Source organism: Pristiophorus japonicus, chromosome 21, assembly GCF_044704955.1.
Source record: "Pristiophorus japonicus isolate sPriJap1 chromosome 21, sPriJap1.hap1, whole genome shotgun sequence".
Classification (NCBI taxonomy): Eukaryota; Metazoa; Chordata; class Chondrichthyes; family Pristiophoridae; genus Pristiophorus; species Pristiophorus japonicus.
This window is the reverse complement of record NC_091997.1, coordinates 15,062,558-15,134,646: the sequence shown is the minus strand read 5'-3', so window position 1 is coordinate 15,134,646 and position 72,089 is coordinate 15,062,558. Positions and strand designations below refer to the sequence as shown.

At 44.8% G+C, this 72,089-nt stretch overlaps 1 protein-coding gene across 1 annotated transcript; it reads left to right on the top strand.

Annotated features, from left to right (window-relative positions):
• The first annotated feature begins 17,846 nt into the window (after positions 1–17,846).
• Positions 17,847–55,820, top strand: LOC139233840 (beta-1,4 N-acetylgalactosaminyltransferase 2-like). Its single transcript, XM_070864424.1, has 10 exons — positions 17,847–17,995; positions 19,974–20,102; positions 23,902–24,008; positions 24,098–24,135; positions 30,011–30,191; positions 36,648–36,734; positions 36,828–37,015; positions 39,142–39,282; positions 43,279–43,504; positions 55,703–55,820. Exons 1-10 carry the CDS (start codon positions 17,907–17,909, stop codon positions 55,774–55,776), a joined length of 1,260 nt encoding a protein of 419 aa, XP_070720525.1. The 5' UTR covers positions 17,847–17,906; the 3' UTR covers positions 55,777–55,820.
• The last annotated feature ends 16,269 nt before the right edge of the window (positions 55,821–72,089 follow it).

Genomic DNA, 72,089 nt, shown 5'->3' with positions numbered 1-72,089 from the left:
GTCAAGAGAAAATGGCGCCGCGCACATCCCCTTTAAGTTTTGCTCTACAAGCGGAGTGGAGGCCTGGTTCGTGACCCGCAAGCCTGGCACTGTCATCGCCATGGCAGCCTCACGGGGCGTTGCCCAACTTGCACCATGGGGCGAAAACGAGGTGAAAAGGGGTCCCCAGGATCCACACACAGTGCAGGAAAAAATTCAACAACCACACTCGGATAGTCAGGGTGAGTGAATGCTTCTACAAATGCTATGTACCACCATCTGAGGTCACACACTGCCCAAAGCACCACACCCCCAGCACTCACCCACCAACGATCTCCACCTACCAACACTCAAACCCATATCTCGCACCTTGCACACAATGACAACTATTCAACTATGGCAGGCATATCACCCAAACACATTGCTCCATGCTCACTACACACTTTCCTTTCCCTTGCAGGCCAAGGTGGCTCACAACAGGAGGGAGTAAGAACATACAGGTGGGGGTCAAGCTGACACCCAACCACTGTCTGCTGGAAAATAGAGCGCTGCAGATTATTGGAGGCCAAGTGGTGGGCGCTGTGGCCACTGGCGACGTTGACCCCTTTGGGGACAACAACAGTATGTTTATCCCTACTACTTCTTCTCACATCCCACTTGCCCCTCACCCCACAAACGTTTCATACTTTCCAGCTCATCATGCTGTATGCATGAATTTCTCCACTCCTGTCCCGCTCCCTTCACCTTCGCCCGACTCTTGTGCCTTTATGCTTTCAGATAATGAACAAGCACCTGAGCAACCTGTCCCTGAGGGCAATGTAGAGAGTGAGGAGGGAGGAGGACGAAGAACACACAGCATCACTGCATGCCTCACCCATAGACACCAGCTCTGACACTGGCACTACGCATTCATTAGAGGCTGGTATAGTAGCAGGATCTGGTGAGACACCAGGGACGAGTGGGCTGCAGCAAGGTCAAGGGGCAAGGGTAGCTTGGTGGCCAGCTGCCTAAAGGGCAAGTTCTGTTGCACAGGACTGAGATGAGGACCTCGACGGTTGGCGGCATTTAGAAGAAGTGATGGACACACACACGAAGATGATGGGTGCACTGGGTGCAATGGGTGCCCGAGAGCCTATCGGCAATGATTAGGAGCATAGACGAGTCCGCCTCCACAAGCCTCTGTGCAGACCATGAAGCCCATCATTTCCAGTCTGCAAAGGTTGGTAGACTCCCAGAGAGACACTGGCGACTCAGACCTGATGCCCCATGTGATGGGCGACCTGGCAGCTTCTATTGCGGCATAGGAGGAAGTGACGCAATGTCATAGTGCTGTAATGCAGTCTATCACAAACTGCTCTCATGCAGTCTCAGCTTGATGCCATGCAAGTTCTGACTGCTGCCATTGTGACTGGATCTACCACCGTCAACCTGGGGCTTTCATGGGTTCTCAGCAGACCAACAATCTGTGCTCTAACAGATTGCTAGGGATGCTGAGGTGCTGCCCCAGGGAGTGGTAGTGGGTCAGTAGAGCAGGAACCTGCTGACCTCTCTCAGGAGGACAGCATTCCAGCTCCCCCCACTGCCACTCTGCCATTGCCCTTGCCTTGCTTGTCATCCAGCCAGCCCAGACCGCTGCCGCTGAGGTAGCGCAGTGTGCAGCCCAGCCTTCCAGGCCCAGAGCTCGTTGAGGGCATCCCACAAGGCCATCTGAAATCTCCTGCACAGACACTCAGCAGCCTTCCACCAGCCCTGCTGCAACCACTGGGGAACACTTCGTAAAAGCACTAGAGTCGGCAAAGTCACAGTAATGAGAGGCACTAAGGGATTGCACAAGGGTGAATAGTTAATAACATTGTTGTAAATATGTGTATACAAATTATTGATAAATTTATTAATTCAGTTTGGATTCTTTTGTGGTGTCCCTCATTTCAGCTTTGCGCTGTGATATGGCCTTCGACAGGGACTTAATGATGGGAAAATGGTGAGCATCGGGATTCTGACATTTTATTAATTTAAAACGCAGTCTGATAAGGTGGTCATGGACCACCCTTCTGGAAGACTGATTGAGTGGATGCCTCTTCCCTCGCTCCTATTCCTCCTCCTTCCTCGTTGTCATTGGCTTCCTCTTGCTCCTCCTCCACCTCTCATTCTTAGGACGTTAGGAGAGAAGTCAAAAAAACAATTAGGAAGGCAAAAAGGAACAATGTAAGTGAATTATCAAGGAACATAAAACAAAATAGTAATATATTTTACAGGCACATAAATTAAAAAATGGAAAGTTGGATGGGAATAGGACCACTAACGGATGGACACAATAATACCACAGGCAGCAATAGAGAAATGGCAGAAATATTAAACAATTACTTTGCTTCTGTATTTACCAAGAAATAGAACAGATGGACATGACATCAGATGATTAGATTAATATTGAGAAAACTGCATTTAAAATAAAAAGAGGAGGTATATAAAATAAACTAGTTAAACTCAAAGAGGATAAAACCAATGGTCCGGCGGATTACATCTGCGACTCATTACATTAGGGGGGGGGGGGCACTGGGGGGCGGAAGTGGCATGTGTTGCTGGATTCGCCTCACCTTGGTGATAATGCTCTAGTACTCTTTTAGCGCCATCATATGGGAATTCAATTACCCCAATATTAATTGGATAAGAGGTAGATGAAGGGGATAAGGGAATGGAGTTCCTGTCAAGTGTACGGGACTACTTTCTAACCCAATATATAAAAAGCCCAACAAGGAAGGATTCGCTATTTGATCTAGTAATGGGGAATGAACCAGAACAGATAGAGAAGTAAAAGTAGGGGAACATCTAGGCAATAGTGACCATAATATAATATGCTTTAAGATAATAATTGAGAAGGACATAGCTATGACAAAGTCCAGGGTAATAGATTGGAGAAAAGCTGATTTTGAGGGGCTGAGAATACTACTTCGGAAAATAAAGCGGACAACAATATTGGCAAACAATGATGTAGAATAGCAATAGGAAATATTTAGACCGATAAATTTGTGTTGTTTGTGCCTCCCGCTAGCTCCCCTGGGGTGGGGGAGGGGGCGTTATCGGGATGCAAATGACCTTTTGTTCGTGCACGGAGCCACTAATGACTCCCGCTAAATTCTGCGGGAATTTAGCAGAGGCGGTAACCCATAGAGCGCCGCTCCGCAGCGCCAGCAATAAATTGAGTATCACCCCCTGAAGCTGCACCAGGCAATGCCAGCGACAACTTTAGGGGATGTGAACCGGCCGGCAGGCTGCTCGCGGGGTGATAGTTAAAGGGGAGGTGCATCAGTTTTTAAAAAATTGTTTTGGTATGCCCCATTGGCCCTTTGGATGCAGGGTCCGTGCCGTGATCGATCAGCCCCGCAATCTGCTTGTTTGCCGCGCTGCTGGCATGGCACTCCTGCTCCCCAGTGGTCCTGGTTGGCTCATTTTTCTAATGCAGAGTTTGAAGCTTGAACCTTTCCTTTAATTAAGGAAAGAGCCCCTCCTACGCTGCAGTGATATGTGGCCCAGTGCGAAGCTCTGTGCCCCACTCCCGACGCATTCATACTGCTAGCGCCCCACAAAGGAAGAGGAGCATGTTATTTTGCGCTCCATTTCCTTTTGGGGGTAGTAACCCCAATTTCACATGAAAGGCGAGACATCTGCACCTGGCACAAAATTTTATGATTCGCGTGTATAGCTTCCCGCAAACGGAGAGCAACGGAATTTTTCCCCATTCTAATGGTATATAACAGGAAAGTATATTCCGCAAAAAAACAAAAACAAGCTAAACACTAATCCATGGATAAATAAAGCCATCAGGGAAAAATTGAGGATAAGGAAAGAGGCATACATCAGTCATTGAAGGTTGGCATGCAGGTACAGCAGGCGATTAAGAAAGCAAATGGCATGTTGGCCTTCATAGCGAGGGGATTTGAGTACAGGGGCAGGGAGGTGTTGCTACAGTTGTACAGGGCCTTGATGAGGCCACACCTGGACTATTGTGTACAGTTTTGGTCTCCTAACCTGAGGAAGGACATTCTTGCTATTGAGGGAGTGCAGCGAAGATTCACTAGACTGATTCCCGGGATGGTGGGACTGACCTATCAAGAAAGACTGGATCAACTGGGCTTGTATTCACTGGAGTTCAGAAGAATGAGAGGGGACCTCATAGAAACGTTGAAAATTCTGACGGGTTTAGACAGGTTAGATGCAGGAAGAATGTTCCCAATGTTGGGGAAGTCCAGAACCAGGGTCACAGTCTAAGGATAAGGGGTAAGCCATTTAGGACCGAGATGAGGAGAAACTTCTTCACCCAGAGAGTGGTGAACCTGTGGAATTCTCTACCACAGAAAGTAGTTGAGGCCAATTCACTAAATATATTCAAAAGGGAGTTAGATGAAGTCCTTACTACTCGGGGGATCAAGGGGAATGGCGAGAAAGCAGGAAGGGGGTACTGAAGTTGCATGTTCAGCCATGAACTCATTGAATGGCGGTGCAGGCTAGAAGGGCTGAATGGCCTACTCCTGCACCTATTTTCTATGTTTCTATGTTTCTATGTTTCTAAATACATGGACAACAAAGGGAGAATACAAAGAGCTTAGGAGAGAAGTAAAAAAAAATTAGTAAATCGAAGAAGAACTATGAAAATGAATTATCAAAAAACATAAAACAAAATAGTAATATATAGAATCATAGAAAATAGGTGCAGGAGGAGGCCATTCGGCCCATTGAGCCTGTACCACCATTCAATAAGATCATGTCTGATCATTTACCTCAGTAACCCTTTCCTGCTTTCTCTCCATACCCCTTGATCCCTTTAGTTGTAAAGGCCATATCTCAATCCCTCTTGAATAAATCCAACGAACTTGCATCAACAACTCTCTGTAGTAGGGAATTCCACAGGTTAACAACTCTCTCAGTCCTAAATGGCTTACCCCTTATCCTTAGACTGTGTCCTCTGGTTCTGGACTTCCCCAACATCGGCAACATTCTTCCTGCATCTAACCTGTCCAGTCCCATCAGATTTTATATGTTTCTACGAGATCCCCTCTCATCCTTCTGAACTCCAATGAATAAAGGCCAAGTCGATCCAGTCTCTCCTCATATATCAGTCCAGCCATCCTGGGAATCAGTCTGGTGAACCTTCGCTGCACTCCCTCAATAGCAAAAACGTCCTTCCTAAGATTAGGAGACCAAAACTGAACACAATATTCCAGGTGAGGCCTCACCAAGGCCCTGTACAACTGCAGTAAGACCTCCCTGCTCTTATACTCAAATCCCCTAGCTATGAAGGCCAACATACCATTTGCCTTCTTCACCGCCTGCTGTACCTACATGCCAACTTTCAATGACTGATGTACCATGACACCCAGGTCTCGTTGCACCTCCCCTTTTCCTAATCAGCCGCCATTCAAATAATATTCTGCCTTCGTGTTTTTGCCCCCAAAGTGGATAACCTCACATTTATCCACATTATACTGCATCTGCCATGCATTTGCCCACTCATCTAACCAAGTCACCAAGTCCAAGTCACCCTGCAACCTCTTAGCGTCCTCCTCGCAGCTCACACTGCCACCCAGCTTAGTGTCATCTGCAAACTTGGAGATATTACACTCAATTCCTTCATTTAATTCATTAATGTATATTGTAAATAGCTGGGGTCCCAGCACTGAGCCCTGTGGCACTCCACTAGTCACTGCCTGCCATTAGAAACATAGAAACATAGAAAATAGGTGCAGGAGTAGGCCATTCGGCCCTTCTAGCCTGCACCGCCATTCAATGAGTTCATGGCTGAACATGCAACTTCAGTACCCCATTCCTGCTTTCTCACCATACCCCTTGATTCCCCTAGTAGTAAGGACTTCATCTAACTCCTTTTTGAATATATTTAGTGAATTGGCCTCAACAACTTTCTGTGGTAGAGAATTCCACAGGTTCACCACTCTCTGGGTGAAGAAATTCCTCCTCATCTCAGTCCTAAATGGCTTCCCCCTTATCCTTAGACTGTGTCCCCCTGGTTCTGGACTTCCCCAACATTGGGAACATTCTTCCTGCATCTAACCTGTCTAACCCCGTCAGAATTTTAAACGTTTCTATGAGGTCCCCTCTCATTCTTCTGAACTCCAGTGAATACAAGCCCAGTTGATCCAGTCTTTCTTGATAGGTCAGTCCCGCCATCCCGGGAATCAGTCTGGTGAACCTTCGCTGCACTCCCTCAATAGCAAGAATGTCCTTCCTCAGGTTAGGAGACCAAAACTGTACACAATACTCCAGGTGTGGCCTCACCAAGGCCCTGTACAATTGTAGCAACACCTCCCTGCCCTTGTACTCAAATCCCCTCGCTATGAAGGCCAACATGCCATTTGCTTTCTTAACCGCCTGCTGTACCTGCATGCCAACCTTCAATGACTGATGTACCATGACACCCAGGTCTCGTTGCACCTCTCCTTTTCCTAATCTGTCACCATTCAGATAATAGTCTGTCTCTCTGTTTTTACCACCAAAGTGGATAACCTCACATTTATCCACATTATACTTCATCTGCCATGCATTTGCCTACTCACCTAACCTATCCAAGTCGCTCTGCAGCCTCATAGAATCCTCCTTGCAGCTCACACTGCCACCCAACTTAGTGTCATCCGCAAATTTGGAGATACTACATTTAATCCCCTCGTCTAAATCATTAATGTACAGTGTAAACAGCTGGGGCCCCAGCACAGAACCTTGCGGTACCCCACTAGTCACTGCCTGCCATTCTGAAAAGTCCCCATTTACTCCTACTCTTTGCTTCCTGTCTGACAACCAGTTCTCAATCCATGTCAGCACACTACCCCCAATCCCATGTGCTTTAACTTTGCACATTAATCTCTTGTGTGGGACCTTGTCGAAAGCCTTCTGAAAGTCCAAATATACCACATCGACTGGTTCTCCCTTGTCCACTCTACTGGAAACATCCTCAAAAAATTCCAGAAGATTTGTCAAGCATGATTTCCCTTTCACAAATCCATGCTGACTTGGACCTATCATATTACCTCTTTCCAAATGCACTGCGATGACATCCTTAATAATTGATTCCATCATTTTACCCACTACCGATGTCAGGCTGACCGGTCTGTAATTCCCTGTTTTCTCTCTCCCTCCTTTTTTAAAAAGTGGGGTTACATTGGCTACCCTCCACTCGATAGGAACTGATCCAGAGTCAATGGAATGTTGGAAAATGACTGTCAATGCATCCACTATTTCCAAGGCCACCTCCTTAAGTACTCTGGGATGCAGTCCATCAGGCCCTGGGGATTTATCGGCCTTCAATCCCATCAATTTCCCCAACACAATTTCCCAACTAATAAGGATTTCCCTCAGTTCCTCCTCCTTACTAGACCCTCCGACCCCTTTTATATCCGGAAGGTTGTTTGTGTCCTCAGTGAATACCGAATCAAAGTACTTGTTCAATTGGTCCGCCATTTCTTTGTTCCCCGTTATGACTTCCCCTGATTCTGACTGCAGGGGACCTACGTTTGTCTTTACTAACCTTTTTCTCTTTACATATCTATAGAAACTTTTGCAATCCGTCTTAATGTTCCCTGCAAGCTTCTTCTCGTACTCCATTTTCCCTGCCCTAATCAAACCCTTTGTCCTCCTCTGCTGAGTTCTAAATTTCTCCCAGTCCCCGGGTTCTCTGCTATTTCTGGCCAATTTGTATGCCACTTCCTTGGCTTTAATGCTATCCCTGATTTCCCTTGATAGCCACGGTTGAGCCACCTTCCCTTTTTTATTTTTACGACAGACAGGAATGTACAATTGTTGTAGTTCATCCATGCGGTCTCTAAATGTCTGCCATTGCCCATCCACAGTCAACCCCTTCAGTATCATTCGCCAATCTATCCTAGCCAATTCACGCCTCATACCTTCAAAGTTACCCTTCTTTAAGTTCTGGACCATGGTCTCTGAATTAACTGTTTCATTCTCCATCCTAATGCAGAATTCCACCATATTATGGTCACTCTTCCCCAAGGACCCGTTTATCCCGACTCTATACTTTCTGTCTGCCAACCAATTCTCTATCCACGTCAGTACATTACCCCCAATACCCTGTGCTTTAATTTTGCACACCAATCTCTTGTGTGGGACCTTGTCAAAAGCCTTTTGAAAGTCCAAATATACCACATCCATTGGTTCTCCATTGTCTATTGTCGACTAGTTACATCCTCAAAAAATTTTAGAAGATTTGTCAAGCATGATTTCCCTTTCGTAAATCCATGCTGACTTAGACCGATCCTGTCTCTGCTTTCCAAATGTGCTGCTATTTCATCTTTAATAATTGATTCCAACATTTTCCCCACTACTGATGTCAGGCTAACCGGTCTATAATTACCCGTTTTCTCTCTCCCTCCTTTTTTAAAAAGTGGTGTTACATTAGCTACCTTCCAGTCCATAGGAACTGATCCAGAGTCGATAGACTGTTAGAAAATGATCATCAATATATCCACTATTTCTAGGGCCACTTCCTTAAGTACTCTGGGATGCAGACTATCAGGCCTGGGGATTTATCAGCCTTCAATCCCATCAGTTTCCCGAACACAATTTCCCACCTAATAAGGATTTCCTTCAGTTCCTCCTTCTCACTAGACCCTCGGTCCCCTAGTCTTTCCGGAAGGTTATTTGTGTCTTCCTTCGTGAAGACAGAACCAAAGTATTTGTTCAACTGGTCGGCCATTTCTTTGTTCCCCATTATAAATTCACCTGAATCTTACTGCAAGGGACCTACATTCGTCTTCACTAATCTTTTTCCCTTCACATATCTATAGAAGCTTTTGCAGTCAGTTTTTATGTTCCTGGCAAGTTTCCTTTCATACTCTATTTTTCTCCTCCTAATTAAACCCTTTGTCCTCCTCTACTGAATTCTAAATTTCTCCCAGTCCTCAGGTTTGCTGCTTTTTCTGGCCAATTTATATGCCTCTTCCTTGGATTTAACACTATCCTTAATTTCACTTGTTAGCCACAGTTGAGCCACCTTCCCCATTTTATTTTTACTCCAGAGAGTGATGTACAATTGTTGACGTTCATCCATGTGATCTTTAAATGTTTGCCATTGCCTAGCCGCCGTCAACCCTTTAAGTATCATTTGTCAGTCTATGCTAGCCAATTCACATCTCATATCATAGAAGTTACCTTTCCTTAAGTTCAGGATCCTAGTCTCTGAATTAACTGTATCACTCACCATCTTAATAAAGAATTCTACCATGTTATGGTCACTCTTCCCTAAGGGGCCTCGCATAACAAGATTGATAATTAGTCCTTTCTCATTACACATCACCCAGTCTAGGATGGCCAGCCCTCTAGTTGGTTGCTCGACATATTGGTCTCGAAAACCATCCCTAATACACTCCAGGAAATCCTCCTCCACCGTATTGCTACCAATTTGGTTCGTCCAATCGATATGTAGATTAAAGTCGCCCATGATAACTGCTGTACCTTTATTGCACGCATCCCTAATTCCTTGTTTGATGCTGTCCCCAACCTCACTACTACTGTTTGGTGGTCTGTACATAACTCCCACTTGCGTTTTCTGTCCTTTGGTATTCCGCAGCTCCACCCATACAGATTCCACATCATCCAAGCTAATGTCCTTCCTTACTATTGCATTAATTTCCTCTTTAACCAGCAATGCTACCCCACCTCCTTTTCCTTTCTGTCTATCCTTCCTAAATGTTGAATACCTCCTGGATGTTGAGCTCCCAGCCTTGTCACCCTGGCACATCAATAAGAGAAACTTTGAAAGTGAATCATCAAGGAATATAAAACAAAATAGTTAAATATTTTAAAGGCGCATAAATAAAAAAAAGGAAGGTTGGAATGAGAATATGACCACTAAGGGATAGACAGAATAATACGATAGGCAGCGATAGAGAGATGGCAGAAATATTATATAACTACTTTGCTTCTGTATTTAGCAGGAGATAGAACAGACGGACATGACATCAGATGATTAGATTAGTAATGAGATAACTGCATTTAAAATAAAAAGGATATATATAAAATAAACTAATCAAACTCAAAGAGGATAAAACCACAAGTCGGATGGATTACATCTGTGCATTTTAAAGAAACTAGGGAAGAGATAGCAGAAGCGTTCATACACATATTTAATAATTCATTTGAACAAGGTGTAGTACCACAGGACCAGCGGATACCTAACAGAATACCTATATTTAAGAACGGAAATAGAACTTGTCCAGGGAACTATAGACCAGTCAGCTTAACATCGGTGATAGGAAAAATAATGAAATTCCAATTAAAGGAGAAAATAGAAGAATATCTAGAAACCAAAAATATAATAATGAATAGTCAGCATGGATTTCAAAAGGGAAAGTCTTGCTTGAGCAACCTCATTGAATTTTTTGAAGAGGTAACAGAGAGAGAGGATGAAGGTAATGTCGTAGATATAATCTATCCAGATTTTCAAAAGGCTTTCGATAAGGTACCACATAATAGACTAATGAATATGGTCAGAGAATGTGGTGCCAGGGCACCAGAGCATGAATTAATAAGAGAATGAGCCAGTGCCAGATCACTCCTGCCTCTGTGGGAGCACCTTGGAGGAGATCAGTGATGCCTTATAAGCTCGCATCTAATTTATCTGCCAGCTTGTCGAAGAAATATTGGTGGCCAGATCATGCTAGGTCTCCATCTGGGCCTGAGGGACTCATTTGTGCACCTTTATACAACTTCAATAGAGGCAGCCAAACAGTCAATGGAAGATTGCATGGTGAGAAGCCCTGTGACATCACTCCACAAATGATCGAGGTGGACTGCTCCACCCTCTGTGCCATTGTGGAAAGTGTGTCTGGCAGGACTGCCTCCGCCTGTGCAGGATAAAATCCCATGCTCTGGGAGGACAGTCGTCGGGTGTAGTGGGGGGGGGGGGGGGTGGGGGGAAGGGGGGGAGAGGCAATCTGCCACTGGTCCTTGCCCTCTCACTGGCATTCTGCGCTCTTTTCTCCTGCAAGGGTGGCATGACAGACACATGTGTGAATCTGAGGCATTTGGGTAACCGGTGCATACAGTGCATGTGGTAAGAATGACAATCAGGCTGATGCATCATGAGTGCGACTGGCAATTTTTTAATTTTATTCATTCACGGAATGTGGGTGTCACTGGAAAGGCCAGCATTTATTGCCCATCCATAATTGCCCTTCAGAAGGTGGTGGTGAGCTGCCTTCTTAACCACTTAATGGCTTGCTGGGTCATGTCAGAGGGCAGTTAAGAGTCAACCACATTGCTGTGGGTCTGGAGTCACATGTAGGTCAGACCGGGTAAGGACGGCAGATTTCCTTCCTTAAAGGACATTAGTGAACTAGATGGATTTTTACGAAAATTAAGCAGTTTCATGGTTACCATTATTGATCCAGATTAATTTAATTAACTGAAATAAATTCCCCAGCTCTTATGGTGGGATTTCAACTCATGTTTCTAGATCATTAGTCCAGTAACATAACCACCAAGCTACCGTTCCCCTTGTGGAACCTGTTGCCGATGTCATTTAAGGCATGTGCTGAGATTCAGGGGAGCTGGATAAGGTGGTATCAGAATATATGAGGATTGGGTGACTGGCAGTGGTGGCGGGAGGAAGCAGGAGGTGAGGATGTACGGGGAGTGAAGTTGAGCGTTTGTGCATATAAACGGAACATTAGGTGCTGATGACAAAGAAATAGGTGTGAGGAGTGCTGTGAATGAAGTATGATTGACCAGACAGAGTGAGAGGGAGTGTACTGCAGGGTGTAGGTGCAGCTTTACATTTGATGACCTTTCCTGACCAAGTCAGGCCACTGAAGCATTTGCAGCACTGTATCCACAATCTAATGGTGAAGCTCCTGCTACTGACCTCCTGTACCACCTCCAGCCATGCCTTCTTTGTGTTGTGAGCAGGTTTTTTCTTTCTTCTGCTGTGGGTTAAGAGGACCGCCCTCATGACCCTTACTGTATCCAGTAGAACATCCAGGGAAGCATCCATGAATCTAGGGGCAGCCTTCGATCGCCTTGCAGCGATCGCTATCTTCTCCTTGTATTGCAGAATCTCCTTGCCTCCAAACCTTCTCCTCCGTTTAACCTCGTAACTTTAAGTAGTCAACGGGGAATCACATCATGTGGGTCCATGTAGCGCCTGCTCACGTGCAGTGGAGTCGCGAAACCCAAAAGTAAAATGATAATGAGGCCTGACCGGTAAAATCAGTCAGACCTACCCGTTGCGCGTTCATCGTCCGCTATCACCACACCCGCCCACACAATTTCTGTGATAGAAACATAGAAAAAAATATAGAAAATAGGTGCAGGAGTAGGCCATTCGGCCCTTCGAGCCTGCACCGCCATTCAATGAGTTCATGGCTGAACATAAAAATTGAATAATATCTGAGTCATTGTGCATGACATGTATTCAACTATCATTGTAACCCATGTATAAGCTGACCTAAGTTGTACACCTTGAGAACATTGACCACAAGAGGCGAACTTGTGGGAGACATTCCTAAACTGGACTTTCAGGTATAAAAGGGGAAACATAGAAACATAGAAAATAGGTGCAGGAGTAGGCCATTCGGCTCTTCGATCTTGCACCACAGCTCCACCCACCTTCATCACGAGGTCTTGGTAATAAAGGTAACTGGTCACAGAGTGACCTTCTCTCAAGTATGGGCCTCGTGTGCATTTATACTGTATAGCAAGGACATATCAGTGCAACTCTTGGAACTGCCCATTAGTTAAATGTGGCAAATAGCTATTGCAAAAATCCATAAGCAAATCGAGGCTCCAGAAACAGGAAGTCACAGTTTCTGAATCATCAAACCTGTTTGCAAATGTTGTAACACAATACTTTGTTCAGTGTTCCATCTGCCGAAGTAAAGACGTTACTGGAGGTTTTATCTCGAAGCTGAAAATCATTTTAAGCTTGTGTTTTATTCTTCTGCGTTGATCAGTTTTGGTTTAATAGATACAATTACCTGCAATTAAATTCTCAATATAAACATAAGGTAGGTCTTTCTTCGGTTTATTGCAGCAAAGGTAATTATACTGAAATGCATTTTTATTTTTATCTCTAGTATTTTAATATAATGAATTTAGAAAGGAGCTTTTAAATCGATATGTGATTGCGCTGGCGTTTGACTTTTTCCGAATAGGTGTACTAAAACTATTGCCCTGTTCCCTTACTGAGAACAATAACTTGCTTGAATACAACACTTTTAATGTAGTATTGCACTCCGAGACACATTATCAAACAATTGATCGGTCACAGGAATGTTGTGAAAGAAAATTTAAAACGAGCCACAGGAAGAAATACTGGAAATAATTGAACTTTACCTATTTTTCTGCAGTGGTGTGCAAGGAGAATCTTGACACAGTCTACTTGTTGGGGCAGGTTCAGCTCTTGAATACAGTCGGGGGGGCGGGGAGCGGGAACAGGAGCGCGGGTCGGGTCGGGTCCAGTCGGGGGGGCGGGGAGCGGGAACAGGAGCGCGGGTCGGGTCGGGTCCAGTCGGGGGGGCGGGGAGCGGGAACAGGAGCGCGGGTCGGGTCTGGTCCGGGGGCAGGGGGGGGGGGAAGCGGGTGTCGGGTCTGGTCCGGAGGCGGCGGGGGGGGGAAGCGGGTATCGGGTCTGATCCGGAGGCAGGGGGGGGCGGGGAGCGGGTGTCGGGTCTGGTCGCGGGGGGGGGGGGGTAAAGCAGGAGCTGGCCGTGGGAGGAGCCTTATTCACGCAGCCCCAGTGAGGCCATTTGGCCAGGGCTAGGGGCTGCGTGCTTCGGGCCCCTCCCACACAGTTTCGGGCGCCTGGAGCTACTGCACTTGCGTGCCCACTGTAGCGCGCATGTGCAGAGGTCCCGGCACTGTTTTCAGCGCAGGAACCTGGCTCCGCCCCCCTACAGCTCGTGCTACGCTGCGCCGAGGGCCAGAGGACCTGCAGGGAGGTGGAGAATACGGAGGATTTTTTTAGGCACACTTTGTGGCGCGAAAAATGGGCGTCCAGCTCGGGCCTTGGTTTGCATTGTGGCTGTCTTTCTCCTTGTCCTCACAGGTAGCGAGTATATCATACCTGTTGGACAGGACCAGTGTCTGTGGGGCCTTCTTCTCAGCTGCTCCTAATTCCCCACTACCTGAATCCCTAACAGTCACACACTCCCTTTCCTGAACCTGTGCTTTTCCTCTGGGGTGTGACTGTATTCTGGATAAAACTAAGGTGGATTGAAAAATGATGGTGTCAGTCTTTGCTATCTCATCTCTGCTTTCATTTTTCAATATATTCAATGACCCAGCCTCCACAGCTCTCTGGGGCAGAGAATTACAAAGATTTACAACCCTCTGAGAGAAGAAATTTCTCCTCATCTCAGTTTTAAATGGGTGGCCCCTTATTCTAGGTGCTGGTGAGAGAGAAATGGGTGTGAGGAGTGCTGTGAATGAAGTATGATTGACCAGACAGAGTGAGGGGGAATACACTGCAAAGTGCAGCTTTAAGTTTGCTGACCTTTCCTAATCTAGTCAGGTCATTGAAGCATTTGCAGCACTGCATCCACAACCTAATGGTGAAGCACCTGCTATTGACCTCCTGTACCACCTCCAGCCATGCCTCCTTTGTGTTTGGAGCAGGTTTTATCGTTCCATTGCTGCGGGGAAAGATGACCTCCCTCATCACCCCACCGTGCCACACACACTCCCGTTGTAGGATGAAACGGTTTCTAAAATAATCCAGTAATTTTAGGGGGGAAAGTTGACCCTTTTATAGCCCCGTTAGCACCTTTAAATGGGGCTATCGAAGGGTCAATTTTGCCCCCAAAATCCCTGCAATTGTTTTATAAACAGATACTTTTCGCCCAATGTACAGCTGCAAGACCACCTGTCAGATACATCCAAGCTAAAAATCCAGTTTTCTGTATTCCTTGAATACATCAAAGGTGTGGAGAGTGAGCAGAGGATATTTACCATAATCATCCAGATGATAATTACTTTAGTTATGTGGAGAGTCTAAAGAAGTTAGACTGCAACAGGGAAGGTTAAGGGGAGATTTGATCAAGGTGTTCAAAATTATTACAGGATTTGATAAGTGTAACAAAGGAGAACATTCTTCCATTCAGAAAGGTCAGTAACCAGAGGACACAGATTGAAGGTAATTGGCAAAAGAACCAGCAGCGACATGAGGGTAGAAATAATTAATCGGTGAGTTGTGGTGATCTGGAATACATGGCCTAAAAGGTTGGTGGAAGCAGATACAAAAACAACTTTCAAAAGGAAATTAGGCAAATACTTGAAGAGGAATAATTTACAGGAGTGTGCGGAAAGAGCAGGGGAGTGGCACTAATTGGACAGCTCTTTCAAAGAGCCGGCACAGGAATGACAATTCAAAAGACTGGATCAACTGGGCTTGTATTCACTGGAGTACAGAAGAATGAGAGGGGATCTCATAGAAACGTTTAAAATTCTGACGGGTTTAGACAGGTTTGATGCAGGAAGAATGTTCCCAATGTTGGGGAAGTCCAGAACCAGGGGTCACAGTCTAAGGATAAGAGGTAAGCCATTTAGGACCGAGATGAGGAGAAACTTCTTCACCCAGAGAGTGGTGAACCTATGGAATTCTCTGCCACAGAAAGTTGTTGAGGCCAATTCACTAAATATATTCAAAAAGGAGTTAGATGTAGTCCTTACTACTCGGGGGATCAAGGGGTATGGCGAGAAAGCAGGAATGGGGTACTGAAGTTGCATGTTCAGCCATGAACTCATTGAATGGCGGTGCAGGCTCGAAGGGTCGAATGGCCTACTCCTGCACCTATTTTCTATGTTTCTATGTTTCTATATCTCCTTCTGTGCTGTATCATTCTATGATTCTATAAAATCTGTTTTCCAGGTCAGTTTTGAAGTTTTTTCTATTGTCTGTTTATGGAAGAGGGAGGGTTACACGGTGAGTTTCGATACCTCGAGCCAGCACTAGATTGTCAAGCAGGGCAACAGTACAACAGTGGGGTTGATTGGAACCCTACCGATGCTACCAGCAGAGAAGGCTAAGGGGAGATTTTTACAGAGATGTTCAAAATTATCAGGAGTGTTGATAGATTAAATAAGGAGAAACTGACAGATTTAGGATAATGGGCAAAAGAACCAGAGAGGAGCTGAGGAGATTTTCTTTTATGCAGCGACTAGTTACGATCTGGAATGCACTGCCTGGAAGGCTGGTGGAAGCAGATTCAACTGTCCCCACCACAGATAGGGTGTCGTTCATGCAAAGGCGATTTACCCGATTCTTGTGGTGGACGCTAAATCCATCTGAAACACAGCTGGAAGGAGTGGCAAATTGGGGCTGCAGGTGAACATGGAGAAAGTTGGGATAAAAGTAGCCACACCATGGCCCCTGGTGACGGACAGCTCCAGCTACCGATTGCAACGTGTGTGGTTTAAAACATTATTTGTGGCGCTGATAGACTGGCTGAGCCCAGGGGGGAGGAGGCAAGCAGTTTGGATAACTTGAGGCCAATTACCTACTCCGCCGAGCTGCTAGTTAGGAATGTGGGTGTGGAGAGCTTCGTGCTGTCCCTCTCCCTCTCCTCTCATCGGACTCCCGAGTGCCTAAGCTTTTAACGAGGTAAGAATCAAGGATCCCTAATCTGTTTTAAAATTGGATCAGCGCAGTGACCTCTACAGGGGATCTGGGATCTGTGTGAGCAGGACAAGAGCGTGTTTCTTCAACCAATCAGATGGAAGAAGTGTTACTGAGGCACGCAGAGTCAAAACCAGGAAGTGTAAGTTAGAATATTTAATTAAATGTAAAAACATGCACAGAAAGCAAAATAAATAGAGGGAAGAAAGACATGATTACGAGAGAGTGATAAAAGAGACAGAACGAAAAAAATTTTAAAAATGATTGTAATTTTTAATTATTCTAATTCCCCAACAATAATTAAAATCTAGTGGAAGAGACTCCACAGTTTACTCGTACAAGTGGTAAAAGAGTTTACTCGGTAGTAATTAACACTCACCACGCCGGTATAAATTCACGTACACTTGAATGGACAAGCCTTAACTATTTCTGGTGTGTTCGGTAGGAATATAATTAGTAAGTACCGTGAATTCAAGCCCTTCATGTGGTTTAATGCCGAGTCTCTCGGCGAGACACCAGTGTAGCGAAGCTTGTGCAGGAGCAGGGCATCGTGGACTGCAACTTCCTGATTTCTATGTTTAACTGCACATGTGCAGATGCCGGAAGTTGCTTTCCGAATTGCTCCTTAATAATGGTAAATGCTAATAACCTCACTGTTATTCCAAATGCAAAGTCCCAGCCAATATTCCCACAAAGAATACCTATTTCACAGCCCAATTAGTTTAGACTGGCAATGCACAACTAGCAGTGCTCTTGCACAAACATGTCGATCATATCCTGATATTCTGCAATTAGTTCACACAAAGCAAAAGCTAAATAAAGCTGCTTGGTACCTGTGCCTGTAGTCAAACAAGTTGTGTTTAGTTCAAACATCCATCTTGGGCAGATATATACAACAGCATACTTGACCAGTTCCCAAAATCTTAGCTGTTTAGATAGTTAATGAGTTTTTCCATATAATAAGGAGCATGAATTATAATAATCCTCCAAAATATGCACAGGGTAGTATCTATTTTCATCATGTTTCTTAGATTTATGCTTAAGCTAAAATCCCAATTACTTTGGATAAATAAAAAGATTACAAAAAGCGAAATTCTGATTAATGAGTATCATAACTAAAGTACAATTCTTTCTAAAGGCTCTGAAATGATGTTTAACTCAAATATTTAATTGTATCTTTTTCAGCATGGAAAACAAAACTTTTTGTCAAATCATGTTGATTTTAATGGCGGCAGTTTTGCTCGTGATATTCTTTGACAAGGAATTTCTTACATCATGGAATTTAATTCCCACCATGAAAAATAAGAATATCATTGCTAACCTGCACTTAAACATCACGCCATGGGAAAAACTAACCTTTCTGTCTCCATATGGAGGAAGCTGGTAAGCCTTGTTGTATAATATGCAATTTGTGAAATTAATCCCACTTTAGAAATGTAATATATATTAATTTTGTCCTTGGAAGATCTAAGGAATTTTGTTTTGAGTCCACCTGTTGCAAGTTTTCTTTATTTAAAGCAGACAATTGTCAGCACTAAGGGGGTGAAACTCGGCTGCTTAATGCCTCCTATTAGCGCCTGCAAGGGGGGTGGGAGGCGATGGTAACAGGACATTAAGGTGTTAACGATCAGGCGTGGCGAATTCAGTGACGTCTGCGATCTTCAGTGCCAGTAATGCTGGCACTAACACTTTCCACCGGGGCCTCTAGCGCCTTGCAGATCATGATGCCATGAATTGTGCAGAGTCCCATTACGGCCCCAGATGCAAAATTGCCTGCTGTATTGCCAGGCATCAACAATGGCAGGAAGAGGAGGTGGTGTCAACTCGGCTGGCCCCTTGGGGATCGGTAATTAAAGCAATTGGTTTTCAGGAAGGTGAAACTTGATTATTTGCACCAGTCTGGCGCTTGCTGAAAGTCTTTGCTGTTTCATTGCTGGAAGATGGCCAGGCCTTCCATTTGCTGAGAGTGTTTGGGGCTGTGATGGTTTTGCGCAGGTCACCTTGCAATGCAGAAATGCTGCGAAGTAGGTTGTGCTCCATCACTGGCCCTTCCCTTTAAGCAAGGGTAGCAGCCTCCGATATCGTTAGAAATGAACTCCACATTGTTCAGCGCTCTGCCGCGACCGCCCCATTCTCGGCCTTTAGACAACTAACAGAAGTGATTAGCGCTTGATCCACTTTCCTCTTGGAGTGCGAAAGCTGAATGTCCCGGCAGGAGTGAATCATTATCACCTAGTGCTACGTTTTCTAGTCTTCAAAAGTTATTCGGGCGCTACAGAAATTTTACCCTTAATCCTATTGCCGAACAGTGCTTTTAAAATTGATGGAGATGCACCCACTCTGCTGACCCACCCAGTGCCGATAAAAGATCAGCTCCTGGAGATCCCATGCACTTTGCCTGGGTATTACATGAATGAGCAGAGCATCCTGCAAGGCACCAGGGCTGATGGTAGTGCCCGCCTACTGGCAGCTAATCTATGGAGATGATTCAACTGTAGAGCAAAGCTGCTCTCAGTACGAGCCCTGCCTTACCCTGCCAATGCTGAGCCCTTCTCCGGGAGGACTGCATATCTGCTCCAAATGGACATCATGCCTGAACTGGTTCATGATGCCATAGTATAGAATGGCTACACCTGTCTTTGGAAAGCGATGTTGTGCAATACCATTAGTGAAAACGTTGAAGGTACGATGAGAAATAGCAAGGAAAGATGGTTCGGAAGAGAATTCTAAAGAGCAGGAACCTAATGGCTGAATGATCGACATCCAATGGTGAATGGACTGATCTAGGAGACAGCATCAATCAGCAGTCAAGACAAACAATTGATAAGCAGCAGTTGTAGAACAGGATTTAAAGCTTAAAAAATAAATGATGAATACTTTATGGAACACGATTGATCATTCACAAGATCATATAATGATTCTGAAGTCTATTTAACTGAGGCAACTAATCCCACTTGGATATGGCTGACAAGGTAAACCCTCTTGTAACAGCTAGCAATGCTTCAGCTGAAGGTAAACAGTAAAATCTTTCCTTTTGTAAGTGCTTTGCTAAGTAATTGGGTGTCTAAACCTGTGACTAAATACTCACACATTCCTACCCAAGAGCCGAGGGACAAAATGGAATAGTTGAGAACGCTGCATCACTGTGAAGCAACCCAAACCTCTTAACTGTTCACTTGGGTTCTCGACAATTATTATTGAATGGTTAAAACATTTCCAAACCGTGTTGGCAAGGGCAGTATCAATGGTTAAGTGGATCTGTCTTATGAATGAATGCAGCGATACATATATTGAATGTGATTATAATGAGCAGATATTTTATTTGTCACTTTGGTTAATGTCAACTTCAAATCCTCTACAGGTCATATCTCAAAAATAATTGCAGCTGTAACATTGGGAGACCATGGCTTTTGGAAAAATTTTATGATCAGAAAGATATTTTATCAGTCAAAGAAAGGAGAAAACTGCAGTATGAACAACACAGAAAGAGGTATCTAATTTTGAAAATGCTGTTCTTTTGAGCAATATGTAACACTAACAAAACGCACAGTCGGTCTCCCAAAAGTTCAAATCTACCCAAAGTAATCCTAGATTAGGATGCAGATTAAAACTCCTTCTGTTCTTCCTCAACCCCAAACTTAGAAGGCCACAATTTCTTGACCTGTTGTTAATGCAAATATGACAACAGTCTTATGCTGTAAGCACATGCCCTGGATTGGCACTGCCCAAACTAATTTCACATTGGACCAATACAGACACAGGAGAATTTCAGTGTGAGCTGGATTTGAATCCAGGTTTCATTGGTCAGAAGCCAGAATATAACTCACAGCCCATTGAATCTTTGAGGGGTGACCTGATAGAGGTCTCCCAAGATCTTCTTCTTTGATATGGTTGTAGCAAAGCAAATCAATTGTCAACATCTAAGTCAGATATTCAGGCCAAAGTGATCTGTGTAACAGTGTGAATAAGCAGGCTGACTGTCAATTTCCTGAGGATAGTGCTCAGTGATGTGCTCCAGGGTCTGATTAGGAGCTCCACATTTGCATGAAGGGGATGCTTTAATCTTCCATCTATGGAGAAGGTGGCAGCATCTAGCAATACCGGTTCTGAGGTGGTTGACGGTTGTCCAATGTTTGCACGGAAGGTTTGATCCTTCAGGTTGTACTGTGGGGTCCTCTATAAGGAATCCATTCCAAGCATTGCACCATTGGTGATCAAGGCTGAGGGAAGTGTTGTGTATCTGTAAAGCATGCACTCCCATGTTCTGCCACCAGGGAGCGCATCCCCTGAAGTCCCCAGGGATCCCAGAATCCCTTGGGAGCACAGTATATAAGCCGGCCCCTAAGGCCTGTTCCTCACTCTGGAGTGTCTTAATAAAGACTGAGGTCACTGTTACTTTAACCTCCCTGTGTGCAGTCTCATCTCTGTTAGGAACACAATAGGAAGATCGCTGAAGAGTTACAGCGATGGCCCAAAATGGCCTTCTAGATTTGAGATGGGCTGATGGTATTTTGTTCAAGTTAGCCTGGATCAGCATGTCTTTGCTGGTGTATCGGTTGTATTCTCTGGCGACTACATATTCGTGGCATTGGTGTGGTGGTGCAATGTTTGCAAACACGGGCAACCAAGCTGTTGGTGTTGTTCACATAGAATACACCTGGACATCAAAGACTTGACATGTGGACTTGATAGCCATGCTGGAGAGCAGTACTCCGCTGTTGAATACACCAGGGCGAGTGATGTTATATGGAGGGTTTGAGCATCTGGTCTCCATGTGGATGCAATGAGTTTCTGCATCAAGTTGACCCTACTTTTTAATTTATTCCCAAGGTTCTGGAGATGTTGTCTATACAACAGGGTGTGATTCAGCGTGATCCCTAAGTAGGAGGGTTTTTTGGCATGGTTTTCCTCTGTGCCGCAAAAGGAGACTTTCAAAGCTTGGTTTGCTATATTTGTGTTGAAGTGGAATGTCGAGGTGACTGTGTTTTGTGGGTTTGGCCGAAGTCGCCATCGGCAGAAGTAGGCCTCCATCCTCTGTAAATCACTGGTCAGGGTCTACTCGGTGATGGACAGATTCATGTTTTGCGTGGCCCAGGCAATGTCATCAGCGTATACGAAAGTTATGAAAGGGTTCGATAGGATAGGTGTGGAGGCAATCTTTCCACTTGTGGGTGAGTCCAAACTAGATCAAATATAAGATAGTCACTAATGAATCCAGAAGGAGATTCAAGAGAAACTTCTTTACCCAAAGCTTGATAAGAATGTAGAGCACGCTACCACAAAGAATAATTTAGGCGACTAGCATAGATACATTTAAGGGGAAACTAGATAAACACAATAGGGAGGAAGGAATAGAAGGATATGGTTGGATGAAGAGATGTGAGAGGAGGCACGTGTGGACCAATTCGGCTGAATGGCATCTCTCCGTGCTGTAAGCACTATGGGGTGGATTTTCGGGTCTTCTGTGCTCCATTTTTCACCCCGGCGTGGCAGAAATGGCGATGGTGATGTCTTCTGGTTGGACGGTCAGCCTCCAACGCCCCGCAGGGATCCTTGGGTCCAATTTTGCGGCGGTGTGGAGCAGCACCGCCCGGAAGAGCTGCGCCAGGTGTGCAACACAACTGGTTGCAACACCGGCGTGAGTTTTTACCTCAGTCCGACCCGTACGCCCCTCAGCGCGCCCCACAGTGAACGCCTGGGAAATCAGGCGTCCAACGATGTCGACTGCAGAGAAGTAAGTATTGGATTTCTAAGGTAAGTGATTGTTTTTTCTTTTAATTTTTTTTGCTAGTTATGTTGTGGTGACATGGACAAAGTTTTGGGAATATTTTTGTGTGTGGGGGTGGGTGGGGGTCGGTTTCATTTTCCTTCCCAGGCGCCTCTCGGATCACTCCCAGCCCAGCTCTTTAGCGCAGGATTTTCCCATGCTAGCACCCAAGTGAGGTGTACAATGCCTCCCTTAGCGCTATGCAATGTGACTCTGGGAGGAGCTCGTCAGCAACAAGAGAAGACGGTTGAGGAGAATTTTAGCAATGACTTTCCCAGTGGCCGATAACAAGGAGATTCCTCTGTAGTTGCCACAATCGGACTTGTCCCCTTTTTTAAAGATAGTCACAATTACGGCATCTCTGAGATCTCCTGGCATGCACTCTCCTTCCAGCAGCTTTCTTAAAGCAGCAACCCAATTCAGGAGCAGCATAGCAGCTCTACAGATGGCTGAAGGCCGAGGTCCAATAAAAAATCCGCGACCTAAACAATAGATGGTGGGTAGAGAAAGCCCAGGAGATCCAGTAGCTGGCCGACAGCCATGACGTGCAAGGATTCTTCACCACAGTTAAGTCCACCTACGGCCCAAAAACCCAAGGCCCTACCCAACTGCTGGCCAAGAATGGGGAGACAGTCATTAAGAATACCGAAGCAGTCAGGGCCTGCTGGAAGGAGCACTTCAAAGATCTCCTTAATCGAGACTCTGCCTTTGACATGAGTGTCCTCGACTCCATCCCGCAGCATACTACCTGCCACCATCTCAGCACGAGGTAGAAAAGACTATCCGTCAGCCCAAGAACACAAGGCATTAGGAGCAGGGGGAATCCCCGCTGAGGCACTCAAGTATGGCGGAGAAGCACAATTGGCAAGAATGCATGACCTCATCTCTCTTTATCTCCAGAGCATAGTATCGAGGCAGCAGTAGGCACGGATGCCAGTGGTGCAGCAATTAAAATCAGGGATACACAGAAGGCCAGAATTGGAGGAGCGCACAGATCTTGGAAAATTGTAGGGTTGGAGGAGGTTACAGAAATAGTGATGGGTTAGGCCATGGAGAAATTTGAAAACAAGGATGAGAATGTTTAAATTGATGAGTTACCGAACAGGGAGCCAATGTAGGTCAGCGAGCACAGCGGTAAATGGAACTTAGTGCAAGTCAGGATATGGGCAGCAGAGATTTGGATGAGCTCAAGTTTATGGAGGGTGAGAGGCCGGCCAGGAGATCATTGGAATATTCAAGTCTAGAAGTAACAAGGCAAGGATGAGGTAGAAGTAGGCCATCTTGGTGATCGAGTGGATATGTGGTCATAAGCTCATCTCAGGGTCAAATAGGACACTAAGGTCACAAATGATCCGATTAAGCTTTAGACACTGGCTAGGGAGAGGAATGGAGTTGGTGGCCAGGGAACGGAGTTTGTTTCAGGTTGATGAACAGACATTTGATTCAAGTTTATTGTAGTTGAAAACAAAAGTCGAGTGCATGTTCAAAGTTGTATTTTTATAATGACCCATTTCTAAAACAGGAATGAATCACCCTTGAAGAATATAATCATAGCCCAACCCAATTCTCCTCTAAGCTATCCTATCCAAGGAGTTGAAGTACTGCCTCTACAGTCGATCATCATCCCAGGTTAGATTATCCATTTAATTTTCAGCAAAGCAATGAACATTATTGATTTTTATTTTTCATTTCATATAAAACACAATCTCTTCCTCCAGGTTTAGGTGTGCATGCATCAAAAAGACGGGACTATATGGTATGTAAGATCTTACATTTCTTCTTTTCCTCCAAGTTTTTCCTCTCCTGTGGGCGCTGACTCCTACCGGGCTACTGTTCCGCAGCTACTGGTAGCCCTCCTGTACCTTATTGAAGGTGCCATTCTGTACATGCGAATCCAGATGATGATTGCCAGCAGGATATTGAGTGTCAGCTTGGCTCTGTGGTTGCACTCTTACCTCGCAGTCAGGAGGTCATGGGTTCCAGCCCCATTCCGGAATCTGAGTAGATAATCTAGGTTAATGCTTCAGTGCTGTGCTGATTGGTCGGAGGCACTGCCTTTTGGATGAGATGAGATTTTATTCCTGTTAAGTTTAAGTCAACTTTGTACTAAAAAATTGAATTATGCAATCATTTGAATTAATCAGTTTTAGCAGTGTGGCAGAAACACAATCGGAAGGATTCAAACATGGAGTTGCGGGAAAGCTGGGTACAGACAGCACATTCAAGGATTTGAAGAGGAAGGGAGGTTGGAGATAGGGTGGCAAGGGCTGTGCCCTCATGATGGCAAAGTTGAGCAGCATGAAGCAGACCAGCACAAATCTTGACACCCACTCTGTCGAGTACTGCAGGGCTCCTCCAGAGCTGTCCATGTTTCAGCGTGCCAATGGACTACTGTATCACATTTTGTGTAGTAGCATGGCTTTCATTGTATGCAAGCTGCACATGTGTGAGTGGTTTGCTCACTGGAGACATGAGCCATGTCGTCAGCGGACAGCCCTGGTTAACCAATAGCCAGCCTTTGGTATACCGTGGTGGTTCAAATGCAGCTGGCACGGCGGACTGCCGCAGAATGATGACATCCTGACTGCTGCCAGGGTACCTGGCCTCGACCTGCATGAATTTCTGCCTGTGGTCACACGTCCGCTGGGCATTGAGGAAGTTGAATCCCTTTCGATTCCAGTACATGGCAGAGTTGACATGCGGCGACCGCAAAGCAATGTGCATTCAGTCAATGCCGCCCTGCATCATGGGGAAAATCTGCAAACCTCGTGAAGGCTTGAGCTCATTCCATCTGCTGGCAAGAGAGAATTAAATGTAGTTAGCTTTCTTGGAATAGAAAGCCTCAGTGACCTCCCTTGTGTAACAGTGGTCAGTAAACTGCAAGTTATTGCAAATATCTCCAGCACCAGCCTGGAAGGAGCCAGACGCATATAAATCGATGGAATTTGCTGCCTCGGAGAGCTGTGGAAGCTGGGACATTGAATAAATTTAAGACAGAATTAGACAGTTTCTTGAGCGATAAGGGGATAAGGGGTTATGGGGAGCGGGCAGGGAAGTGGAGCTAAGTCCATGATCAGATCAGCCATGATCTTATTGAATGGCGGAGCAGGCTCAAGGGGCCATATGGCCTACTTCTGTTCCCATTTCTTATGTTCTTATAAACATTCATCGCCACAATCACGTTCACAACCACTGGCAATGCAGTCCTTGCCCTGCTCTGAGGTTGCAGTTGTGGCTGCAACAGGTGGCAGATTCCAAAGAGAAGGTCCTTAGCAAATTGCAGGTGTCTCACACATTGTTCCTCGCTGAGGCTCAGGTAAGAGAATTGTTCCCTGAACACCCTGGGTGGATATGGCCTCTGACGGAGAGCCCTTCCCCCTCTACTCCTCTTCCTCCTCCTCCCTCTTCCAGTCGCCTGTCCTGCTCTGTATGTCCTCTGTTCATTCTTCAAGTTGTGCTGTATTCCAAGGGGAATGCCTTCAAGTGCACCCATATCTAACAGGAACTGAGGTTTGAGCAGAAGCCTTGAAGTCAGGAAAAAGTCCGTCAGCACCTGTAACACCATACCCTGTAGACTTTAGCAACTTTAAACAACTTTAGAATGCACCAAACACTTGTAGAATGATAATTACATGTTATGGCAGGGCGTTAGCTGGAGCATGGAGCTTCAAAATTGCACTGGTGTTGTCAAATCACCATTGCATACTGATTGATGTCAAGATCTGCCTGCTCTGCATACTTCTTGCAAACGTTAACTGCGTGCGCTTATACCAACGTGGCATCTGACATAAATCGCGCCACAAGTGTGTGCATGCACCAAAAACACCTTTTTGGAACCAAACAGCACTTGTAGCACCAAAAAAACAAGCACGAAGGATCCGAATTTTGCCGTCCTAAATTTGATGGGCCAGTGATGGGCATGGATACAAAATTGGCTTGGGGATAGAAAGGAGAGAGTTGTGGTGAATGGCTGATTTTCCGACTGGATGGAGGTATACAGTGATGTTCCCCAGGGTTCAGTACAAGCACCACTGCTGTTTTTGATATATATTAATTACTTGGATTTGGGAATACCGGGCACAATTTTGAAATTTGCATCTGAAATGAAACTTGGAAGTGTACTTAACAGTGAGGAACAAAGGGCCCAAATTTGGCCCTCCGATTTTGTTCAGCTCACCTCCGAGCCCCCCCCCCGCCGCCGACATTTTACCTCAGAAGTAGCGCCCCCAAAAATCCGTCCGATCATGACCAATTCTCGGGCCGTCTGTGGAGCTGGCGTGGTGCAGAAGAAAGATAGGGGGGCGGCGCTAGAGTCTGCGCGCATGTGCAGTAGCTCCTGGCAGGCCATTTCGGCAAACGTGCGGCAGGCTGCGTGGGAGGGGCTGAAGCACACCGTCCCCAGCCCTGGCCAAATGGGCTCCTTCATCGGCTGCCCGCTGTGTTCCCTCAGGTAGGAGTTCTATTTTTTATTTGTTATTTACTGATTGATTTTAGTGCTTTAGGTGCAGGGTTCCTACTATTTTTTTATGTGTTATTTATTGATTGCTTATTACTTTGGTCTTGGTGTTTTAGGTGCAGGGTTCCTTCTATTTTTTTATTCTTTATTTATTGATTGCTGATTACTTTGGTCTTGGTGCTTTAGGTGCAAGGTTCCTTCTATTTTATTTGTTAATTAATTGCTTATTACTTTTTGTGCTTTGTTTGGTGCTTGGTGGTGCTTTAAATGTAATTACTTGCGCCGATTCCTTAACTGTAAGTAAGGTCTTTCTGTATGGACAAAAGTGGACACATACGCTGCCCTAAGTTAGTTTAGTACAACTTTTTTCTGGCCACATTGGCATAAATGGTATAAGTGGCTGGGAACCCCCCTTTTGAAAAAAAATGAGCTAACAAAAAACCTAACTAACTCACTTACACTGGCGCAAATTAAATGGCCATATTTGCAACTAAAAAAATACACCAGAAAAATCAAGTTACACCAAAAAAAACGGTGCAACTCATGGGGAAATTTGGGCCCATAGTAACAGACTTCAAGAGGACATAGACAGGCTGGTGGAAGATGAGGGCATATGACAGATGAAACTCAACACAGAAAATTGTGAGGTGATGTATTTTCTTACGAAGAATGAGGAATCGAAGCTAAATGGGGTAATTTTAAGGAGGATGCAAGAACAGAGAGACCCTGGGGGTGTTTGTGCACAAATCTTGGTTGCAGGACACATTAACAAAGCAGTTAATAAAGCATATGGGATCCTGGGCTGTATAAGTAGAGGCAGCATGTACAAAAGCCAGGAATCTATGTTAAGCCTATATAAAACACTTTTTCAGCCGCAAATGCAGGATTATGTTCAATTCTGGGCACCATACTTTAAGAAGGACCTGAAGACTTTGGAGAGGGTACAGCAGAGATTTACTAGAATAGTTCTAGGGATGAGGGATTACAGTAACGTGGATAGACTGGAGTAGCTGGGGTTGTTCTCCTTACAGCAGAGAAGGCTAAACAGAGATTTGACAGTGGTGTTTAAAATCATGAAGGGTTTAAATAGAGTAAATATAAAGAAAATGTTTCCAATGACTGAAGGGTCGATAAACAGAGTGCACAGATTTAAAGTAATTGCCAAAACAACCAGAGGCGACATGAAAACATTTTTTTATTACACAACGAGTGGTTAAGATTTGGAACACAATGCCCGATAGGGTGGTGGAATCAGATTCAAAAGTAGCTAGCAAAAGGGAATTGGATAAGTACTTGAAGGAGAAAAAATTGCAGGGAAGTGGGGAAAGTGCGGGGAAGTGGGACTAACTGGATTTCTCTTCGCAAGAGTCGAAGCAGACTCGATGGGCCGAATGACCTCCTTCTGTGCTGTCCTGTTCGATGATTTTATGAGGCCAACCTGTGGGTTCGTAAGTGAAAATGAACCTTGGAGTTAGACTGTACTCGAACGATTTGAAGTGCTTAGCTTTTGGAAGATATGAGCTTCACAAGATTTTCAATTGTACCTTGCACCTTGAATATGTGCCCTGCAGAGGTGCGGGTATGCATGACATGCAACGACAGAGCTGTAAGGTTGTGTAAACGCTTGGCATGGGTGAGAAAAATACAGACAAGTTAGCAAGCAACACTTTATGGCATGGAAGATGGAGCCATTTACCTGATACATGATGCCTCGGGAGCGCCCCTCCAACAAGCTGCAGTGCCTGAGACAGCGCTCTGTCTCGTTTGAGGGGTGTAAAGGGCAATTCCCCGCCGCGGGCGGCACTTACGCCCTGGGCGTTAACTGACCCAGGCCCAGAAGGTTACCATCCCCGGACCAACCATGTGGCAATTTCGGCCCCGATTTTCCTATCAGTAGTTGCATCCCTTTAAGTTTTAGTTGCAGGCCCACTTCTGCATGCAGGCATACTTCTTACCCAAGGCATCAGCAGCATAACGGCGATTATTTAAATTATATCAATGAACTGAGCTTGCATTATCCAACCAGTACAGCTCCCCACTGTTCTGCAAATACGCGGCAGTGGATGTGATGAAGTCCTTGTGACTTTTTAACGAGGATTCCAAAATTGGACCCATAAAGGTTTGTACTATTTGAAATAATACCAGTCTCCAATTATAAAAGGATTCTGGGGCTGAAGTTGCCCACTGCTGGAAAGGGGGCGCTCCCTGCCCTGTTTCTGTTGCTTTTGCCAGCGCGGTGGATGCGGTGGCTTCGAGTGAAATTCCACACTCGGGACCGGAAGTCAGTCACAATGGGGGCAGAAGTGGGGCGGTAAGCAGAAATTTGGTGTCGAGAGGGGCAGGAGTTGGGAGCGGGTCTGTCAGTTATCACTGCGCCGCATTAACCCGGCTCTCTCCTTCACTTAAAGGGGAGAGCCTGCACCACCAGGGAGGGTTTCGGCTGGGCCAGTGGTTGGGCACCCAAGGTGGGGTGCCAAGCTTGCCTATTGGCGGCCTGGCTGAACCTGGGGGCATTATTGTCGGCTCCACATGGCAGTCGGCCGACAAAAAAAAAAACCATGGCGACAGCGGCAGTGCGCCGCCCCCTATAAAGGGAGCCGCACTGCCATTTTACAAGGACTGCAGCCTCACTGCGCCGGCAGAATAAAGCTGCTTTGGGCACGGCTCGGCAGGGGGAAGTATTTTTCGGTGGAATTTTGCCGTCAGGGGGAAACATCGGCGTTGTGCGCTATGATGGTGCACTTAGCACAGATCGGCAGCAGCGGAGCGGTAGGGCGGGGTGGGGGTGGCAGGGGGGTTGCAGGGAAACAGGTCACCGCCGGGATACCTCAGGAGCGTAATTTTCATTATGGCGGCCATTACACGAAAAATTGAGCGCCATTCCACTCCGCAGCATGGCCGCCAATTTCCGGCGGTAACAGGCCTCGAGGGAAGGGGCAATTTCGGCCCCTCTATATTTTCCTTGAAATTCACAAACCAAAATGGGGGAATCCATGAGTAGATGTAAGGTAATTTTCAGAGAATAAAAGTTGTGGTTCTTCACTTGACAGATATTGACTACCACCAATTTCCCCAGTTGCTCAGTTACACAAACATACTGTAGTACTCTGCAAAATATTACACAATATTCCATGACATGTGTGTGATGTAAATGAGCTATTTTCTTATTACTTAGGTCAAACTGAAAGCTACGCAAGGAGTATTTAATACAATTGCTGTAGTCCCCGAAGGTGTGTTAAATGGATTAGGCAAGGAAGAATTGACAGTAACAAGCCCAAGTTTGGAACTCATCAATGCAATACTCAAATATGTTACTTACACAAGCAAGAGGTACCACATTAATACAGCTGATATAGGTAAGTACAACCTCCATGTTTTATTAGTTAATGTCGTTTTGAATTACCTTTCAAGTCAACCTGAACATGAAATAAAGCTCCTTTCTTGGCAGCTTATTGCAGACCTTTCTTCATGATGCAGACATTAAAAACAAAAAGATTTAAAAATTTAGTTTTGCCTCCCTCTGCCAGGAGACATTCCCATCGAACAAAATCAAGGCTGCTCCCAGATCGCAAACTTGATGTCCTGTTTGACTCTGAGCTGAGCTGTCGACCCCATATCTACTCCATCACCAGGACTGTCTACATCCACGACTGTAACATTGCCCATCTCCATCCCACCTCAGCTGATCTACTGCTTACACAAGCCTTATCCAAGCCTCTGTTACCTCTAGACTTGACTACTCCAAAGGTCTCCTGGCCATCTTCCACCTTCCATAAACTGGAGCTCATGCAAAACTCTGCTGCCCATATCCTAAATTGGACCAAGTCCCCTTCACCCATGAGCTGACTGGAAACAGCTGCTTGAAGGTAAATCACTGTCAGAGCAGTGGGAGGCATTCAAGGAGAAGATCCGGAGGGTTCAGTGCAAGTATGTTCCCTGAAAGACAAAGGGTAGGACTAACAAATCTAGAGCCCTTGGATATCAAGGGACATACAGGGAAGGATAAAGAAAAAAAGAGGCTTATGACAGATACCGAGAGCTCAATATTGCAGAAACTCGAGAGGAGTATAGAAAGTGCAGGGGTGGAATTATAAAGGAAATTAGGAAAGCTAAGAGCATGGAAAGTTTTTGCCAAATAAACATCAAGCAAAACCAAAAGATGTTTTATAAATACATTAAGAGAAAGAGGATAACTAAAGAAAGAGTAGAGCCTAATTAGAGATCATAAAGGTAATCTGTGTGGAGGCGGAAGACGTGGGTATGGTTCTTAATTAATACTTTGTGTCTGTTTTCACATGAGAGGGGCGATGCAGACATTGCAATCAGGGAGGAGGAGTGTGAAATATGAGATGAAACATACATACTGAGCGAGGAAGTATAAAGGGGTTGAGCAGCTTTGAAAGTGGATAATCCCCAGGCCCAGATTAAAGGTCTCCCAGGCTATTAAGAGAAGCAAAAGAGGAAATTTTTTTCAATTTCCAATTTATTCTGGCTACAGGTGTGGTGCCGGAGGACTGGAGGGCTGCTAACGTGCTACCTTTGTTTAAAAAGGGGGAAAGGTTTAGACCAAGTAATTACCGGCCAATCAGCCTAAACTTGGTGGTGGGAAAATTATTGGAAAAAATTCTGAGGGACAGGATAAATTTTCATTTAGAAAAGCACAGATTAATCAAAGACAGTCAATGTGGATTTATTAAGGGAAAGTCATGTCTGACTAACTTGACTGAATTTTTTGAGGAGGTAACAAGGAGGTTCGATGAGGGTAGTGCACTTGATGTAGTGTATATGCATTTTAGCAAGGCTTTTAATAAGGTCCCACATGGCAGACTGGTCATAAAAGTAAACGCCCATGGGATCTAGGGCAAAGTGGCTAGTTGGATCCAAAATTAGCTCGGAGGCAGGAAGCAAAGGGTAATGGTTAATGGGTGTTTGTGTGACTGGAAGGCTGTTTTCACTGGGGTTCCACAGGGCTCAGTGCTGGGTCTCTTGCTTTTTGTGGCATAGGAAGAACATAGAAACATAGAAAATAGGTGAAGGAGTAGGCCATTCGACCCTTCGAGCCTGCACCACCATTCAATAAGATCATGGCTGATCATTCCCTCAGTACCCCTTTCCTGCTTTCTCTCCATACTCCTTGATCCCCTTAGCCATAAGGGGCATATCTAACTCCCTCTTGAATATATCCAATGAACTGGCATCAACAACTCTCTGCGGTAGGGAATTCCACAGGTTAACAACTCTCTGAGTGAAGAAGTTTCTCCTCATCTCAGTCCTAAATGGCCTACACCTTATCCTAAGACTGTGTCCCCTGGTTCTGGACTTACCCAACATCGAGAACAATCTACCCGCATCTAACCTGTCCCGTCCTGTCAGAATCTTGCATGTTTCTATGAGATCCTCTCTCATCCTTCTAAACTCCAATGTATGAAGGTCCAGTTGATCCCAGTCTCTCCACATATGTCAGTCCTGCCATCCTGGGAATCAGTCTGGTGAGACTTCGCTGCACTCTCTCAATAGCAAGAACGTCCTTTCTCAGATTAGGAGACCAAAACTGAACACAATATTCCAGGTGAGGCCTCACCAAGGCCCTGTACAACTGCAGTAAGACCTCCCTGCTCCTATACTCAAATCCCCTAGCTATGAAGGCCAACATACCATTTGCATTCTTCACCACCTGCTATGCTAACTTTCATTGACTGATGAACCATGACACCCAGGTCTTGTTGCACCTCCCCTTTTCCTAATCTGCCACCATTCAGATAATATTCTGTCTTCGCATTTTTGCCCCCAAAGTGGATAATCTCACAATTATCCACATTATACTGCATCTGCCATGCATTTGCCCACTCACCTAACCTGTCCAAGTCACCCTGCAGCCTCTTAGCATCCCCCTCACAGCTCACACCGCTACCCAGTTTAGTGTCATCTGCAAACTTGGAGATATTACACTCAATTTCTTCATCCAAATCATTGATGTATATTGTAAAGAGCTGGGGTCCCTGCGGCACTCCACTAGTCACTGCCTGCCATTCTGAAAAGGATCCGTTTATCCCGACTCTCTGCTTCCTGTCTGCCAACCAGTTCTCTATCCATGTCAGTACATTACCCCAAATACCATGTGCTTTGATTTTGCACATCAATCTCTTGTGTGGGACCTTGTCAAAAGCCTGTTGAAAGTCCAAATACACCACATCCACTGGTTCTCCCTTGTCCACTCTACTCGTTACATCCTCAAAAAATTCCAGAAGATTTGTCAAGCATGATTTCCCCTTCATAAATCCATGCTGACTTGGACCGATCCTGTCACTGCTTTCCAAATGCGCTGCTATTTCATCTTTAATAATTGATTCCAACATTTTCCCCACTACTGATGTCGGTCTATAATTACCCGCTTTCCCTCTCTCTCCTTTTTTAAAAAATGGTGTTACATTAGCTACCCTCCGTCCATAGGAACTGATCCAGAGTCGATAGACTGTTGGAAAATGATCACCAATGCATCCACTATTTCTAGGGCCACTTCCTTAAGTACTCTGGGATGCAGACTATCAGGCCCCGGGGATTTATCAGCCTTCAATCCCATCAATTTCTCGAACACAATTTCCCGCCTAATAGGGATATCCTTCAGTTCCTCCTTCTCACTAGACCCTCAGTCCCCTGGTACTTCCGGAAGGTTATTTTTGTCTTCCTTCGTGAAGACAGAACCAAAGTATTTGTTCAACTGTTCTGCCATTTCTTTGTTCCCCATTATAAATTCATCTGAATCTGACTGCAAGGGACCTATGTTTGTCTTCACTAATCTTTTTCTCCACATATCTATAGAAGCTTTTGCAGTCAGTTTTTATGTTCCCGGCAAGCTTCTTCTCGGACTCTATTTTCCCCCTCTTAATTAAATCCTTTGTCCTATTCTGCTGAATTCTAAATTTTTCCCAGTCCTCAGGTTTGCTGCTTTTTCTGGCCAATTTATATGCCTCTTCCTTGGATTTAACACTATCCTTAATTTCCCTTGTTAGCCACTGTTGAACCACCTTCCCCACTTTAATTTTACTCCATACAGGGATGTACAATTGCTGAAGTTCATCCCTGTGATCTTTAAATGTTTGCCATTGCCTATCCACTGTCAACTCTTTAAGAATCATTTGCCAGTCTATTCTAGCCAATGCATGCCTCAAACCGTCGAAGTTACCTTTCCTTAAGTTCAGGACACTAGTTTCTGAATTAACTGTGTCACTCTCCATCTTAATAGAGAATTCTACTATATTATGGTCACTCTTCCCCAAGGGGTCTCGCAAAACAAGATTGCTAATTTGTCCTTTCTCATTACACATCACCCAGTCTAGGATGGCCAGCCCCCTGGTTGGTTCCTCGACATATTTGTTCAGAAAACCATCCCTAATACACTCCAGGAAATCCTCCTCCACCGCATTGCTACCAGTTTGGTTAGCCCAATCAATATGTAGATTAAAATAACCCATGATAACTGCTGTACCTTTATTGCATGAATCCCTAATTTCTTGTTTGATGCTGTCCCCAACCTTACTACTACTGTTTGGTGGTCTGTACACAACTCCCACTAGCGTTTTCTGCCCCTTGGTATTCCATAGCTCCACCCATACTGATTCCACATCACCCAAGCTAATGTCCTTTCTTACTACTGCATTAATTTCCTCTTTAACCAGCAATGCCACCCCGCCTCCTTTTCCTTTTTGTCTATCCTTCCTAAATGTTGAATACCCCTGGATGTTGAGTTCCCAGCCTTGGTCACCCTGGAGCCATGTCTCTGTGATGCAAATTACATCATACCCGTTAACTGCTATCTGCGTAGTTAATTCTTCCACCTTATTTTGAATACTCCTCGCATTGAGGCACAGAGCTTTCAGGCTCGTCATTCTAACACATTTTGCCCCTTTAGAATTTTGCTGTAATGTGGCCCTTTTTGCTTTTTGCCTTAGGTTTCTCTGCCCTCCACTTTTACTTTTCTTCTTTCTATCTTTTGCTTCTGCCCCCATTCTACTTCCCTCTGTCTCCCTGCATAGGTTCCCATCCCCCTGCCATATTAGTTTAACTCCTCCCCAACAGCACTAGCAAACACTCCCCCTAGGAGATTGGTTCCGGTCCTGCCCAGGTGCAAACCCCCGTCCGGTTTGTACAGGTCCCACCTCACCCAGAACCGGTTCCAATGTCCCAGGAATTTGAATCCCTCCCATTTGCACCACTCCTGAAGCCACGTATTCATCTGAGCTATCCTGCGATTCCTACTCCAACTAGTATGTGGCACTGGTAGCAATCCTGAGATTGCTACTTTTGAGGTCCTACTTTTTAATTTAACTCCTAGCTCCATAAATTCATCTTGTAGGACCTCATCACATTTTTTACCTACATCGTTGGTACCTATATGCACAACGACAACTGGCTGTTCACCCTCCCTTTTCAGAATGCCCTGCACCCGCTCCGAGACATATCAATGACTTGGACTTGATTGTAGGGGGTATGATTAAGAGGTTTGCAGATGATACTAAAATCGGTTGTGATGTTGATAATGAAGAAGAAAGCTGTAGACTTCAGGAAGATATCAATGAACTGGTCAGGTGGGCAGTACAGTGGCAAATGGATTTCAATCTGAAGAAGTGTGAGATAATGCATTTGGGGTGGGCTAACAAGGCAAGGGAATACACATTAATGGTAGGACACTGAGAAGTGTAGAGGAACAAATGGACTTTGGAGTGCATGTCCATGGATCCCTGAAGGTAGCAGGCCAGGTAGATAAAATGGTTAAGAAGGCAAGTGCAGGGAGATTATGCTTGAACTGTATAAAACACTAGTTGGGCCACAGCTAAAGGACTTCGTGCAGTTCTGGTCACCACATTACAGGAAAGATGTGATTGTAAATCCCCTCTGTAGCTTCTCTAGTGCAAAGATGTTGCCTGGACTGGAAAATTTTAGCTATGAGGAAAGAGTGGATTGGCTGGGGTTGTTTTTTTGGAACAGAGGAAGCTGAGGGGAGACCTTATTCAACTGTATAAAATTATGAGGGGCCTAGATAGAGTGGATAGGATGGACCTATTTCCCTTAGCAGAGGGGTCAACAACCAGGGAACATAGATTTAAAGTAATTGGTAGAAGGTTTTGAAGGGATTTGAGGGGAAGTTTCTTCACCCAGAGGGTGGTGAGGGTCTGGAACTCACTGTCTGAAAGGATGGTAGAGGCAGAAACACTCAACACATTTAAAAAATTACTTGGATGTGCACTTGAAGTGCTGTAACCTACAGGACTACGGACCAAGAGCTGGAAAGTGGGATTAGGCTGAATAGCTCTTTGTGGGCCGGCGCGGACACAAAGAGCCCAAATGGCCTCCTTCCATGTTGTAAATTTCTATGATTCTGACCTACATTGGTTCCTGGTCTGTCAATGCCTCAATTTAAAAATTCTCATCATTGTTTTTAAATCCCTCCACGGCCTCGCCCCCTCCCTATCTCTGTAATGTCCTCCAGCCCTACAACTCTCCGAGATCTCTATGCTCCTCCAACTCTGGCCTCGTGCAAAACCAGCAAAGTTGTTCTCATTACAGCCTCTTCTGTGAGCTCCTCTACCAATGATATAATGGACAATTCACCAGGACCAGCAAGACTGTTGTAATATTGAGCTTAACAGTAAGATTCTTCCATGATTTTAAGATCCAGAATTAAATATTGCATCTATTGTATAAATGGCTTCTGCTATTTTTGTTACAATCAATCAAGGAAATGTTATAAATTTTCTACACAAAAAATGATATTTGGTGCATATTTTACATATATTTTTCTTTTTATAAAAAAGTGTCTTTTCAGTTTGAAGAGCATACCGCTTTATTTCCGATCATTGTCAGGCAGCCCCCAATGCTACGTTTACATGATCCTGGACCAGGTAAATTTGAGTTACAAATCAAAGATTTGATCAGTACATTTCACAAAAATGTGTTTCTTCAACTAACTTAGATTTTTATTTTCCTTATTCCAGATAGTAACATCAATTCCTTGGTTACCATAACAACAAAGACATTCTTAAGATATCATAAGCTACGAATCTTGATAGATAGCATTCGGAGATTTTACCCAAACATGACAATAATCATTGCAGACGACAGTGACATTACCGAAAAAGTTGAAGGACCCCACATCGAGCAATACATAATGCCATTCGCAAAAGTACAGTAAAGAATTCAGTATTCAATTTATGTACTATACAGACTTTAAACCAGAATTATATTTCAAAGCACAATTAGTTGAATTGGATTCATATGGTACCATTAGCTTTGGCTCAGTGGGTAGCACACTTGCCTCCAAGTCAGAAGGTTGCAGGTTCAAGTTCTATTCCAGGGTCTTGAGCACAATAAAATCTAGGCTGACAATCCAGTACAGTGCTGAGGGAGTGCTGCACTGTTGGAGGTGCTGTCTTTCAGATGAGATGTTAAACCAAGATGCTGTCTGCTTTCTCAGGTAGACATAAAAGATTCCATGGCACTATTTCAAAGAAGAGCATGGGAGTTATCTCTGGTGTCCTGACCAATATTTATCCCTCAATCAATATAAAAAAAAAGTTCACCTGGTCATTATTATATTGCTGTTTGTAGGAGCTTGCTTGGGCACAAATTGGCTGCTGCGTTTCCCACATTACAACAGTGACTACACTTCAAAAGTACTTCATTAGCTGTAAAGCGCTTTGAAACATCCGGTGGTTGTGAAAGGCATTATATAAATCCAAATCTTTCTTTTTTTTCTTTCTCGCTTTCTTTCTATTACAGCTCTCTAGCCTTTGTAACCCACTTACTCAATTTCAATGTTGACCATTCCAATGTAGACTGAGAATATTGCATAAACACCGAGTTAAGTCTATTCTCAAAAGCATACAGACTTATAAAATATCATAGAATTCTGCAGTACAGAAGGAAGCTATTTGGTCAACAACCCTGTGCCAGCTCTTGGGTGTCAGCCTTCTCTCAGTGGGTAGCACACTCGCCTCCAAGTCAGAAGGATTGTGGGGTTGAAGTCCCACTCAAGAGACTTGAACACAAAACAAATCTAGGCTAAGACTTCAGTACAGTACTGAGGTCGTATTGCACTGTCGGCGGTGCTGTGTTTTGGATGAGATGTTAAATCAAGACCCCATCTGTCCTCTCAGATGAGCAGAAAATATTTCACAGCAATATTTGAAGAAGAGCAGCAGAGTTCTCCCAGCGTCTGTATATTATGATATCTGAAGCAGATCATTTGGTCATTTATCTCATTGCAGCCTGTGGGACTTGGCTGGGTGCAAATTGGCTGCAGTGTTTCACTATATTGCAATAGTGACTATACTTCAAAATTACTTCAATGGCTGTAAAGCACTTTGGATGTCTGAGATCGTAACAGTACTGTCAAAAATTTTCTGTTATAATTACTGCCAAACAAACTCTCTGGCCCTGAAAATTTAATTTTACAAGTGTGGAATCTAATTCTTTCAGAAGTGAATTGGTGTTGGAGATTTAAAATAATAAAAATTAAAGTAATTTATTAATTTTTTTCTGTCTGTCTCTTGGATATATTTTCCTTAATCCCATCTGTCTTTTCCTATCTTTAGTTCGCATTCTGTACATGATTTAAACTAAATTTATACTTCCTGGTTCATAATTCCTGGTTTAGACTCTGCGTAGCTCAGTGCAGATTCTTCAATCTGATTGGTCGAAGAGCATCACTGCTTCTTGTCTTCTGACAGATGCCACAAATCCCCTGTAGAGGGCACCATGCCTCATCAGGTGGCAGATTTGAGCAAGTCTTCACTCAAAATCCCACAAAAACTTTGTGAGATGTACGGCGAGCGCCATTACTTTACTGCTGACCGCAAAATCCAGGTTTATGTAATTTTAGAAAAATATGTCTGCCTGGTTTCGATAGAGTCCATATTCTTGCTGGCATTAAGGTTAAATGTGCCTTTTCTCTATTATTTATTGTCTCCTTACTGTAGAAGCATCTTTAGGTGAGTTGCAGTCTTGCTACTATTCTTGTTCTCTGTTAACTCATATGTCAAGTTTCCCTTCCAGTCCACATTTTGGACAGCATCCTTTAGAAGTAAAGATTGAGAGATGTACAAGCCTTTTAGTTGAATCAAAGCAACGGGAGGGAACGAGGGAGGAGGAAAACCCTAGAAAACAGAGTAATCTTTCTGCTATTGCTCTCATGTGACTTTAAATAAACATGATCATTGGTGTAGCATTATTGAGACCAAACCCATTTCAAAGAAACCAAATTGTCCACACTTACTGATCTTGAACAACTTGGAATTTTTTTCTTCTCAGGGATGGTTTGCTGGAAGAAACTTGGCAGCTTCTCAGGTCACAACTAAATACATGCTTTGGGTGGATGAAGATTTTTTATTCACAAAAGAAACAAAATTGGAAAAGTTGGTAGATGTATTGGAAAACACAAACTTGGATGTGGTAAGTATGGAACAGGAAGGAATTGGAGATGTTTGTTTCCGATATTTCAATCTGATAAATATTTCCGTTTGATACATTCCCAAAATGAATCTTCATTTGTATACAAGATATAGCTATTGATTTTGTGTTCATTTTTTGGAGCAGCAAAAAATGATTTGCATCTATTAACTTATTCCTAGAATAAATGCGTGAAAATGTTTTTATAGTGTAGGTCTGTATTGCTTGATGCTCAATCAATCCAAAATCGGATTATGATTAATTCAATGGTACTGACATATAGTAGAATATGGTATTTGCTGAAGCTTTCACTCACCTTGACTTGTGTGAGACACTCGATCCAAGTCCAGTCATCATCATAGGCAGTCCCTCGAATTGAGAATGACTTGCTTCCATGCCAAAAAGGGATGAGTTCACAGGTGTTTCAATAAAGCACCTAATATTCCAGGTCCTGAACTACATCTTGAGGGGTGGAAGATGCCTGTGTGTGGATTTTATTTTAAGGTGTGGTGGCCGTTTCACACCAGCCAGCACACGGGCTTAACAGAGCTAGGTCTTGGTCCAGTGGCAGGGATTAACCAAGTCCACGGTACGACACTGTTAGCTGTGAAGTACTCGGCTATCTCTTGCTAGAGCTTCCTGCCACCCTGCTGGACCATGACACCCCACTTTCTCTCCACTGGCACTACCAATGCCTTGCGAGCTGCACCCGAGAACCTTCTGTCTCATTCTCTGTTTTGCTGCTGAGCCATGTCTTTAAACTCGAGTGGTAATGAGGTGCTGCTGCATCAAATCACCTTCTCAAGTAGTGGAGAGAGACGAGGCCAAACATTACTGGCTATTAGACTGCACCCGATATTGGCACTAAGCCAACCAGAAGCACAATTAGCACTGAGATCAGCACTCCAATCATGTCAATGAGCAGGCAGCACGAGAGGGCATGCTCCCTGCACCAAACAGCACTGGCCCATAACACCATCCATTTTCAGGCCATATCCAATTTCGAGGCTATACTGTTTGTCATTATCTGCAATAAAGGAAGGAAGATAGGAAGAAAGGATGGAAAGCAAGAATATTCTTATCTGTATTTTATCTGTAGAAGTGGTACAGATAAAATCTATTCGTAACAAAATAGATGAGTTGATGGCACAAAAGATACAAATGGGTATGATCTGATAGCCATTACAGAGACGTGGTTGCAAGGTGACCAGGACTGGGAACAAAATATTCAGGGGTATTTGACAATTTGGAAGGACAGGCAGAAAGGAAAAGGAGGAGGGGTAGCACTGTTAATAAAGGATGGGATCAGTGTGTTCGTGAGAAACGATATTGGCTCAGAGGATCAAGATGTAGAATCAGTTTGGGTGGAGATAAGGAATAATAAAGGGAAAAAGTCACTGGTGGGAATAGTCTATAGGCCCCCTAACAGTAGCTACACTGCTGGATGAAATATAAATCAAGAAATAATGGCGGCTTGTAATAAAGGAACGGCAATAATCATGGGTGATTTTAACCTTCATATTGATTGGACAAAGCAAATTGGCCAGGGTAGCCTTGAGGAGGAGTTCATAGAACGTTTCCGGGATAGTTTCTTTGAACAGTACGTTGCGGAATCAACCAGGGAGCAAGCTATCTTAGATCTAGTACTTTGTAACGAGGCAGGATTAATGAATGATCTTGGAGTAAAAGATCCTCCAGGAATGAGTGACCATAACATGGTTGAATTTCAAATTCAGTTGGAGGGTGAGAAAGTTGGTTCTCAAACCAGGGTCCGAAGCTTAAATAAAGGCGACTACAAAGGTATGAGGGCAGAGTTGGCTAAAGTGGACTGGAAAAATAGACTAAAGAATGGGACGGTTGATGAGCAGTGGCAGACATTTAAGGAGATATTTCATAACTCGTAACAAAAATATATCCCAATGAGAAGGAAAGACTGCAAGAGAAGGGATAACCATCCATGGCTCACTAAGGAAATAAGGGAGGGTGTCAAATTGAAAACAAAGGTATATAATGTGGCCAATACTAGTGGGAGGCCAGAGGATTGAGAATTTTTTTTAAGCCAGCAGAGAACGACTAAAAAAATAATTAAGAGAGGGAAGATAGATTATGAAATTAAACTAGCACGAATATCAAAAACAGATAGTAAGAGTTTCTACAGGTACATAAAAAGGAAAAGAGTGGCGAAAGTAAATGTTGGTCCCCTGGAGGCTGAGACTGCGGAATTAATAATGGAGAACAGGGAAATGTCCGAGACGTTGAACAAATATTTTGTATCGGTCTTCACGGTAGAAGACACTAAAAACATCCCAATAGTGGATAATCAAGGGGCTATAGGTAGGGAGGAACTTAATATAATCACTATCACTAATGAAGTAGTACTAGGTAAGATAATGGGACTAAAGGCGGATAAATCCCCCGGACCTGATGGCTTACATCATAGAATCTTACAAGAAGTGGCTGCAGAGGTAGTGAATGCATTGGTTATAATCTACCAAAATTCCCTGGATTCTGGGGCGGTCCCAGCCGATTGGAAAACCGCAAATGTAACGTCCCTATTTAAAAAAGGAGGCAGACAAAAAGCAGGAAACTATAAACCAATTAGCTTAACATCTGTCATTGGGAAAATGCTGGAGTCCATTATTAAGGAAGCAGTAGCGGGACATTTGGAAAAGCATAATTCAATCAAGCAGAGTCAGCATGGTTTTATGAAAGGGAAATCATGTTTGACAAATATGCTAGAGTTCTTTGAGGATGTAATGAGTAGGGTGGATAAGTGGGAACCAGTGGATGTGATGTATTTGAATTTCCAGAAGGCGTTCAATAAGGTGCCACATAAGAGGTTACTGCACAAGATAAAAGTTCACGGTATTGGGGGTAATATGGATAGAGGATTGGCTAACTAACAGAAAACAGAGTCGGGATAAATGGGTCATTTTCCAGTTGGCAAACACTGACTAGTGGGGTGCCGCAGGGATCGGTGCTGGGTCCTCAACGAAGGGACCGAGTGCCAAGTTTGCTGATTATACAAAGATGGGTGGGAGAGCAAATTGTGCGGAGGACACAAAAAATCTGCAAAGGGATATAGACAGACTAAGTGAGTGGGCAAAAGTTTGGCAGATGGGAGTATAATGTCGAAAAATGGGAGGTTATCCACTTTGGCAGAAATAATAGAAAAGCAAATTATAATTTAAATGGAGAAAAATTGCAAAGTGCTGCAGTACAGAGAGACCTGGGGGTCCTTGTGCATGAAACACAAAAAGTTAGTATGCAGGTACAGCAAGTAATCAGGAAGGCAAATGGAATGTTGGCCTTTATTGCAAGGTGTATAGAGTTTAAAAGCAGAGAAGTCCAGCTACAACTGTACAGGGTATTGGTGAGGCCACACCTGGAGTACTGCATGTAGTGTTGGTCTCCATATTTAAGGAAGGATATACTAGCATTGGAGGCTTTTGAGAGAAGGTTCACTAGGTTGATTCTGGAGATGAGGGGGTTGACTTTTGAGGGTAGGTTGAGTAGGTTAGGCCTATACACATTGGAGTTCAGAAGACAGAGAGGTGATCTTATTGAAACTTATAAGATAGTGAGGGGGTTCGACAAGGTGGATGCAGAGAGGATATTTTCACACATAGGGGAAACTAAAACTAGGGGACGTAGTTTTAGAATAAGGGGCTGCCCATTTAAAACTGAGATGAGGAAAAATTTCTTCTCTCAGTGGGTTGTAAATCTTTGGAATTCTCTGCCCCAGTGAGCTGTGGAGGCTGGGTCATTGAATATATTTAAGGCAGAAATTTTTGAGCGAAAAATAAGTAAAGGGTTATGGGGAGCGAGCAGGGAAGTGGAGCTGAATCCATGGTCAGATCAGCCATGATCTTATTGAATGGCAGAGCAGGCTTGAGGGGCCAAATGGCCTACTCCTGCTCCTATTTCTTATGTTCTTATAATAGCAAATCAGAGGTAGTGTAATATTTCTCAAATAATAAGAAATATAATTTTCCATAGGTTGGTGCCTCTGTGGATGGTAATCGATTTCAGTTTAAGATATGGTATGAAGAAGGAAATGTTGATGATGGAGACTGCTTGTTTTCCAAGTCTGGTTCGTTTCATCCACTGGATGGGTTTCCAAACTGCGTGGTAACCAGCGTTGTGGTGAACTTTTTTCTGGCCAGGACAGAAAAGATACTTAGTGTTGGATTTGATCCTCGATTGGCAAGAGTGGCTCACCCAGGTAAATTAACCATTCAATCGTGCTGTCTCTCTGTTGATGGTGATAATCAGATTTGTTTGTCTTCTTGCCTTGATAACTATCTCAGGAAAGCAAACTGTACCATGAACATGATTCCAGGTAGTCTACTCGTTCTAATATTAGACTTGTTTTAACAAATATTTTGAAAACTGTTCATCTGAATATTGCAACTTAATGCTACTTTCTGTTATCTTAATTAATAATTCAGTAAGTTCAGGAATCTTTACAACTATTAATGTTTATCATATTTTACCATAGCATTAATGTCTGCATCTAACCTATTGATTAGTATTGTGGATGGTTTCACATTCAGCTGAAGCATTCAGATCATAAAGTTTATAAAGCACTGGTTAGGCCTCAGTTAGAGTATTGCATCTAATTCTGAGCACCACATTTTAGGAGGGATGTCAAGGCCATGGACAGAATGCAGAGGTGATTTACTAGAATGGTACCAGGGATGAGGATCCTTAGAGAAGCTGGGGTTGTTCTCCTTAGGGCAGAAAAAGGTTAACGGGAGATTTAATATAAGTGCTCACTATCATGAAGGATTTCATAGCGTGAAAAGGAAAGGAAGGACTTGCATTTTTATAGCACCTTTCCTGACCACCGGATGTCTCAATCCAATGAAGTACTTTTGGAGTGTAGTCACTGTCGTAATGTGGGAAATGCGACAGCCAACTTGCGCACAGTAAACTCCCACGAACAGCAATGTGATAATGACCAGATAATCTGTTTTTGTTATATTTATTGAGCAATAAATATTGGCCAGGACAACAGGGATAACTCTCCTGCTCTTCTTCGAAATAGTGCCATGGGATCTGTAAGGGGTTCTCAAGGAATGTTGTTGTGCCTTGGGGGTCTCTCTCTGGGCTTCTGCCCTCACAGCTTATGCCTGGCCTGTGAGGTACCCTGAGTGCTGCAAGAACACCCCTGGAGAGACTGTGTCCACAGCTTATGAAGGGGGTTTTGAGACTCGTGCATCTCCACAGCTTTTGCCTAGCCTGTGAGGTAGCTGTGAGTGTCAAACACTCCTAACCCCTTCTTCCCTAGCCTGTGACACACAGTTGAGCATTTTCAATGCGCTCCTAGCTTCCCTTACACTGTTCTGACATAAGATTCACGATCAGGAGATGTAATACAATAGAACTGAGACAAGGTGATTCCAAGAGGAACTTTAGGCTTCCAATTTATTTGACAAGGTGTATCTCAACAAACAGCAATACACCAACAAAACAATCCCCCTAAATCCCACTAAACGGACACAACGAAAATCTTTACACAAGTTTAGCAGTACAATGCCCAACCTCCCATCTTTCCTGGCCTAACAGAGTTGGGAGTTCCGGGGACCAGAGGTTATACTCACTACTGTGCCTTCTGCAAGTCTGGTGGTTCGTTTCTTCTATCTTCGGTGTCTTCGGACACTGGTTTTCCTTCAGTGTCGAGAGACTTGCTGGTTGTTGGATCATGAGGGCAGGGAACCACCCACACTACGTCAGAAACCCTTTTTTATAGCCAGATTATCCAGTCCGCCTCGCCTGCTGAAATTGATTCTTCCCATTGGTGGGCTTTGTGATTTTGAAAAATGCAGCAGTTTTAGATTATTGCGGGTTTTTTTCCACTGATGTTAACCTACTCAAGGTTTGAATGGGTGTTGATTGTGTTGGCCTCCTGTAGCCATTGTGCAGGCCCTTGGGTTGTTTTGGGTTCCCTGGTTTCTAAAGGTCTGCATAATTTTCCTTCAATTCAGTTTTTCTAACCTACTCAAGGTTTGAGTAGGTGTTAATTGGGTTGGCCTCCTGTAGCCATTGTGTAGGTCCTTGGTTTATTTTGGGTTCCCTAGTTTTCTGAAAATCAGCATAATTTCCTTCCATAGTGTAAACATGGGGAAGACAATAGTCCGATAATGGCTGTGAATCAGTCCCACAGTTTTCGAGCAAGTGCTCTCCCATTGGCTTGAAAGCCCCATGCTTCGGGCTGACTCTGTCTCATCATTGGCCCTCCGGTGTCCTCCCCCGTCCAATCACTGCTCTGCCAAGATCAAACTGTATCGGTTTCAATTCACAGCACAGACTGATCCCACAGCCCTTTTCCTTCTGGGTAAAATGAGGGGGTTTTCATCCTCCCCTACAGATCTTTTATATCCATCTGAGAGGGAAGACAGGGCCTCAGATTAATGTCTCATCCAAAAGAGTGCTCCAACTGTGCAGCACTCCCTCAGTAGTGCACTGGAGTGTCAGCCTAGATTTATGTTCTCAAGTTCCTGGAGTGGGATTTGAACCTATAACCTTCTGACTCAGAGGCACATGTGCTACCCACTGAGCCACAGCTGACACTTGTGGTGGTTCTTACGCATGTAGGCAAAAAGCATCAGATATATTTCAGTGCAGATAAAAGTTCGGCAAAGTATATTGGAACAGGAAATATAGTGGGACTGTGTGGGTATGGAGGGCCATAAATGCTCATGAAATTATGCATTGCAATAATGGCCTGGAAATCTCGGCCTCCCCGGGTCCGTATTGAGCGTCTACGGACCCGGGAAGGCAGCGCAAAAGCCGGTTTTCAGCGCACAATGCACATGCGCTGAAAACCAGCTTTTCCAATCTGTCGAGCTGGAGCTTGACAGATCCAACGCATATCGGGAGCGAGGACATTTGCAAGGGCAAGATTGGGGTACTTACCCAGATCTTGCTCAGCAAATGTCCTGAAAACTCTTGCGCCTGATAAAAGCAGGCACATAGACTACTTTTACAGGCGTAAGAGATTTAAAACAAACAAAAATATAATTAAATTAAATTTTAAAAAACATTTTATTGTTAAAAACCCTGCCCACTAAGGTAAATTTATTTTTAACCTTAATTACAAAAGTTTTTTTTAAAAATCTGAAAAATATATTGCAGGAAAGGCATTTATTAACTTTAATTGCAAATAATTTGAATTATGTGAGGTGTGTTTTTTATTATGGTGTTTAGTGTATTTGTTTTTTTTTTCTCATTAATAGCAATGAGAACTTGTAGATACGGAGTTCTCATTGCTATTACTGAGAAAGCTGTGGAATACTGTACCTGATTGGTTGCACCGTCTGCGTTGGAATCTCGAGGACAGGAGCACGCTTCGCAGCGCAGGAAGAGAAGGCCTCCCTAACGGAATCCCACACTCCTTCGGGATCACCAGGAACTTCCGTGGAAATTTTTCAGGTCGGAGGCATCTGCCCGCAAGAAGCATTCTTCCTGCATCTAACCTGTCCAGTCCCATCAGAATTTTATATGTTTCTATGAGATCCCCTGTCATCCTTCTCAACTCCAGTGAATACAGGCCCAGTCGATCCAGTCTCTCCTCATATGTCAGTCCAGCCATCCCGGGAATCAGTCTCGTGAACCTTCGCTGCACTCCCTCAATAGCAAGAACATCTTTCCTCAGATTAGGAGACCAAAACTGAACACAATATTCCAGGTGAGGCCTCACCAAGGCCATGTACAACTGCAGTCAGACCTCCCTGCTCCTATACTTAAAACCCCTAGCTATGAAGGCCAACGTACCATTTGCCTTATTCACCGCCTGCTGTACCTGCATGCCAACTTTCAAACGATTGATGTAACATGACACCCAGGTCTCTTGCACCTCCCCTTTTCCTAATCTGCCACCATTCAGATAATATTCTGTCTTCGTGTTTTTGCCCCCAAAGTGGATAACCTCACATTTATCCATATTATACTGCATCTGCCATGCATTTGCCCACTCACCTAACCTGTCCAAGTCACCCTGCAGCCTCTTAGCATCCTCCTCACTGCTCATACCGCCACCCAGCTTAGTGTCATCTGCAAACTTGGAGATATTACACTCAATTCCTTCATCCAAATCATTGATGTATATTGTAAAGAGCTGTGGTCCCAGCACTGAGCCCTGCGGCACTCCACTAGTCACTGCCTGCCATTCTGAAAAGCACCCGTTTATCCCGACTCTCTGCTTCCTGTCTGCCAACCAGTTCTCTATTCACGTCAGTACATTACCCCCAATACCATGTGCTTTAATTTTGCACACCAATCTCTTGTGTGGGACCTTGTCAAAAAACTTTTGAAAGTCCAAGTACACCACATCCACTGGTTCTCCCTTGTCCACTCTACTAGTTACATCCTCAACAAATTCCCGAAGATTTGTCAAGCATGAGTTCCCTTTCATAAATCCATGTTGACTTGGATCGATCCTGTCACTGCTTTCAAATGCGCTGTTATTTCATCTTTAATAATTGATTCCAACATTTTCCCCACTACTGATGTCAGGCTAACCGGTCTATAATTACCCGTTTTCTCACTCCCTCCTTTTTTAAAAAGTGGTGTTACATTAGCTACCCTCCAGTCCATAGGAACTGATCCAGTCGCTAGACTGTTGGAAAATGATCACCAATGCATCCACTATTTCTAGGGCCATTTCTTCAAGTACTCTTGAATGCAGACTATCAGACCCTGGGGATTTATCAGTCTTCAATCCCATCAATTTCTCCAACACAATTTCCCACCTAATAGGGATATCCTTCAGTTCCTCCTTCTCACTAGACGCTCGGTCCCCTAGTACTTCCAGAAGGTTATTTCTGTCTTCCTTCGTGAAGACAGAACCAAAGTATTTGTTCAACTGTTCTGCCATTTCTTTGTTCCCCATTATAAATTCACCTGAATCTGACTGCAAGGGACCTATGTTTGTCTTCAATAATCTTTTTCTCTTCACATATCTATAGAAGCTTTTGCAGTCAGTTTTTTATGTTCCCGGCAAGCTTCCTCTCATACTCGATTTTCCCCATCCTAATTAAACCCTTTGTCCTCCTCTGCTCATTTCTAAATTTCTCCCAGTCCTCAGGTTTGCTGCTTTTTCTGGCCAATTTATATGCCTCTTCCTTGGATTTAACACTATCCTTAATTTCCCTTGTTGAGCCACCTTTCCCGTTTTATTTTTACTCCAGACAGGGATGTACAATTGTTGAAGTTCATCCATGTGATCTTTAAATGTTTGCCATAGGCTATCCACCGTCAACCCTTTAAGTATCATTTGCCAGTCTATTCTAGTTCATCCATGTGATCTTTAAATGTTCGCCATTGCCTATCCACCGTCAACCCTTTAAGTATCATTTGCTAGTCTATTCTAGCCAATTCACATCTCATACCATCGAAGTTACCTTTTCTTTTCAGGACCCTAGTCTCTGAATTAACTGTGTCACTCTCCATCTTAATAAAGAATTCTACCCTATTATGGTCACTCTTCCCCAAGGGGCCTCGCACAACAAGATTGCTAATTAGTCCTTTCTCATTACACATCACCCAGTCTAGGATGGCCAGCCCTCTAGTTGGTTCCTCGACATATTAGTCCAGAAAACCATCCCTAATACACTCCAGGAAATCCTCCTCCATCGTATTGCGAGCAGTTTAGTTAGTCCAATCTATATGTAGATTAAAGTCGCCCATGATAACTGCTGTACCTTTATTGCACGCATCCCTAATTTCTTGTTTGATGCTGTCCCCAACCTCACTACTACTGTTTGGTGGTCTGTACACAACTCCCACTAGCGTTTTTTGCCCTTTGGTATTCCACAGCTCCACCCAAACAAACTCCACATCATCCAAGCTAATGTCCTTCCTTACTAGTGCGTTAATTTCCTCTTTAACCAGCAATGCCAGCCCACGTCCTTTTCCTTTCTGTCTATCCTTCCTGAATGTTGAATACCCCCGGAAGTTGAATTCCCAGCCTTGGTTACTCTGGAGCCATGTTTCCATGATGCCAATTATATCATATTCATTAATTGCTGCCTGTGCAGTTAATTCATCCACCTTATTACGAATACTCCTCGCATTGAGGCACAGAGCCTTCAGGCTTGTCTTTTGAACAGACTTTGCCCTTTTAGAATTTTGCTGCAATGTGGCCCTTTTTAACTTTTGCCTTGGGTTTCTCTGCCCTCCACTTTTACTTTTCTTCTTTCTATCTTTTGCTTCTGCCCCTATTTTACTTCCCTCTGTCTCCCTGCATAGATTCCCATTCCCCTGCCATATTATTTTAACCCTTCCCCAACAGCACTAGCAAACACTCCCCCAAGGAGTGGTTCCAGTCCTGCCCAGGTGCAGACCGTCTGGTTCGTACTGGTCCCACCTCCCTCAGAACCGGTTCCAATGTCCCAGGAATTTGAATCCCTCTCTTCTACACCACTCTTCAAGCCACGTATTCATCTGAGCTATCCTGCGATTCCTACTCTGACTAGTACATGGCACTGGTAGCAATCCTGAGATTACTACCTTTGAGGTCATATTTTTTAATTTAACTCCTAGCTCCCTAAACTCGTCTTGTAGAATCTATATCGTTGACACCTATATGCACCACGACAACTGGCTGTTCACCCTCCCCCTTCAAAATGTCCTGCACCCGCTCCGAGACATCCTTGACCGTTGCACCAGGGAGGCAACATACCATCCTTAGTCTCGATTGCAGCCACAGAAACGTCTATCTATTCCCCTTACAATAGAATTTCCTACCCCTATAGCTCTCCCGCTCTTTTTCCTGCCCTCCTGTGCAGCACAGCCACCCACGGTGCCATGAACTTGGCTGCTGCTGCACTCCCCTGATGAGTCATTCCCCTCAACAGTACCCAAAGTGGTGTATCTGTTTTGCAGGGGGATGACCGCAGGGGACCCCTGCTCTACCTTCCTTCCACTGCTCTTCCTGTTGGTCACCCATCCCCTATCTGGCTGTGTACCCTTCACCTGCAATGGCATGCAAGTTCGGAAAGCCACAATAAAGAGCTGAAATGCTGGTCAGTTAACCAGGATCTGTCGTGAGATTTGTTGCATTTCAGTAGGGAAAATGTTTGTTTGCAGACATAGGTGGAGCCGAACAAAACAAGGATTTTCTGTGCCAACTTGCGGTTATTTGGGAAATTAATCTCACTTGAGGAGGCATAAAACTGGTCCAGTTTTTCTGAATTGTATTTTTCCTTGAAGCTGGAATCACGCTGGAGATCAACGAACTCAAGTTGTAATTTTTGCGGGGCTTCCTCATGGTCAAATGACAGTGGACATGATTCCAGCTCCAGTGTCTTTTCTATCATCTCAAAGTCAAAGAAACAATGAGAAAATTTTCCATGCAAGGCACTCAAAATTTTGCTGTCCATCTCTGTCTGCTCTGGCAACACTTTTAAGTATTTCAGTGTTGGAAATTGGATGAACTCTTTGCTCTTCATTTGTTTTGAAAACAAGACTAACTTGACCTTGAAAGCATTCACACTCGAATGCAATTCCTGTACAAACACATTCTTGCCTTTCAGTTTGACGTTAAATCCATTTACATGTGTAAGATATCCACACCAAAAGCGAGGTTGCTCACCCAGTTGGAATTCCTTAATTCAGAAAAATCATTTTCTTACCCTGCATCTCCAGAAAAGTGCAAATTTCATCTCTAAGCTCCCACACTCGCTGCAATATCTTTCCTAGGCTAAGCCAGCGGACATTTGTCTGATAAATTAAGTCCTGGTGTTCAGCGTCAGTGTCTCCATGAAGGGAAATGAATTGCTAATGATTAAGACCTCTCACTCTTATGTAGTTCACTACTTTCACTATTGTGCAAACAACACGATCGATGTCCAGGATATTTTTGCAGACGGCCTCCTGATGTATAATACAATGCAGGAAAATTACCTTTTTCTCAGGGTCTTCTACTTTTACTTTGTCCTTAATTCTTTTTAAAAGTCCCACGTTTTTCCCAGTTAAATTTAGCGGTCCATCTATGGTCACGTTTTCCAGTTTACTCCAGGGGAGCTTCAAACATGCAATGCAGCCAGACACCCTCTCGTACAAATCCCATCCCTTTGCTGTGCCTTTCATTGATTCCATTAATAAAAATTCCTCTGTGATTTCAAATTTGTTATTAATTCCACTGATAAACATCAAGAGCTGTGCTGTGTCCTTGATGTCAGTGTGGTCATTGGGAGCTAATGAAAACAACATGAAGCACTTTGCTTTTTTGTTCAACTCAGAAGCCAAGACTTCATCAATCACTTCTACACAGCGAGTAATAGTTCTTCATAACAAAATGTTCCCAAATTTTGGGGGGTATTTGGGGGACAGCATGCCAGCAACATCGACCATGCATTCTTTCAAAAACTCCCCTTCAGCAAAAGGCTGATTTTGACAAGCGATTTTAAACGCCAGAACATAACTTGTCATTGTAGTGGCTTCCTGAACTGTAGTTTGTCACATAAAAATGTTTTGCTAAGCTTTTAAGTTAGTAGAGTTTTTTGCAGCTTTTCGTGTTCTTTCCTCAGTTGCTAAGTTGCTTCCATAATTAGGATGTTTTGTTGAAAAATGACAATTCAAATTGTACTCCTTGTACACCATGATGCTCTCCTGACAAATCAGGCATACAGCCTTCGAGTCCACGTTTGCGAAGAAATATTTTGTCGTCCATTATTTGTTAAAAACCCGACACTCACTATCCACTTTTTTTTTGCAGCACTCATTTTTGAAAGGGAAAAGAAAAACCTAACTGCCCAATTTTTTTTCAAATTGCTGTCTTTCAAAAAGAACATTTACTCACATTTGTCAATTATTGCCTTCCATTTTCAGTGTTTAAAGATCGGGTGATCAGTGCAGATGTGATGCAAGGTTTTTTATGTAATATAGAATTTTTTGCAACTTACTATTTCATTGGATTAATTTCTAGAGGATTGTATATACCTAAAGACGCGATGCGTCTTTCTTCGGTAAAACTAATGAGTCGTCAAGATGAGTAGCCAAGACACGATGGAGGAAGAGCATCCAATGTGTACGTGTAGCAATGCCCCCACAAACCAGTGATGAGCGGCGGATTTGGCAAGTTTTTGAAAAGCGCAGTCAGAGCAGGAGAGAGCCACGGAAGGATGTTAGGCCAGCTCCGAGACAGAAACCGGAAGCAGATCTGCATCAGGCAGTCCCGGCACCTTAATATTTTTAATTGCCGGGTTCAGGGTAGCAGCCAACTCCTAGACTGCAGTAACCTTGAGCGAGCTCTCCTCTGGGGGAGCCCGCTCGCAAGATTGGACCGACTGCACAGCTCAGGCGTGGGTGGGCCGGATAGAATGAACTGGCGGGCCGTATTTTGCCCACCACTACTTTCGGGGCAACACAATTACAATTATAGGGGGCGCCAAAACAAAACAAAACAAAAAGTAGCAAAATACCAAAAAATAAATCAAAGTAATCAAACTAGGCGTTATGGTGGTGGCCATTTGCAAACGCAGAAATATTTTTAGGCTGATTAATGATCTTTCGCTGAAAGTTACAGTAAATGTGAAACTATCAACAATAATGCTCATCAAATGAAAGGATACATTGCCAGGTTATTGGAATACGAGTCAAAGCCTGTTATTCTAACCATGTACTGGTTGGACAATATTTGGAATACCTTCTGCGATGCTTTGGCATTTTCAAAAGAACATATATTCATTGGAGGTGATTAAGACAAAAGTAATAAAGGTGACACCAGGAGTTGGTTCTTTAAGTTGTGAGAAGATGTTCACAAGTGTGAATTTGCTTTCATTCCAGGAAAAAAGTTTGAGGCCTGCCGTGATTCAGGTTTCTGAAGTACAGAAAGGCATAGATGTTGCAGATGTAAGCAGACAATGAGTTGGATGTTATTCTGCTTTACCACCCGTAACTAGGTGGGGCAGTGGCAGCAAATGAAGGGAAATTGGGTGTGCAAACATCTCCACTCCACCACAATTCATTTGCCTCCCTCCCATCCCACAGGGATCTCTGCCTCACAACCCTTGCCCACCTCACTGCATTTAAATGAAGGCAAGGGGTAAGGCCAAGGAACCTCGCTGAGTTTCCGGCTTCTACTGCAGTTGACCCAGGGATCAACAGAAGAGGGCTAATGGTAGCCCTGGGGCAGTGGTGGGTAGCCCTCTATTGCCACTATTTGAGGAAGAGGCCTTAGTAATGGGAAGCTGGGTGGGAATGGAGCAACCGTAGGCCAATAATTCAACTCAGCCTTGTTTTAACCCCTCCTACTCACCATCCTGATAGGGAAAGATACTCCATCCATTCTTCATGGCCTTTATCTGCTCCTGGAGTTTCTTTTAAATTAAGAAATAAATCTTCAGGGTGTTTTTGCCTTTAATTGTGCTTCCCCCTCATTTAAGGGCTATAGCAGGCCGACTCTTTGCTCTCTCACAGCACCGCCCCATCAGTCTACTCTCAATCATCAGCAAAGTGATGGAAGGTGACGTCAACAGTGCTATACTCACCAATAACTTGCTCACCGCTGCCCAGTTTTGGTTCCGCCAGGACCACTCAGCTCCAGACCTTATTACAGCCTTGGTCCAAACATGGTGAGAGTGACTGACCTTGACATCAATGCAGCATTTGACCAAGTGTGGCATCAAGGAGCCCTAGTAAAACTGAAGTCAATGGAATCAGGGCGAAAACTTTCCACTGGCTGGAGTCACAGCTAACACAAAGGAAGATGGTTGTGGTGATTGGAGTTCAATCATCACAGCCCCAGGACATTGCTGCAGGAGTTCCTCAGTCCTAGGCTCAACCATCTTCAGTTGCTTCATCAATGACCTTCCCTCCATCATAAGGTCAGAAGTGGGATGTTCACTGATGACTGCACAGTGTTCAATGCCATTCGCAACTCCTCAAATAATGGAGCAGTCCATGTCCATATACAGCAAGACCTGGACGACATTCAGGCTTGGGCTGATAAGTGGCAAGTAACATTCGCGCCACATAAGTGCCAGGCAATGACTATCTCCAACAAGTGAGAGTCTAACCACCACCCGATGACATTCAACAGCATTACCATCGCCAAATCCCCCACCATTAACATCCTGGGGGTCACCACTGACCAGAAACTTAACTGGACCAGCCACATAAATACTGTGGCAACAAGAGCAGGTCAGATGCTGGGTATTCTGTGCCGTGTCTCACCTCCTGACTCCTCAAAGCCTTTCCACCACAAGTCAGAAGTGTGATGGAATACTCTCCACTTGCCTGGATGAGTGCATCTCCAACAATACTAAAGAAGCTCGACAGCATCCAGGACAAAGCATCCCGCTTGATTTTCACCCCATCTACCACCTTAAACATTCACTCCCTCCATCACCGGCGCCCCCTGGCTGCAGTGTGTACTATCTACAAGATGCACTGCAGCAACTCGCCAAACTTCGTCGGCAGCACCTCCCAAACCCGCGACCTCTACCATCTAGAAGGACAAGGGTAGCAGGCAAATGGGAACACCCCCACCTCCATGTTTCCCTCCAAGGCACACACCAACTTGACTTGGAAATATATCGCCATTTCTTCCTCGTCGCTGGGTCAAAATTATGGAGCTCCCTCCCTAACAGCACTGTGGGAACACCTTCACCACATGGACTGCAGCAGTTCAAGAAGGCGGCTCACCACACCTTCTCAAGGGCAATTAGGGATGGGCAATAAATGCTGGCCTTGCCAGTGACGCCCACACCTCATGAACCAATTTTTAAAAAATGATGTATTCAATATGAGAAACAAAATAGTACATGGGAGACAATGGCCTGAGTTTTAAGCCCCTTCCCACCGACGAGAATGGTGTGAAGGAGTGGTTAAAATGAGACATACCGGCCTGAGGTTGCTCCATTTCCAGCCGGCTTCGCCCCGATTGCCTCCAGACCCGTCCTCCCACTGTCTGCTGGGAATCTTCTCTGTGGGACCCCGGCTGCGACTTCCTGCTGCCACCAGCCGGACGGCGTGGTGCCAGGCAGAACTCTGGGAAGGTCTATTTAAATCAGGCCCGGCTGTTAAGATCAGTTGGTTCTCCATCTCGCCGCCAGCTCTGAGGCTCGCGCGTGCCCTTCCCGCCTCCACTTTTAACATTGGGCACCAGGACTCAGAATGCAGAAGGTCTTGTGGATCACAGCCAGCCAAAGCTGATGAACCCGACCCGATTATTTTGGGAGCACGGGGTAGTTTGAAACATTGCTTCCCCACAGGACATTTAATGGATGGAGTAGATTTCATGATAGTGTAGATTGTATATGGTGTGTGGAAAAAGTGGGCTTGACGGACTGAATGGCCTTTTTCATTCTGTGTTATTTTATTACGAAGTTTATTTTTTCTATAACAATAATGATTTCACCAACAATATTGAATTTGAATCATTCCTAGAGTTTTTCATTGATGGTCTTGGCAGGCTGCTTGTGGGATCGTGTAATGATGTCACCGTTAGTCATCAAAAGAGTGATAGACCAAAAGACGATTCACTGAAAGCAGTTGAAAACAGATATGCAACATTTAGACGGAACAGTCAAGCTGGAGTGAATTACAAACTTGCTCTACATTATTTCAAAAACCACTTAAAATGTTATACCAAGATTTAATGGCTACGGTTGAACACAATCTCAGGTTCCCCATGTACACTGAAAGCACCAAGCTCTATCTCATCACCACCTCTCTCAATCCCTCCACTGCCTCTGTATTATTGGACTGTTTATCTGACATCCAGTCCTGGATGAACTGAAATTTCCTTCAATTAAACATTGGGAAGACCAAAATAATTGTCTTTGGCCCCTGTCACAAACTCCATCCCCGAGTCACCAATTCCATCCCCTCCCTAGCCACTGTCTCAGACTCAACCAAACTCTTTGTAACCTTGGTGTCATATTTCACCATTAGCTGAGCTGCCGATCACATATCCTTTCCATCAACAAGGTCGCCTACTTCCAACTCCACCCTGCCTCAGCCCATCCGCTGCTGGAACCGTCTTCCTTGCCTTTGTTACCTCCAGACTGGACTGTTCTAATGCTCTCTCTGCCAGCTTTCCATCTTCCACACTCCACAAAACTAAGCTTATCCAAAACTCTGCTGCCTGTATCCAAACTCGTATCAAGTCCAGTTTACCGATCACCCCTTGTTCGCTAACCTACATTGGTTCCCAGTCCAACAATGCCTCATTTTTTAATTCCCATTCTTCTTTTCACATCTCTCCATGGCCTCACCTCTCCCTACCTCTGTAATATCCTCCAGCCCTTCAACCCACCCGGAACTTTGAGATCCTCCAACTCTGGCCTCGTGCGCATTCCCCACTTCCTTTGCTGCACACTGGCAGCTGTGCCTTCAGCCATCTAGGCCATAAGCTCTGAAATGCTCTCCCAACATCCTATTATTTTTCTTTCCCCCTTTAAGACACTCCTTAAAAGCCAGCTCTTTGAACACGCTTTTTGTCACCTGTCCTAATGTCTCGTTCTTTGGCTCGGTAGCAATTTTTGTTTCATCACACACCTGTGAAGCACTTTGGAATGTTTTATTCTGCTCAGGACACTCTACAAATGCAAGTTGTTGAATTGTCTGCGCATTTGGTGAGTTGAATGTACTTAATGTTTTTGTAGATTTAAAATTACATGTGTTAATCATTTTAATCTTATATGTAATTATGAGCTCCTGCTAAATTTGAACTCAATTAATTTAGTTTTTGAACATTAAATTCTAAAATTAATAAACAATATCTTCAACATATTGACCCTGATATTCACTCAGAGATGCGTTGGGAGCGGGTGGGGGGTGGCGATGGGGTCCGATATCGCGCAGGACACCCAGAAGTAAATTCAGCGTCTCTGCCATGGGTTTTTAAACTGAGACAGCATATTCGGATTTTACTTACTGGTTTGGCGCCTAATGCGCGGCAGCGGGTGTGATGACCCGCATGACATGATCTCAATGCCAGTATTTAAAGGGTCAATCTGAAGATGCAATTTGGAGGAGTTGGAGTTAGGAAGAAGAGAAGATGTTCAACAATAGATTTAAGACAGGCAAAGCATGTGACACATTTCAATGATGCCTCCCTTGATGTGCTGCTGGGGGCTGAGAGGATCTGCAGAGAGATACTCTTCACCAGAAATGGAAGGAGGAAACCAGCTGGTGAAACCAATAAGACGTGGCTGGAGATGGACCAGGAGGTGAGCAGCAGCAGCGTCGTGCCATGCTCATTGATTCAGTGCACGAAGTGCTTTAATGTCCTAACTAGGTCTGGAAAGGTTATTACAGTGGCACATTCACCTACATCCTCCTGTGCGCATCACTCCACAGCCTCACTCTGCCTTGTTAAGCCTATGCCATCACACAACTCTTCACACCCACTTACCTTGCACAACCACTCATTCTTTACTCTCTATGCACTTCCTCACATCCCCATCTATCCATCCACCAGTCCCACTCACTTTCAACCCTAAGCAATTTCTTGCTTCTTCCTGATAGTTACCCTCACCAAAAGCACTGCACCCATTGGGTGAACATATGCCATTACAGACAGTCATAAGTCCATTCTTTCCGCCGGTGCAGGAGACAAATCACAGAAAACTAGGAAAAGGGAGAAAACCAGAGATGGTCCTCCACAAATCTGACAACTGGCGAGGAGGAAGCACTGGAGATCAGCGGCATCTTAGCATCCCTGGCCATTGGGGATGGGGAGAGGGGAATTTGGTGAAAAATCAAATTCAATCCACACACATATCATGTGACACTCAGTCACCGACCTAAAACATTAACTCTGTTTCTCTCTGCACAAATATTGTCTGCCCTGCTGAGTATTTCCATTTACTGTTTATACCTCAGATTTCCAGGATGCACAGTATTTTACCTTTGTATTCGTGTTTAATTCACTGCACTTCTCTTCCAGGAATGCCCACCTTGAAGAAGTTCTACTCAACTCTCTGACAGGATTTACATTTGTCTCTTTTGCCTTGCTCACCTTCATTGCTTTCTGCTTCCTTTCTTGTGTTTCTTTTTTTCTGTCTCTTCAGCAGCACCAACTCACTTTCTTTCAGAGTTGTCCTGGTCTGCGGTTCCATTTCAGCCTTCGCCTCATTCGGCACCTTAACACAAAAAATGTTTTCTTCATTTCAGGTGTCAGGGACCGCAAGCGTCAACAGCTTTTAGATACCAACGCCCCTCTAGTCCTTTGCTTTCACTTTCCTCTAATGCCATCCCCCCATCCAATCTCACTTTTGCTGTGTTTTCACTATTCCCTCTACCCTTCTCTTCTCTGACCCCAAACAATCCGATCTCAGCAAAGGCTTCAGCTTCATCCTGTAGGGGGTGGTGTGGGGGTTAGGTTCACTTCTGACCTTCTTAGCGGTTCGAATCGCTCCCACTCCCTCGCTTCTAGACTTTGGATTTATTTAGGGATGTGACAAAGTGCAGCAGACAACTGGTTTTGGTGCAAGAAATTTTGATTTTATTCAAGAACGAGAATTACAATATTAATGTATTGTCAAACCTTCCAATCTCTAAAATAGGGAACACTTTAATACACACACAAGAAGAAATACAGCAGAAGAACACCTCCCACCTCCCAATCCCCATCTCTAGCTAAGTTAGACTCTAGGGCAGCAGGGATAATGCTCACCAATCCTTCCTTTGATAGTTGACGGTGGTCCGCGATTTCGGGATTTGCTGGGTTTTGTAGGTTCTGCTTGCCGTACCCGGAACGTCGTAGAGAACCTCTTGCTGCGTTTCCTTCAGTTGGGTTGTGTCCGCTGATGCGGTAGGGCGCACTTTGGATCTCTGGGGTAAGTACCCACTTTCCTCTTGCAGAGGTAGGCTTTTGGGCTACTTTAGGTAAAATTTTACCTGTTTGCAGGTCAGGAACAGATTGTAGAGTGGAAAACTTTCGAATCGCTGTTTTTTTCCCGAGTTGGTTCTTGTCGAAATCTGTTGGTCGCGGGCTCAATATTACCAAGTTGGTTGTTGGTAATGGTTCGTTGATAGTTTCGTGAGGCTCTTGTTGCCGCGATGTGTCTGATGATGTCCGGGGTCACTGAAGACTGACTTTTCTGCCTTGACTGTGATGATCTGTGAATAACTTATTGACTGTAAAACAGGGCTTCAATTATACTTTGAGAGGTCCTTTAATCTGCGCGCCAAATCAAGCCCGGTTCTTTGTTTAATTTTGGCGGACTCATTAATGGTAACTCAATTAAAAATGCGTCAATTGTTGAAATTATCCTTTGATTTCGAGTCGCAATTGTTAAAGTTAGTTTCTGGTTTCGAGTTGCCTGTCTGGGTCCGAGATTTCTATGCAGGCCGGAAAGGTGATTAGCATTATGCAAGTGTTGAATGGGTCCTCTGCTTGGACTGAAACGATACGTCCTTGGATCAATTGTTGAAATGTTAATGTCTTCTAGGGGGTAAGTCTGAGGGTAAATAGTTCTCCAGACAATTTGATTAGCTCCAATATCCAAACTGGTTTTACAATGGTTGATCTCACCCCTGGTCTTGCAGCCTTTTTCCTCACAGACCCAACACATGCCTTTTAAAATCCCACACTTGGTTAAAACTCGTAGACTTCTTCCATATGCATTTTAGATCCCAAACTTTCTGTTTAATAGACCCAAATTGAATTTCCTTTAAAGTGAGTCCAAACACTGGGGGGTTTCCATGAATTTTGGAATCTTACAATCCCCTTAATGCATTTCGAGTTCAGCACGCTGCTGAGTTCTTCTTCTGTCGCCATCGGCACCGCACCTACTTCTTTGGCCAGGAAACTTCCCCCCGCGCACCCCATCCCCACCGCCAGCCAGACAGAAAACCCTTTCTCCCAATGTCAGAATTCTCATTCCATCTGGACCCCTACTTCTGGCCTCTTACCCTCTCTGGATCTTTTCGTTGGGAAGTGCGCAAGTGACATCGACCATCTCAATTTCACTGCTCTCCTCACTTACTCTAACCTACCTCTCTCTGAACTTGCAGCATTATGTTCCCTCAGGTCCAACTCTGACATAGTCATTAAACCTGCTGACAAGGGTGGCACTGCTGTTGTTTGGTGAACAGACCTCTGCTGTGCAGAAGCTGAACGTCAACTCTCCCAACACCTCCTCCTACCTCCACGACCCCACCACCGAACATCCAGCCATCATTTCTCAGACCACCACTGAACCCATCTCCTCTGGACCTCTTCGCCCCATGGTCTCCAACCTCATAGTCTCCTAAGCCTGCACAGCCCACTTCTACCTCCTTCCCAAGCTGCACAACCAGCATTATCCTGGTAGAACTCTCATTTCAAACTGTTCTTGCCCCATGGAGCTTATTTCTTATCTCAACTCAATTTTTTCTCCCCTTGTCCAGTCTGATATGACCTACATCCATAACTCTTTCAAATCCCTCCGCTGCATTAACAGTTTCCTGGAGCTAACCGACTCCATTTCACCAAGGATGTCCAGTCCCTCTACACATCTATCCTCCACCAGGATGGCCTGCAAGCCCTCTGCTCCTTCCTTCAACGGTGGCCCAATGAGTCCCCATCCACCACCAACACCCTCCTCCACCTGGCTGAACCTGTTCTCACATTGCGCAACTTCTTCTTTGATTCCAGTTATTTCCTCCAAATAAAAGATGTCGCTATGCAAGACCATAATGATCCTGCGATTCCTGCCTTTTCGTGAGATACAAGGAACATTCTTTGTTCCCGTACTACTCAAGCCCCACCCTCACCTCATTGTCCAATAAATTGATGACTGTATTGGTGACGCGTTCTGCTCAACATTGCTTCAAACTTCGCTTGCCGATGCTGATCGCTTGCACAATCACACATCTGGTTGTCATATGCCTTATATTGCATCCGATTTCGACTTCATTGGTTGGGTGTGTCACAACCAAATTGGAAAGAGTTATCCATTGTCTCCCAGCAGCCATCCCTTAAACCTGCCTCGAGAACTAAAAACATCAGCTTGGGCTGACACCAGATGAAAGCGTTATAGCAATTCGCCAAAAATCTGGCACACGCCTCAATAAATCTTTTCTTGTGGTTGCACACCAACTGCATGTTGATTGAGTGGACTCTCTTGCGGTTCATTAATATTCCTGGTTGGTCTGGGGGTGCCCAGATTGGCATGTGTGGGCAGTCGATGATCTTATGCACCGGTGGGAAGCCAGCCAGAGAAACAAACCCACGAGCCCGCTCATTCCGACTTGCGTCATGACAGGCGAAGTTCATATAATTGCTGGCCTTGCAAACAACCCATCAGTCTCTTGCCTTATGCAGTTGTGCACTGCCGATTTGGAGATCCTGGATATGTCTCCAGCAGAGTCCTGGAAGGATCTGTTGACAAAAAAGTTGAGGGCGGTGGTCTCTTTGACAGCCACTGGTAACACGTGGCCACGAGCTGTAGCAGAGAGAAGGTCTTATTCCAGGAGGCTGCAGTTGTCTGTCACCACCTAACCTGAGCCTCTGGAAGCACTGCTATTCCGACACGTCAAGGAAGCTCAGCCTCTGCCTGTACACCCTGTTTCATGGGTGGTGCCTCTGCGAGCTGCATCCCTCTGCTGCTCCCCTCTGTGCTGCCCAGCTGTAGGTCTGTCAACAGCAGGCTGTTGCTACTGCTGATGGCCATCTTGCTCCTCTTCCAAAGTCCAATCGAAGGCAGCCAAGGCGCAACCCATCCTGATCTGATTCTCCAAAATACAGAAAATAAACTCTCAGCAAAAGGACTGCGAACATAGAAACATAGAAAATAGGTGCAGGAGTACGCCATTTGGCCCTTCGAGCCTGCACCACCATTCAATAAGATCATGGCTGATCATTCACCTCAGTACCCCTTTCCTGCTTTCTCTCCATACCCCTTGACCCTGTAGCCATAATGGCCATATCTAACTCCCTCTTGAATACATCCAATCAACTGGCATCAACAAATCTCTGCGGTAGGGAATTCCACAGGTTAATAATATGTCCTTACTATACAGTACAAATGCACACGGGGCCCATACGAGAGAGAAGGCCACTCTGTGACCAGTAACCTTTATTAGCCAGCACTGAAGTGGAGAAGATGGGTGGAGCTTCCCCTTTTATAACTGAAAGTCCAGGTTAGGAGTGTCTCCCACAAGTTCACCACCTAGTGGCCAGTGTTCTCATGGTGTACAACTTAAGCCTGTTTATACATGGATTGCAATGACAGTTGAATACATGACATCACCTCCCCCCCCCCTCCAAAGTCTTATTGGGATCACAGGTTAAGTCTCTCTGGTGGTTTACGCTCCCTTGTAGAGCGCCTGAGTTGGGGCTCCGGTTGTTGGGCGCTGGCCTGATTGCAGTGCCTCAGGCCTGTCCGAACTGCCCACAGTGACTGGGCTCTCCTCCACTTGGTTCCGGTGTTTGGTCACCTGTGGTGGAGTCAACTCTACATCGTGTTCTTCCTCTGCTTCTTCTATGGGGTTGCTGAACCTCCTTTTTGTTTGATTCACGTGTTTGCGGCAGATTTGTCCATTGGTAAGTTTAACTACCAGAATCTTATTCCCCTCTTTGGCAATCACAGTGCCAGCGAGCCATTTGGGCCCTGCAGCGTAGTTGAGGACAAAAACAGGGTCATTGACATCAATACATCGCGCCCGCGCATTCCTGTCATGGTAGTCACATTGTGACTGGCACCTGCTCGCAACAATTTCTTTCATGGTGGGGTGTATAAGGAATAACCTGGTTTTGAGCATCCTTTTCATTAGCAGCTCTGCGGTTGGAACCCCTGTGAGCGAGTGTGGTCGACAGGAGGCGTGATAAGCGGCTTTATAGGGAACCCCCTTGGATTCTGAGCATCCCCTGTTTGATTATCTGCACTGCTCGTTCCACCTGGCCGTTTGAGGCCGGCTTGAACGGTGCCGTTCTGACATGGTTGATACCATTTCCTGCCATGAAGTCCTGAAATTCAATGCTTGTAAAGCACGGACCATTGTCACTGACCAAGACGTCCGGTAGACCATGGGCAGCGAACATTGCCCGTAGACCTTTTACCGTGGCAGAGTATGTTATTGTATTGAGAATGTCACACTTGATCCATTTGGAGTAGGCGTCCACTACAACCAAAAACATTTTTCCCATGAAAGGACATGGATGCGTGACCATGACTTGGTGGGCCAGGATCAGGGGCTAAGGGGGGCTTCCGTGGGCGCATTGCGCAGCTGGGCACACGTGTTGCACCTGCGAACACAAAGTTCAAGGTCTGCATCTATCCCTGGCCACCAAACGTGTGACCTGGCAATTGCCTTCATCATGACAATGCCCGGGTGCTCATTGTGGAGTTCTCGGATGAACGCCTCTCTGCCCATCTGGGGCATGACTACTTGGTTTCCCCATAGTAGGCAATCGGCCTGAATCGAGAGTTCATCCTTGTGCCTGTGAAATGGTTTAAATTCCTCAGGGCATGCCCCGTACGTGGCTGCCCAGTCCCCATTCACAACACATTTCTTGACTGAAGACAGTAGCGGGTCTCTATTTGTCCATACTTTAATCTGACGGGCTGTCACGGGTGAGCCTTCGCTTTTGAAAGCTTCAACAGCCATGACCATCTCAGCAGCATACTCGGTTGCCCCCTCGGTGGTGGCTAGTGGGAGCCTGCTGAGTGCATTGGCGCAGTTTTCAGTGCCCGGTCTGTGCCGAATTGTATAGTCATAGGCGGCTAACTTGAGTGCCCACCTCTGTATGTGGGCCGACGCATTTGCATTTGTGGGCCTTGTTGTCGACCAAAAGGGACGTTAGGGGTTTGTGATCTGTCTCCAGCTCAAATTTCCTGCCAAACAGGTACTGGTGCATTTTTTTTACTGCATATACACATGCAAGCGCTTCCTTTTCTACCATCCCGTAGCCCCTTTCTGCCTAGGACAGACTTCTGGAGGCATAAGCTACCGGCTGTAACTGACCCTTGGAATTGACATGCTGCAACACACACCCGACCGCATAGGACGACGCATCGCACTTTAACACAAGTTTCTTACATGGGTCATATAGCGTTAACAGATTATTGGAGCATAACAAATTGCGTGCTCTATCAAAAGCCCTTTCCTGGCTGTCCCCCCAGACCCATTCGAGACCTTTGCGTAGGAGCACGTGTAGCGGCTCTAACAGCGTGCTCAATTTGGGAAGAAAGTTAACAAAACAGTTCAGGAGCCCCAGGAACGAACACAGCTCCGTCGTGTTACGGGGTCTGGGTGCTCTCTGGATCGCTTCCATTTTGGACGTAGTAGGTCTGATCCATCTGCTGCTACCCTCATCCCTGGGAATTCTACCTCTGCAGCTAGGAAGACGCACTTCGCCTTTTTCAGTCGCAGACCTACCCGGTCCAGTCTGCGTAGCACCTCCTCCAGGTTGTGGAGGTGTTCTTCAGTATCGCGACCCGTGATGAGGATGTTGTCTTGAAAAACCATCGTCCTTGGAATCGGCTTGAGACTTTCCATATTTCATTGAAACATCGCGGCGGCTGAGCGAATCCCGAACGGATATCTGTTGCACTCAAACAACCCCTTGTGTGTCGTGATGGTGGTCAGCTTCTTCAACTCACTCGCCATCTCCTGGGTCATGTAAGCTGAGGTCAGGTCCAATTTTGAAAAAAGTTTGCCACCGGATAGCGTCGCAAAGACGTCCTCCGCTCTCGGTAGTGGGTACTGGTCTTGGAGTGACACCCGATTGATGGTGGCCTTGTAATCACCACATATCCTGACTGACCCATCCGCCTTGAGCACCGGCACAATCGGGCTTGCCCAGTCACTGAATTCGACTGGCGAGATGATGCCTTCCCTCAGCAGGTGGTCCAATTCGCCTTCTATCTTTGCCCGCATCACGTACGGCACCGCTCTGGCCTTGTGGTGTACTGGCCTGGTGTCCGGGTTTATGTGAATCACTACCTTGGTCCCCATGAAAGTGCCAATGCCGGGTTGAAATAGTGATTCAAATTTGTCCAGGACCTGTGAGCATGATATTTGCTCCACAGAAGAAATTGCATTGACATCGCCCCATTTCCAGTTCATGACAGCAAGCCAACTCCTCCCCAGCAGTGCGGGACTGTCCCCCGGGATAATCCAGAGTGGCAATCTGTTCTTCGAATCTTTGTGGGTCACGACTACCGTGGCACTGCCTAGCACCAGAATTATCTCCTTTGTATATGTCCGTAGCTGTGCATCAATCGGCAATAATTTTGGCCTCCTGGCCTTGGACGCCCACGAACTGTTTGATACTCATCAGGGACTGGCTGGACCCCGTGTCTAGCTCCATTGATACTGGCATGCCATTGAGGAGCACTTTCATCATTATCGGTGGCGTCCTGGTGTAAGAACTGCATATATGCTCCACATGAACTCGCTGAACTTCAGCTTCCAGCGATTTCCCCCAGTATTCATTTGGCCTCGTAGGGCTTACATCGGGCCCGTCCTCCTCGTACATCAACCTGGCTGCAGGCTTCCTGCACATAAACGCCAAGTGACCGCTGACATTGCAGTTTCTGCAGGTATATTGCTGATACCTGCAAGCTCTGGCTGTGTGTTTGCCTCCACACCTCCAACATGAGCCGTTGTTGGAAACAAAAGGACCATTACCAGTCGATCGTCTCTGACTGTCTCTGTAACTGTCCTTAAACGCACCATTGGCAGATGTTGATGGCCCCATTACTGGACGCATTGTCCCTTGCGATGGCACGAATCGCCATTCAGCTAGCCATTGTCTCTGTTGAATTCCCCCTTTGGGTTCGACTACATGCTCGGGCATGTCCGATTGCCCCTGTCCGCCTGGAGAACTGTGTGCTGCATTAACAATCTTGACTCCCTGTCCATTTGCTGCATTTAAACAAACATTTTTGTCAAACATCATTCTGGTCTCTTCCTCCCCTGAGTTAAATGTCTGGGCCATCAAAGCCGTCGTTTCCAGGGTCAAGTCTTTGGTCTCAATCAGTTTCCTGAAACCCCAGCGTGCCCGATGCCATCAATAAAAAAGTCTCGCAGCATCTCCACTCTACATGCATCTGGGAACTTGCATAGGCTCGCCAGTCGCCGGAGGTCTGTCACGAAGTCAGGAACGCTTTGCCCTTCTCACCGCCGGTGCATGTAAAACCGGTGTCTTGCCATGTGCCTGCTGCTCACCGGTTTAAAGTGTTCCCCGATCAACTTACTGAGCTCTTCAAAAGTCTTGTCTGCCAGCTTCTCTGGCGCTAGAAGGTCCTTCATCAGGGAGTACGTTCTGGATCCACAAACCTGCAGGAGATGAGCCCTGCGTTTGTCGGCCGAACCCTGTGCCAGCCATTACTTAGTGACGAAACTTTGCTGAATCTCTCAAAAAATCGTTCCAATCATCACCAACACAGTACCTCTCTTCTGTGCTGCTAGTGGCCATGCTCACGTGGTTTAAATCCCAGTTTCTCGTCACCAATAATATGTCCTTACTATACAGTATAAATGCACACGAGGCCCATACTAGAGAGTAGGTCATTCTGTGACCAGTAATATTTATTAGACAGCACTGAAGTGCTGAAGATGGGTGGAGCTTCCCCTTTTATACCTGAAAGTCCAGGTTAGGAGTGTCTCCCACGTTCACCTAGTGGTCAGTGTTTTCACGGTGTACAACTTAGGTCAGTTTATACATGGATTGCAATGGCAGTTGTACACATGACAGTTAACATCTCTGCGTGAAGATGTTTCTCCTCATCTCAGTCCTAAATGGCTTACCCCTTATCCTTCGACCATGTCCCCTGGTTCGGGACTTTCCCAACATTGGGAACATTCTTCCTGCATCTGACCTGTCCAGTCCCGTCAGAATTTTATATGTTTCTATGAGATCCCCTCTCATCCTTCTAAACTCCAGTGAATACAGGCTCAGTCGATCCAGTCTCTCCTCATATGTCAGTCCTGCCATCCCGGGAATCAGTCAGGTGAACCTTCGCTGCACTCCCTCAATAGAAAAAACGTCCTTCCTCAGATTAGGAGACCAAAACTGAACACAATATTCCAGGTGAGGCCTCACTAAGGTCCTGTACAACTGCAGTAAGACATCCCTGCTCCTATACTCAAATCCCCTAACTATGAAGGCCAACATACCATTTGCATTCTTCACCACCTGCTGTACCTGCATGCCAACTTTCAATGACTGATGTACCATGACACCCAGGTCTCATTGCACCTCCCCTTTTCCTAATCTGCCACCATTCAGATAATATTCTGCCTTCGTGTTTTTCCCCCGAAGTGGATAACCTCACATTTATCCACATTATACTGCATCTGCCATGCATTTGCCCACTTACCTAACCTGTCCAAGTCACCCTGCAGCCTTTTCGTGTCCTCCTCACAGCTCACACCACCTCCCAGCTTAGTGTCATCTGCAAACTTGGAGATATTACACTCAATTCCCTCATCCAAATCATTAATGTATATTGTAAATAGCTGGGGTCCTAGCACTGAGCCCTGTAGCACTCCACTAGTCACTGCCTGCCATTCTGAAAAGGACTCGTTTATCCCAACTCTCTGCTTCCTGTCTGCCAACCAGTTCTCTATCCACGTCAATACATTACCCCCAATACCATGTGCTTTAATTTTGCTCTCTCCTTCCTTTCTTAAAAAGTGATGTTACATTAGTTACCCTCCAGTCCATTGGAACCGATCCAGAGTCGATAGACTGTTCGAAAATGATCACCAATACATTCACTATTTCTAGGGCTACCCCCTTAAGTACTCTAGGATGCAGACTATCAGACCCCGGGGATTTACCGGTCTTCAATCCCATCAATTTCCCTAACACAATTTCCCACCTAATAAGGATTTCCTTCAGTTCCTCCTGCTCACTAGACCCTCGGCCCTCTAGTATTTCCGGAAGGTTATTCGTATCTTCCTTCGTGAAGACAGAACCAAAGTATTTGTTTAATTGGTCCGCCATTTCTTTGTTCCCCATTATAAATTCAGCTGAATCTGACTGCAAGGGACCTACGTTTGTTTTCACTAATCTTTTTCTCTTCACACATCTATAGAAGCTTTTGCAGTCAGTTTTTATGTTGCCAGCAAGCTTCCTCTCATACTCTATTTTCCCCCTCCTAATTAAATACTTTGTCCTCCTCTGCTGTATTGCAAAATTCTCCAGTCCTCAGGTTTGCTGCTTTTTCTGGCCAATTTATATGTCTCTTCCTTGGTTTTAACACTATCCTTAATTTTCCTTGTTAGCCATGGTTGAGCCAGCTTCCCGTTTTATTTTTACTCCAGACAGGGATGTACAAGTGTTGAAGTTCATCCATGTGATCTTTAAATGTTTGCCATTGCCTATCCACCGTCAACCCTTTAAGTATCACTCGCCAGTCTATTCTCGCCAATTCACGTCTCATACCATCGAAGTTACCTTTCCTTAAGTTCAGGACTCTAGTCTCTGAATTAACTGTGTCACTCTCCATCTTAATAAAGAATTCTACCATATTATGGTCACTCTTCCCCAAGGGGCCTCGCACAACAAGATTGTTAATTAGTCCTTCCTCATTACACATCACCCAGTTTAAGATAGCCAGCCCTCTAGTTGGTTCCTCGACATATTGGTTTAGGAAACCATCCCTAATACACTCCAGGAAATCCTCTTCCACCGCATTGCTACCAGTTTGGTTAGCCCAATCAATATGTATGGAACAAACCCTTTCCCACTGGTCAGTCATAAAGCATCTAAGCAAGGAGGTTTTCCTGTGCTGAATGGTATATACTTTAATGCAAGGAGTATAACGAATAAGGCGGATGAGTTGAGACCACAGGTAGACACTTGGGAGTATGACTTTATAGCCATTACAGAAACATGGCTGAAAGAGGGGCAGGTTTGACAGATCAATGTTCCTGGCTACAGGATTTTTAGACAAGATAGAGAGGGGGTAAACAATGTGGCGGGTCGGGGGGGTGTTGCGGTACTGATTAAAGATACTATTACAGCGGTGAGGAGGGATGATATGTTGGAGGGATCATCAAATGAGGCCATATGGGTCGAATTGAAAAAAAAAGAGGCGCTCACACTTCTGGGCATGTATTATAGACCCCCAAATAGTGGGAGGAAGATAGAGGAGCAAATATGTAGGCAAATTGCTGTGAAGTCTAAAAACCAGAGGGTAGTAATAGTAGGGGATTTTAACTATCCAAATATTGATTGGGACAAATTTAGTGTGAAGGTTATAGAGGGTGCGGAATTCTTGAAATGCATTCAAGCAAACTTTTTTCGTCAGTATGTAGCAAGCCCAACACGAGAGGAGGCGGTCTTGGATTTAGTTTGGGGGAATAAGGCAGGGCAGGTTGAAGGGGTATTAGTGGGAGAGCACTTGGGTACCAGTAACCATAATTCAGTCAGATTTAAATTGGTTATGGATAAGAACAAGAATACCTGGAATAAAAGTTCCGAATTGGGGAAAAGATAATTTTGCCAAGTTAAGGAGTGATTTGGCCAAAGTGGACTGGAAACAGCTACTTGTGGGTAAATCAGTGTCGGAACAGTGGGAGGCATTCAAGGAGGAGATCTGGAAGGCTCAGGCCAAACATGTGCCCTTAAAGAAAAAGGCTGGGAAAAATAATTCTAGAGCCCCCAGGATGTCTAGGGACTTACAGGCGAGGATTAAGAAAAAAAAAGGATACTTCTGTCATACACCAATATCTAAATACTTTAGAATCTTTAGAGGAATATAGAAAGTTAAGAGGCAAAATTTTAAAGGATATTAGGAATGCTCAGAGAGAGCACGAGAAATTCTTGGCCAGTAAAATTAAGAAAAACCTGAAGATGTTCTATAAATACATAAAGAGTAAGAGGGTAACAAAGAAAGGATAGGGCCTATTAGAGACCATGAGGGTACCTTTGTGTGGAGGTGGAAGATGTTGGTAGGGTTTTTAACGAATACTTTGCATCTGTTTTCACAAAGGAAAGGGGTAATGCAGATACTGCTATCGAGGAGGAGTGTGATATTCTGGATGGAATAAATATAGTGAGAGAGGAAGTATTAAGGGGTTTAGCAGCTTTGAAAGTAGATAAGTCCCCAGGCCGGATGAATTGCATCCCAGGTTGTTGAGCAAAGTAAAGGAGGAAATAGCAGAGGCCTTGACCATCATTTTCTAGTCCTCTTTGGATCTGCGCATGCTGACGGAGGATTGGAGGACTGCTGAAGTAGTACCCTGTTTAAGAAGGGAAAAAGGGATAGGCCAAGTAATTGCAGGCCTGTCAGCCTAACCTCAGTGGTAGGAAAATTATTAGAAAAAATCCTGAAAGACAGGATAAATCTGCATTTGGAAAGGCAAGGATTAATTAGGGACAGTCAGCATGGATTTGTTAAGGGAAGATCATGTTTGACTAACCTGATTGAATTTTTTGAGGAGGTAACTAAGAAGGTTGATGAGGGTAGTGCATAAGATGTAGTATATATGGACTTTAGCAAGGCTTTTGATAAGGTCCCACATGGTAGACTGGTCATGAAGGTTAACTCCCATGGGATACAGGGCAAAATGGCAATTTGGATCCAAAATTGGCTTGGAGGTAGGAAGCAAAGAGTAATAATTGATGGATGTTTTTGTGACTGGAAGGATGTTTCCAGTGGGGTTCCGCAGGGCCCAGTACTGGATCCCATGCTTTTTGTGGTATATATCAACGATTTAGATTTGAATATAGGGAGCATGATTAAGAAGTTTGCAGACGACACTAAAATTGGCTTTGTGGTTGATAATGAAGAGGAAAGTCATGGGCTGCAGGAAGATATCAATCTACTGGTCAGGTGGGCAGAGCAGTGGCAAATGGAATTTAATTCAGACAAGTGTGAGGTGATACACTTTGGGAGGGCTCATAAGGAAAGGGTATACACATTAAGCGGTAGGCCACTTAATAGAGTAGTTGAACAAAGGGACCTTGGAGTGCTTGTCCACAGAACCCTGAAAGTAGCAGGCCAGGTGGATAAGGTGTTTAAGAAGGCATACGGAATGCTTGTCTTTATTGGCCGAGGCAGAGAATATAAGAATAGGGAGGTTATTCTTAAATTGTATAATACATTGGTTAGGCCACAGCTGGAATACCACTTGCAGTTCTGGTCACCGTATTATAGGAAGGACATGATTGCACTAGAGAGGGTGTCGGGTAGATTTACTAGGATGCTGCCTGGAATGGAGAATCTTAGTTATGAGGACAGATTGGATAGGCTGGGTTTGTTCTCATTGGAACAGAGGAGGTTGAGAGGAGACCTCATCGAAGTGTACAAAATATTGAGGGTCCTGGACATAGTGGATAGTAAAGGTCTACTTCCATTGGTGGAGGCGTCTATTACGAGGGTGCATAGTTTTAAGATGGTTGGTGGAAGGTTTAGAGGGGATTTGAGGGGGGCTTCTTTACGCAGAGGGTTGTGGGGATCTGGAACTCGCTGCCTGGAACAGTGGTGGATGCAGAAACCCTCACCACTTTTAAGAGATAGTTGGATGGCACTTAAAGTGCAGTAACCTGCAAAGATATGGACCAAGAGCTGGTAATTGGGATTAGATTGGATGACCTTTTGTTGGGCTGCGCAGATATAATGGTAAGTACTGCAGGGAATAGAATATGGCCAGAGTCGGAGAGGAATTTTCCCAGATTTTTTCTCCCTAAATTGGCCTGGGTTTTTATCTGGTTTTTGCCTCTCCCAGGAGATCACATGGTTCCGGTTGGGGTGGAGTGTAGATGTTTTCAGTATAAGGGGTGTCGCAGTTGTGTGAGGCGGACTGGTTGGGATGGGTGCTCTTTGCCCTTCCGTCATTGTTCATAGGTTTATATGTAACCTTTAGGGCTGCTGACTAAGGGCCGTGCGGCTCTTTGTCAGCCGGCA

Excerpts from the sequence above, each read along its gene's own strand:
- LOC139233840 (XM_070864424.1), top strand. The coding sequence starts at position 17,907 with ATGAAAAATAAGAATATCATTGCTAACCTGCACTTAAACATCACGCCA. Across the intron at positions 30,192-36,647 it reads CATTAATACAGCTGATATAG|TGTCTTTTCAGTTTGAAGAG; the intron begins GTAAGTACAACC and ends TTTATAAAAAAG. Across the intron at positions 37,016-39,141 it reads ACATAATGCCATTCGCAAAA|GGATGGTTTGCTGGAAGAAA; the intron begins GTACAGTAAAGA and ends TTTTCTTCTCAG.